Below are 72,089 nucleotides of genomic sequence, written 5' to 3' on the forward strand. Positions count from 1 at the left end.
CGCACAAAGCTTGCCATCAAGCTATTCACCTTCTTCCTGCACCTCTCCATAGCCCCCGGGTCCCGAGCGTGCCGCCACCGGCGCCGCGGGACAATCTCAGACCAGACCAACATTACCCCCGGAAGCAGGCCCCTTAACTTATTAATGTCCTGCTTCATCCACTTCACCAGCCGGCGCTGCGGCGTAAGGCCCAGGTCATTTCCCCCCACATGTAATACCAGCACGTCTGGCGAGTACCCTGCTGCCAGCATCCCAAACAGTTTCCCACAAACATCCCCCCAGCAAAAACCCCGATACCCAAACCAACGAACTGCCAACTGGCCTCTCGGAAAACCCAGCTGCTGGCCTTGCGCTCGAGCTGCGGCCCTCCTCTCGGCCCAGAAGACAAACGAATGGCCCACGATCCATGCCACACGCCCTGGGGGGAGAAAACAAATGATGAGGGAAGTCCAACAGAGACCCCTACCCCATCCCCAACCAACACAGCGAAACATCCCAACATAGCCATTACCCCTCACATCATAACACAAAACCTTTCGAATTTGATGGTTCTACACATTTTTTTTTTTTTTTTTTGAACTACGAAACAGTCCCCTGCCATTAATCCAATAGACCCAACCGGACATAGGAGCGGAATCTTACCGATTCCCACCTCCCGATCCTCTTCACCACCTCGTCCCCCAATCCCAACCGTGCGGCCTCCGTGGCCGCCCCAATACGGAACGAGTGCGTCCCAAATCGTGCAGCTTGAAGCCCCAACCTGCCCAAGCCCCACCGAAAAACTTTCGTGAACTGGAACCGAGAAAGGGACGATCCGTCAGCATGCACCAATAAGGAGCCCCCCACCGCTGGCCTCCGCGCCAGATACTCCACCGTAGCAGCCACCGGGCACAAAGCCGAGCCTGGCAAGGCCCCCAGTGTCACGTCCCGGCCCACGCCGCGGACGTCCGTTTTGGACCTGCCAAGGTGCACCACCACCTTCCTATCCAGGATACGGACCCCCGACAATTGCAGGCCCCCCTGCGCCAGTTTACTAGCACTCACCAATTCCCCTACTCGGAATGCCCCAAAAAACGCCAAAACAAACGCTACTTTGAACAGTAAAGCCTCAAACCCATCAAAACAAACCTCATGCAATATACCCACCAAGTCCCCCAGCAGCCGCACCGACACCGGGCGCCTGGTATCCGGCGCCCTGCGCCCCTTGCGATAACCCTTCAGGGCTTGCCTGATGACGAAGGTCTTGGTAAAGTCCTCCTTCCCATGCCACCGAAACCAAAACGCCATAGCCGCCATGGATCTGTCCACCACGGCAGGGGACGGCCCTTTTGTCAGCAACTGACAGGTGTACCACAAGAAAGCGTCCCGCAGGGCCTCCCCGCTGTCCATGGCCAACCCCTCCAGTGACCGTTCCCACAAGCCCCAAACCTTACTGTACGAGGCCCAAGTGGCCGGTGCCAGAGAAGCCTTCACGAGTCCTCCAAGCAGGACGCCCCCAGCTGCCAAATCTCGTCCGGGCAAGCCAGCCCTTCCTTCGATGCCCCCGGCGCCGCCAGCCAGAAACGGGACCACTGAAAACGAGATAGAGCATCAGCCACCTCATTCAAATAGCCGGGAACATGGCGCGCGCGAAAAACAACATTTCGGGACATACACAGCAATACCAGTCGCCTAAGCAGCTGAACCACCGGCTTTGATGCCGCCGACTGGCGATTCACCGCGTGAACCACCGCCATGTTATCCGAGAAAAATACCACTTTCCGATCACGCAGCCTGTCACCCCATAACGCTACTGCAACGACCAACGGGAACAACTCCAAGAAAGCCAAGTTGCGCATAAGAGGGCTCGAACCCCAAGAGTCCGGCCACCGCTCCGCACACCAGGAGCCCCCGAAATATGCCCCAAAGCCTATACTGCCCGAAGCATCCGTAAAAAGCTCCAGCTCGGCCGACGACTGGCCCTCCTGCCGGAACAACACCGTCCCATTAAAATCCCGCAAGAAGGCATCCCAGATGCCCAAGTCCGCTCGCATGGCCGCCGACACCCGTACGAAATGGTGCGGGGATCTAACCCCCGCGGTAGCGGCCGACAAGCTGCGACTAAACACCCTTCCCATCGGGATGACCCGACACGCAAAATTGAGCAACCCAATCAAAGACTGTAGCTGCACCAGAGTCACCTTGCGTGCCCCAGCAACGGCAGCCACCGCCCCCCGAAGCCTTGCCAGCTTATCCTGGGGCAGCCGACATTCCCCCCTCCCAGAGTCAATCTCCAGACCTAGAAAACTCAGACACGTGGTCGGGCCCTCGGTCTTATCCGCCGCCAGCGGAACCCCGAATTGGCCCGCCACCCACTCAACCGTCCGCAGCAGGCGCAGGCAATCCAGGGAACCGGCCGGTCCCACACACAGAAAATCATCTAGATAATGTACAATAAGACGACTCCCCGCTTCCACCCGTATCACCCATTCGAGAAAAGTGCTGAATTTCTCAAAATAGGAGCACGAAATGGAACAGCCCATGGGCAGACACAAGTCCACGAAGTAGGCCCCTTCAAAGAAACACCCCAGCAGGTGATGACAGTCCCGGTGGACCGGTAGCAGCCGGAACGCGGCCTCGATGTCCACCTTAGCCATCAGGGCCCCATGCCCGGCCCGCCGGACCAAATCGACCGCCCGGTCGAAAGATGCATATGACACCGAGCACAATTCCTTATGAATACCGTCATTCACCGACTCCCCTTTCGGGTATGAGAGATGGTGAATGAGTCTAAATTTACCCGGCTCCTTCTTGGGGACCACCCCAAGTGGGGAAACCCGCAGGCCCTCCAGCGGAGGCACTACAAATGGGCCTGCCATGCGGCCCAGTCCGACTTCTTTGCCCAGCTTTTCCCTAACCACATCCGGGAAGTCCGCCACAGACTTCAGGTTGCGCAGCCTCCCTTGACCCCCTCGTCGCTCCTGAAACGGAATAAAGAACCCCACCGCAAACCCCGCCAGGAGCACCGCAGCGTCCGCCCTGTTACCGTAGCGGCCTAGCCACGGCTCCATCGCGCTTAGCTTCACTGGGGTTAGGCCCAGGGGAAGCGGATGCACCCCCTCCCCCCGGCGCGACAGCCGCGCCGGCGCCTCCGGACTTACCCTTCTTAAAGCAGCGGTTGAGCCCATGAGCTCCCCCGCAGCCGGAGCACTCATGCTTGAAACGACAGGAGGCTCCCCATTTGCATTGGCCCTCGTTATAGAGCCAGCATAAGCCCTTTTGTAAGGTGGCCGACGAGGCGGACTGCCCCCTGGCGCCGGCCGAGCTCTGAAAGGGCTGCGCTTTTTGCGCCATCATTAGCTTCATCCAGAGCGGCAGGTCCATTTGGTCCCACCGCATACCCGGGTTAGCCGCCAGCCGCTGCCGAAACTGCTCGTCGTACCTCCACCATGCCAACCCCCCGTAAGTCCGGTACGCCTCCCAAATGCCATCCAAGTAGCAGAACAAAGACGAGCACAACCCCGGCGATTTCTCGCCGAGCACGCTAGCCAGCACACAAAAAGCCCGCAACCAATTACCGAAGGACTTCGGTATCTTGCGGTACCGCTTCCTCTTCTCCTCCTCCTCTTTTTTCTCATCCTTCTTATCCTCCTCCTTGAGGTCAATGAAGTCCTCTAACGGGAGGAGGGAGAAAATCTCACAGAACTCGCCCTTCCAAATCTTATACTTCATGTCCTGTTTCAAATGGACCCCCAGTGGGCCCGCAAAAGATACGTACGCGTGCTGCCTAGCCACGTCGGGGATACCCCCGGACAACTCAGCCCTTTCGCTCCCAACCTCCCCTACGTCCTGCGGCACCACCAGATCCCCGCCCGAACTAGGCCCCGCGGAATCCCGGATCCGAGAACCTGAAGCCACTGCACCCGGAGCCCACACCTGACCAACGCCGCTAGTGTCACCCCCCGCCCCCAATGAGTGGAGTAGTGCCTGAAGTGTGGTAACTAGTGCGCTAGAGTGTAGTGACCCACTGGACTCACCGGCCAAGCCCCCCGACACCGGAGCGGTGGGGGCTGCAGTACAGATCGCCTGACGTCCGGGAAGAGGAACTTCCGCCGCCATCTCGCCGACCGGGGAGCCCACCCGGTGCCCAGCCTGTGAGGAAGCAGAACGGCTCCGAAATCTAGGACAAGGAGAAGAAGTCCTGGGTAGGGGGTAACGAACATCCACTCCCCTCCCGTCCCGACCCCGGGAGCGCCTGCTCTGCACCGAAGCCTCCCGCTGACCTCTACCACCACGTGGCACCCGGGAACCCCTGGGGCTATGACTCCTCCCGTCTCTACCAGCAAGCCGCCCCTGCTGTCCATACCGAGGGGCTGCCGCACCCTCCCCTGCTGAGCTATCCGAGGGGGAGCAGTGCCGACCCGACCGCCCCCGAGCATCCCGGGACCCCAGAGATCTAACGGGCGAGGGACTGTCACTACTACTCCTGGAACCCGGGCCCCCCCTGCGCCCCTCCACTACGGAAAGACCCGACTCCCGGCCTACCCTACGCCCTTGCCTAGCTACCTCCGAAACCCCCTCCCCCACCCCCTTACCTCTGACCCCTTGCTTGCCAGACCCCGATGGCCCCGAACTACCCACCACCCCTACGGGAGACCCTCTGTCTGACCTGGCCCCCTCCCGGGAACCCCTACCACCCGTAGAACTTACTCCTTTAGAGCCACATTTTCTCTTCGGGGCCCCAGGGCCCTCCCCCTTTCCCACTAAGGCCTGTGTACCCCCAACCGGCTTACTCCCGCCCCCCCCAGTGGCAGAGCTCCCCCGAACAACCTTCCCGCCAAGAGGGCCCCGGCCTGAGCCCTCTGCACTTGCCTGATGCCTGCCATGCGGTCTCCCGGATCCAGCCTCCTCATCGTCTCCGCTGTCCGAAGGGGGGGAAGCCCTCCTGGGCCTCCCCTCCGTGGGTCTCGAAGCACCAGGGGGCCGCCCGGCCGCCTCCGACCTGCTAGCAGCCGCGCCCCCGTCCACGATATCCCTTTGCCGCCTAGTGCACATCCGAGGCTCCGTCCGCACACGGGGAGGCAAGGCCTCGACCACGCGGCTCCCGGGCCTGCTGCCGGTCGTAACTGGAACTCCACTGCTACCGGGTACCACTTCACCGGGCCCCGCGCCCGGGCTTAGCCTCCTCGGGGGCCTCCGGGCCCGGACCGGTCTCCCGCCATCGCCGTCCCGATCCGCCGCCTCCGCCAGGGCAGGGCCAAGCTGTGCCCGTAGCCAGTCCACACCTTGATGCCGTGCTGCCGACCTGATCCCTTCCAGCAAACGCTCCACGTCGTCCATTGTTCCTGCAGAGGAGACAAAAGAAATCCGACCAAGCAAAGTCCGCGCACACCGAGGTGAACACAAACTCGACCAGGTAGGAAGTTAGAATGACTCACCTAAAATGGCTGCTCATTTAAATAGCCAATCCCACTTACCCATAATTCCAACCCTCGCTTACTTCCTCCTAAGCCCGCCTCCTAACCCCTGTCAAGGCCTTTTTCCGCTTAGCTGCGCTCTAGCTACATGGGGCTACATGAAGTTCGGTTAGAACACAGCCTCAATTTAGCTCATTCATATAATCTTAATATGTGTACAGGCATAGGGTCACTGTATATAGCAGAGGTAGGCTATGTATGATTTCTGTTTAAACAGACTCCGTATATGTAACTGATATATCTGTGCATAAGTTGCTGTTAGTAACTCTCACAATGTATGTGATTCATATAATCTGTATGCAGGTTGGTATTATTATATAACCCCAATTATATACGGCATTGGTAGATTTAGTGTATACGAACGATCTAAGGTCTGTTTTGCGCTGAAATGTAGCACTGCCCAGTTCTAGCAAATACTAATGCGCTAGTATACTGGGTAAGTAATTATTGCCTGCTGTGGATTTTCTATTTCAATTTTTTAAATGAAGTAAATAAGGGAACATACTGCTGTTGGCTTTGTATTAGATTCCTTCTCCCACAGGTGTTTCAGGATAAGCATTTAACACATTCTACCACTTCAGGTAGATTGCAGGTGTTACTGAACCTGTCTGAGTGCCTCTCCCAGGAGAGAAGGAGACCTGTGTTTCCAAAATGAAGCATGGTACTGTTTCACAGAATCAATGTTAATTTTTTTTTTTGTGGGTGCACATCTATGTAATTGTTCATGAGACAATAGATTTTCTATTACCAGGCATCCTCTCCTCTCTGTCCAAGATAGGGAATGTTGTTTTTTTTTTTGTTTTTTTCTCAATTGTTGGCAGTGTCTTACCTTTAGATATATACTGATTACTAATTCACAGCTTAGTAGATCATACTAGTTGCAAGGGTACAAATTGGGCTATTAATTGAGCTCACAAGTAGTTAATGCTGAAGCCATTACCTGATTTCAAAGCTGTTAATATTATTTTTTTTTCTCTCACCTGGTCATAACCTTTTAGTCTTTTAAATCTGAATTCATTTCCTTAAAGCATAAATCTTATTATCTTTTATCCCTTGGGGTCCTGAAAGTTTGGCAATCCCTTTCGTATATGTCAGTGTCATGCTTCTGGTTCTTAATGTGTTAATGATCAGAATCTTCTGACCAATTCCCCTGTTGTGAAGGGGAACATTATAAATTCCTTTCTGCAATAATGGTATTATTTTAGGCTCATATGCTCAGGTAACTTTGATGCTGTGGATTGCACGTATTTTAAGGTCTTTCCAGTCCCCAGTCCTTCCTACCAGGTTTTCTATTTTAGGTAAAAATTCACCTGCTACCTGAACAATAGTGGAAATCCCTAAACAGGTTCTGTAATTGCGACCAACCTGTGGATTATATGTTTGGATTGGGGTTGATATCTTGCAGATATAACAAGCTGCTTATTATCACCATAGGCTCTGCCATAAGTCCTTCTTCACTGTCTGAGGATAAGGTAAGAGGAAGTATGTGGTTGTTCTCCTAGGGATAATTGAATATCTTCTACTGCCCTGCTTATTGTGTGTCTGTTGCCACAATGTATAATGTGCCTCTGGTTACCACCTTCCCATCAGTATCTTGCCTAATATGTGTGTGTATATTTTCTATTACCATGTATATCTTGCTTATGTTGCACAACAGTCTAGTAAATGTGATTAAACTGTTTTTTACAAATATAGGTACTGACATGGTTAGCCTCCTTATTGATTATCAGTTGCCACATATTCTATGGTTCATACCGATATATTTCTTTATTTTCCTCAACTAATCTGTATATGGTTCTTCTTGCCTTTTGCCTAGTAATGTGATTAGTTTATCTCCTGTGGCTGATCATTGCTGTATCAATTCGTCCACTGTGTGAGGTTGTGAATCTGAATTTAGCAACATCGGGTAATTGTTGCAGTGTTTTAATGACCGACTCTTATTTCTCTACTAGGCTCTGCCCCTTTCTGACAGGCAGGTATTGATTTGTTCCTGTTGCTTCAGGTAAGTAGTTCACAAGGCAAGAGGAAGCGGTGTGAATCGTCTTTATTAAATACATCCAGAAAGTAGTAAGATTCTCAGTGTTATTCTCCCCATGTTTAATAGCATGGTGTGTCCGTTCTCATCCAACATTTATCTGCGTGTTACAGTATGATCACTGGAAGTTATGCCTTTGTTGAGGTTTTGATTTGATGATATCAATTCGGTTTTATATCAGTAACATTTTTCTTCTCTAGTTTATGCTTTTATGGCCTTAATTCCTATCTGACTCTATATCTATTCAGGATATTTCTGGTATTGAATGCCAGGAGGTTGCTGACCTTGCAGCCTCTAGGGGAAATTTGTCTTGTCTGAGCAGATTTTTATGACAATTTCCTATTGATTCTTGTTTGGCTTTGTAAAGTCTTCTACGATTTATACAGCTCAATAATGGTTTTATAGCTATTGGCTGTTTTTGAACTCTGTCCCTCCCTCTATGTATTGCTTGGGTATTCCCCAAGAGTAAATGCTGCCATGTAGAATTGGTCAGGAAAATGGAAAATTCCTTCATACTTACCGTAATTTTCTTTTCCTGATAATTATACATGGCAGCATTACGGTCCCACCCATATACTATAGGAGGTGAAGCTAGTTACAAAGACTGCCTGATGGGAAGGGGGAGGATCTATATATACCAGTTTCAGAGTTCTGTTTCCTGTCCTTTCTGCTGTGAGGGGAGGAGCTACCCAAGAGTAAATGCTGCCATGTATAATTATCAGGAAAAGAAAATTACGGTAAGTATGAAGGAATTTTCCATTATTGTGTATCTATCTCCTGTATATGTGAGTGTATCTGTATACTGGGTGTGCAAACCCTATATAACACAGCGGCACTGAAGTTTTGTTTTTTTTTCCTTATTGCTGGAGATTCTTATTTGGAGGGATTTTGGTGGTTTCATAATTCCGTAATTACCTAATTAAAGTGAGGAATCTTGTCCTGGGCCAGAATAAGATATCATTTAGAAAACGAGGGGGTAGGGTGGGCAGTGATTTATATAGTAGGTTAACAAACCGCTAATTTACAGAAAATGTAGTAAGTATTGGGTTAAAGTTTCTTGTGCACATCATGGAGTTAGGGCGCTGTTTGTGGCCTTTGTTATGCTCACGCACTCACACTTATATTTGGTTAATTTTCTGAAAAAACTTTCAGGTCCTTTTTGGTGTTTGATGGTCGCCAAGACCTTTAATGTGAAGTATCTGATAACGGGAAATGTGATGTCAGAAAGTATTGGAACGGTGGGATTATGATTGACATTGTTAACCATTTAATGCAGCCATTAAGAAGTTAATAAATATAAAATGTTGTTTCCTTAAAAAGGCGTCACAGCATAACCTAACACTCATCTTAACTCCCCCCTGATTAGCATAACCTAACACTCAACTTAACTCCCCCCTGATTAGCATAACCTAACACTCAACTTAACTCCCCCCTGATTAGCATAACCTAACACTCAACTTAACTCCCCCCTGATTAGCATAACCTAACACTCATCTTAACTCCCCCCTGATTAGCATAACCTAACACTCAACTTAACTCCCCCCTGATTAGCATAACCTAACACTCATCTTAACTCCCCCCTGATTAGCATAACCTAACACTCAACTTAACTCCCCCCTGATTAGCATAACCTAACACTCATCTTAACTCCCCCCTGATTAGCATAACCTAACACTCATCTTAACTCCCCCCTGATTAGCATAACCTAACACTCATCTTAACTCCCCCCTGATTAGCATAACCTAACACTCAACTTAACTCCCCCCTGATTAGCATAACCTAACACTCATCTTAACTCCCCCCTGATTAGCATAACCTAACACTCATCTTAACTCCCCCCTGATTAGCATAACCTAACACTCATCTTAACTCCCCCCTGATTAGCATAACCTAATACTCATCTTAACTCCCCCCTGATTAGCATAACCTAACACTCATCTTAACTCCCCCCTGATTAGCATAACCTAATACTCATCTTAACTCCCCCCTGATTAGCATAACCTAACACTCATCTTAACTCCCCCCTGATTAGCATAACCTAACACTCATCTTAACTCCCCCCTGATTAGCATAACCTAACACTCAACTTAACTCCCCCCTGATTACACCCCTAACACTCATCTTAACTCCCCACTGATTACACCCCTAACACTCATCTTAACTCCCCCCTGATTAGCATAACCTAACACTCATCTTAACTCCCCCCTGATTAGCATAACCTAACACTCATCTTAACTCCCCCCTGATTAGCATAACCTAATACTCATCTTAACTCCCCCCTGATTAGCATAACCTAACACTCATCTTAACTCCCCCCTGATTAGCATAACCTAACACTCAACTTAACTCCCCCCTGATTAGCATAACCTAACACTCATCTTAACTCCCCCCTGATTAGCATAACCTAACACTCATCTTAACTCCCCCCTGATTAGCATAACCTAACACTCAACTTAACTCCCCCCTGATTACACCCCTAACACTCATCTTAACTCCCCACTGATTACACCCCTAACACTCATCTTAACTCCCCCCTGATTAGCATAACCTAACACTCATCTTAACTCCCCCCTGATTAGCATAACCTAACACTCATCTTAACTCCCCCCTGATTAGCATAACCTAACACTCATCTTAACTCCCCCCTGATTAGCATAACCTAACACTCATCTTAACTCCCCCCTGATTAGCATAACCTAACACTCAACTTAACTCCCCCCTGATTAGCATAACCTAACACTCATCTTAACTCCCCCCTGATTAGCATAACCTAACACTCATCTTAACTCCCCCCTGATTAGCATAACCTAACACTCAACTTAACTCCCCCCTGATTAGCATAACCTAACACTCAACTTAACTCCCCCCTGATTAGCATAACCTAACACTCCTCTTAACTCCCCCCTGATTAGCATAACCTAACACTCAACTTAACTCCCCCCTGATTAGCATAACCTAACACTCATCTTAACTCCCCCCTGATTAGCATAACCTAACACTCATCTTAACTCCCCTCTGATTAGCATAACCTAACACTCATCTTAACTCCCCCCTGATTACACCCCTAACACTCATCTTAACTCCCCCCTGATTACACCCCTAACAGAATCTCCGCCAGACTCCCTTCTCCTTCTACGTCTGTAAATGGACACACATTCCCACCACACTCACACTTTCAGGGACATCAACTCCCATGATGCTTTGACTGCTTTAAAGGGGCACTCTAGTCTAAATATGACCCCCTCTTTCTGTCCATGGTATGTGGTTATATTCTCATTTCCATGTACCTGTAATGGTTATGTTTTATTTTAATTACCATTTTCTGTCATTTATTCAGCCCAACATGTCCTTCACTGCTAGACCTGCAATGTTTATGTTGAGGTCAGGGATTCTTTGCAAGGTGCAATAAAAGCGTGCATTTCCCGGGTTATTTTAGGAAGCTGCTGTATCGGGACCTCTCCCGGTAACCCGACCGGTTACCTCCCGTTAGTTCCCTTCCTTCACCTGACCAGGAACTCTTGCATCCCATTGTACATCGCTACGGAATCTGATGGCGCTATATAAATAATAAAATAATAATGGTTAGGGGACTTATCTCTATGCGCTCCCAGGCAGACACTTAGCCCTGGAAGCTCTTAGTCCTTACAAGGACTTTCCCCATTGCATCCCCTGCAAGCTGGACAGACACAGGAGTAAATCTTCTTTCCCTCCGATAGCCGAACGACACACAGTTTTGGAGGTTTAAGTACTGACTGACTTTATTGAACACAGACTACTTTTATGCACAGACCCCCGCAGGAGGTCTCCATTCCATACAACACACATCCCTTAGTCCCAGGCAGGAGGGGGCTGGGTTACAGATAGCCATCTCCTGCCCTGGGAGATACCAAACAGTACACAGGGATACACATTAAAGGGGGGTTACACTTTGGGGCTCAGCTCCCCTGGAAGGGAAGTGGTTACAGGGTTGAAACCTACAATGCTAGATGCCCCGGGTCCCATCTGGGATCCCTGCAAAAAGCGGGGCGATCGGATGTGCAGAGCCTGAGATATCAGCGTCAAAAGTCTGTGGCTTGAGGCTCTGTACATCCCCTAAATTAGTTCCATGGCATTGCTTGGTTTAGTCCAGCGAATTCAAACGTCGTGCCTAAACCAAGCATCAACCAATCAGCTGAAAGGTGGTGCGAACCAAATCGCGCCATTCAGCGTTCAGAGGAGGAAGGAGTTTCTCCACCCAATCTGAAGAAAGGGCGCGAAACTAAGCTGCACCAATCGGTGCTCGGGGAAGAGAGGGGTTTTGCCGCCCAATCAAGGAAAGGTGCGAAACCAGATTGCACCAATCCGCTGAAAGGCGCAAAACCAATTCTCGTCAATCAGCACCCAGGGACGAAAGGGGTTTCGCCGCCCAATCAGATGAAAGGGCACAAAACCCTGTTTGAACAAGCACTCTTTCTCTGATCAGCGCTTCTTTGTGGCAACCAACCAGGAGAATGGCGCAAACCCAGTTTGAATGGGCACTCCTTCTCCCATTGGTTGGAATGGACTTCCATGCAGCCAGCAGGACTCTGCGGTATCCACCGGAGAGAGCACTCTCCTGGGTACCCACGAGCCTAGCCTTGTAGCTCCCAGGTAAAGGGAAAGGGACGAGTGACTATAGCTCCCTTGAGAGCGGGTAGGACAGTCCCTGACACGGGAACTAAAGACAGGGTGCGCAGGCCGGTTCGGGATTCAAATGCTGCCCCCTGGTGGGCGTTCGGCTATACGAACCGGTGGCCACCCAGGGGAAGCACGCGCTGCTTGTTCCCTTGTTCCCTCTGCGGTTTTCACACCTTGTTAGCGAGGTGTGAACATTCTAATTACGCATTCTAAATGGAGTATCGGTGTGCCCCCGCATGGCTGAAAAGTAAAATGCATCGCACATTGTAAGAATACAAGGGGAAATACACAAATAAAACAACTCCATACAGATACATGGAGAACCATAGAGTACAAGGGGAATTGGTGGGAATAGACACTGGGGACACTAAATACAAGGCAAACACTGTAACGGACCGTTTTACTTACAAGAGGATAAAACCCAGTTTAGGCGATAATCCCCTTTTCTGGATACGGGCACAGCTACTGCAGAACACCACACTCCCGATCTGGATACGAAATAACACTCCGAACTGGAACAGCTGAACAAGAAAAGCATACAATCGGCTTACACTCTTGGCAGTCAGCTTACAATCCAATTCCCCCCAAGAACGAGACGACACTTCATTTTGAGGGTTAAGCAGGAACTCAAGACTGGGACACCCAGTCTGGCTTTTATTACCAACAAGTACATACAGGACACTCCCAGGGGGAGGATGAAATTAACCAATCACATGGATGTACCTCCCACACATTTCCTCCCCTTAGATTAACACTTAACACAATTATACTGTACACCTTTTTCCCCAATTCCTGGATGTACCCCAAATACATATGCTACACCTCCAAAACAGGTATCCCCTGATAGCCCTTATTCAGGGGGACAACATATGCAAGAATCAGCCCATTCGGATAAATGGTTCAGGAGTTATGGGACTTTAAAGTATTGACCGACCGCATGGGTAAAGTATCCGAAAACAGTTCCATGCATTTTGGCCCTGCGGTCGGTCACAAACAAGGGAATGAAAACAGACGAATTGCCTGTGTTATAGAGCCTGGAGAGGGTTTGAATGAATTCCCTTGTTTGTGGGGTTCTTTCTACCGAACGGCTGGTCATTCGGTAGTTTTTATACGAATTCCTGGAAGTCTGGAGGTCTCAGCGGTGTTTGCCTAGTCGAGTGTCCGATTTCAGTTCCAGACACTCGACGGCAAAACACCGCTGTTCGGCAGTTAAAGATGGCCGCCGCCACGTGGTTGTTTCCCGAATGGCGGCCACCCAGAGGACACATAATACATTACATGGATTGCCAATTACCTGTTTGCAACATTGTTGCAAACGGTAATTGGAGGCACACTTAGTCCTGGGTGGTCTGGTTGTTCGGTAGTTTCCTCCATACAATGAATGGAGTGATTCTACCGAACAATCAGATGAAGGCTGCATATATATATATAACCCAGGTTAACTGCATACATAAATACATACATGACATTAAAGTATTAAAGGCAGGATTACTGTACTACGCTCCACAGTCTTAAAGGTGCAGTAGTCCCAAAAGTTCCAATATGTCCATCGCTGCTTTTAAAGGGCCAGTAGCAGCAATATAAATTATACATGCCCAAATATAGTCTTTAAAGTGCAATATGTCCAGGGGCCATAGTCAGCGGGCAGGAGGCTAGCAGCCAGGCTTCTCCAGCCCACAGTGGCGAAGTTGGTTTCGCCACAAACACATAGGCATATACAGTGGGCATGGTACTTAGAGGCGGTGTCCCGCCACAGCCGCACTCCCAGAATTGCCTGAAAGGAGTCTGACAAATGTTATCTATCCTGCTTCGGTATTAATAGTTCATTCCTAAACCTTTATCGCCAGAACTCCTATAACGGCTCAATAGATAAATGGAAATGTTGCTAAACATTGATTGCAGAATTGATGTTTTGAATCCCTAACGAGCAATGTTAGCATGTATTCTTGCTTTCCTCTATGTTTATATGATGGCTATACATCACATGTTTCAAATATACATTAAACTATTCAAAACACAAAAGCCAGGTAGTGAAAGTGTTAAAATGTATAACCTAGAATTATATTTATAAAAATATATATATTTTTTCTACTAAAAAGAGCTACTAAAAGTCTGAAATATCCCCAAACAACCTTGAGACAATTTGCCCTCGCTGCAAGGCTTCCGTCCTCTGACACCGTCCTTCTAAAATGTGTCCTGTGGCGGGACTACCATGGTCGCAGCTATACCTGGGCCTATCACTCCAGGGGGTCCAGCAGTGGCAGAACTACCATGGTCGCAGCTATACCCGGGTCCAGCAGTGGCAGAACTACCATGGTCGCAGCTATACCCGGGTCCAGCAGTGGCAGAACTACCATGGTCGCAGCTATACCCGGGTCCAGCAGTGGCAGAACTACCATGGTCGCAGCTATACCCGGGTCCAGCAGTGGCAGAACTACCATGGTCGCAGCTATACCCGGGTCCAGCAGTGGCAGAACTACCATGGTCGCAACTATGGCCAGGCCCTGGAGTGGCAGAACTACCATGGTCGCAGCTATACCTGGGTCCAGCAGTGGCAGAACTACCATGGTCGCAGCTGTGGCCGGGTCCAGCAGTGGCAGAACTACCATGGTCGCAGCTATACCCGGGTCCAGCAGTGGCAGAACTACCATGGTGGCAGCTGTGGCCGGGCCCTTGAGTTCCGCCTGTTGGGGGGCCCATCGGGGATGGAAATTGCAAGCAGGGCAGCAGGAGCCACTTACTTTACTTAGTTTGCCCTGCAAAGAAACAAGTGCCGGCTACACTCCTCAGCTAGGTCCCTGGTGGTCTGGTAGTATAACTGACTCTCTGCACACCTTTTGTTATCCTCTCCATCGCAGCTGAGGGGATTCCGATTCTGTTCTTTGACTCAATACTGAGCCCGAACCCGGCAGGGAGAGGATATCACAGAGGGCTACCGGAGACCGGACCACTGCAGCACTGGAATACCAGGCAGGCTTTACGGTGGATTTTCACCATGCAAGGGATGAAGGCAGGGTGCATGCAGGCTCATTTAGACTGATAGAGAGAGAAAGTGTTTCTATGTGTCGTCGTTTGTGTGTCAGAGTATGCATATGTCATTGTGTCAGTATATGGATCTGTGCAATATTGTCAGTGTTTGTGTGTCCGTGTATGTGTCTGCACATGTGGATCTGTGTGTGTAAATTTTTGCATATTCAGACACTCCTCATTTACCAACTGGGTTCTGTTACTACGACCCGGTCGTAGAGAGAATTGGTTGGTAAGTGAGGAGTTAAGTGATTCCCTGTTCTGGTCTGTTCATCTATGTTCCGGGAAACTTCCCCTAACATAGACGAATGGACCAGAGCAGGAATTCCCTCAAATCTATGCTCATGGAAATTTCCCCAAACATAAACGCCATCGTGAAACAGGTCACTAAATGAGGACCACCTGTATGTCAGTATGTATCAATGTAACTGTGTGTGTCAATCTATTTGTGTATCTCTCGCAGTGTAACTATCTGTGTGGCAGTGTATGTGTGTTTCTGTATATGGCAATGTGCCCCTGTATGCTTGTGGCAGTGCATATGTATTTGTGAATATACATTTGCACACAATCACCCTGCATTCACATGCCAATATTACAAACACACCACTGCATACGTTCACTAACATTACATAAAAACACTACACACAAACAGATCCCCCTGCATTCAGACATCAGCATTCACACAAATATACTATTACTCCATACAAAAACACACAAAGATGGGTAAATGGTAGATCCACAGCTGGCAAGGCCCCAGGGGATATGTATGGCATCTGAGGATCTACGTGTTGACCACCTCTGCCCTATAACAAATTCCTGCAGTGGGGCCCTGAGGTTTCTAGTTACGCCCCTCAATGTGTCATTAATAAAGTACACACCCTGGTTTCATCTGGATGGAATTTAGGGCTGAGGGAAGTATTTTTTTTTTTCTCTGAAGTCCCACGCAGATCTAGCGAATGTCGTCCTTTTTGGGATTTATTTTCCAGTCGAATTAATGTAGACAATGAAATATTACATAATATTCCGCTTCCTTACTGGGTCGGAGTTTACAGTCTGTTTTATTTGGCCACAAAGGAAAATCCCCAAAATGGAGGGGGAGGGGGGACGTAACATTTCAATCTTTGTGGAAACAAGAGAAGAACATGTTTTAATGTTTTCATGTAGAAACATCTAAAAACATTGTCTCTCGCAGCTTAAAATGCACAGATTGGGCTCTGCTTGTTCTAACATTAGGACAGAACTTTCTATTACTTAAGGGAAATGTACAGTTCTGATTTATTATGTGGTGGGAAGGAAGAGAGCCTGGCTGTGTGTGCCAAGGGTGGTGGGAAGAGGGGGGGGGGGGGGGGTGTTACGGAGTAATGAGAGACTGGGAGGGGGGTACAGAGTGATGAGATCCTGGGCAGTGTGTGTAGGCGTGCGCTGTTAACGTCTCCAGTTTAAACTTGCTAATTCAGAGTATAGTGATAAGGAATTTCTTTATATTTGTGCACTGTCCCCATTGAACCTACTGCTGTTTGTCTTTATTTGTACCATGCCCTCACTTGGCACAAGCCTACTTTACCAATATTGACTTGTCCTGGCAATGACTGATAGCCTGTGCTCTGTTTCCCCCTCAGTGACCTTCATTCCATAACAAGGGTTTGAGAGAGCCGCCTGTGCCGGTCCATCGATGGACCTTTTATCCTGGAGAACATACCTTTCTATAATGCTCCTGTCATGGGCCACCACCAGTGTGATTGGGCAACTAGAAAGTCTGAATGATAAGAAGGTGAGTAACATAGGTTGAGGAATTCCTGTAGATTCTGCCCACAATGTAACGTCAGTCATTGCTTATACCATAATTAGAAAAACATATTCCTTTAACGGAAAGACCATTGTAGGTAGGAAGAAAAGTCCTGAGCACCAATCCCTCCCAGACATGGCGCGATAGATAAATAATATGACACTAATTGCCCCATAGAATCTGCTGTCATTGTCACAGTGTTAACATTGGTCACAGATTCTTGAGTTGACTTCAGCGTATCTAGCAGGATCCTATGCTGGGTGGAATAACGTCCTGTGTGTATTCAACCTGCCTCCCAAAATGATTTTTACATTTCCACTCACATGTATCAGAGCTGGGATCCTGGTACTGGGTAATGCAGCCTCATACCTAGTATACAAAATGTCCACTCACATGTATCAGAGCTGGTATCCTGGTACTGGGTAATGCAGCCTCATACCTAGTATACAAAATGTCCACTCACATGTATCAGAGCTGGTATCCTGGTACTGGGTAATGCAGCCTCATACCTAGTATACAAAATGTCCACTCACATGTATCAGAGCTGGTATCCTGGTACTGGGTAATGCAGCCTCATACCTAGTATACAAAATGTCCACTCACATGTATCAGAGCTGGTATCCTGGTACTGGGTAATGCAGCCTCATACCTAGTATACAAAATGTCCACTCACATGTATCAGAGCTGGGATCCTGGTACTGGGTAATGAAGCCTCATACCTAGTATACAAAATGTCCACTCACATGTATCAGAGCTGGGATCCTGTTACTGGGTAATGCAGCCTCATACCTAGTATACAAAATGTCCACTCACATGTATCAGAGCTGGTATCCTGGTACTGGGTAATGCAGCCTCATACCTAGTATATAAAATGTCCACTCACATGTATCAGAGCTGGTATCCTGGTACTGGGTAATGCAGCCTCATACCTAGTATACAAAATGTCCACTCACATGTATCAGAGCTGGTATCCTGGTACTGGGTAATGCAGCCTCGTACCTAGTATACAAAATGTTCACTCACATGTATCAGAGCTGGTATCCTGGTACTGGGTAATGCAGCCTCATACCTAGTATACAAAATGTCCACTCACATGTATCAGAGCTGGTATCCTGGTACTGGGTAATGCAGCCTCATACCTAGTATACAAAGTGCCAACTGTAACGGCACCCCCAGGGTGTTTACAAGGGGTTAAACTGCCGTTTAGTCGATCTGCCCCTTCCAGAGATACAGGCACAGCTACTGCAGAACACCAAACTCCCGAACTGAATACAAGGGAATGCTCCAAACTCCCAAACTGCATACAAAATAGCACTCCAAACTCCCGAACTGCTAGCAGACGAACAGGAAAAGCATCCAAGTGGCTTACACTCCTGGCAATCAGTCTCAAACAGCATACAGTAAATCCCCCCCCAAAGACGAGACAGAGCTCCGTGTTGTGGGTCAAGCAGTGGTCTGGTTTAATGTGGGCTACCTGCCCACATTTATGCAGGTCTTCCACCTGGTGGACACTCCCCTAGGGGACCAGATGGAAGACTGTGACAAAGAACAGACATGAACCAATGACAGACACACAGAGGTAAAACATCCCCACAATGCATCCTAATGTCCCTCCCTCTGTCCTGGAGATAATTGGGAAGTAATCAAATTATCTCCCAGGAGAGAGGCAAAACTCCATTAACCACATGGCACTAAAAGACAGTAAAAGACATAAAAATGTATAAAGTTACAACTGTTACACAAAACATATACATTCTACCTATCCCCAGATAGCTTAGATCTGAGCGCACATTATTACGGAATGGCGCTCGGATCACATACATACATTTCAATCGCCATGGAGCCAAAGTCTTTCCCAAAGTCTTTCGTTACACGAATAGGCTCCAGGACATGGCTATCTGGGGTAATGCTGTTCATACGGTTAAACGACCGAATGAACAGGCATCCGCTTAAATGACTGAAGGCAGAAGCAAGGAGGCTGACGGCTCAGCGGTGTTTGCGCAAATAAGTGTCCGTTTCCAGTTCAATAGTTTGGGCGCTGAACACCACTGGCCGTTCGGGACTTTAAAATGGCCGCTGCCACGTGTTCGGCAAACGAACAAAGGCCACCCAATATTCGTCAATTAAGCTGAGGTCAGCTGGGAGGTCAATTGATGGCACACCCCAGCTCCCAGGTGGTCCAATCATTCGTGCGTTAGTTCGGTAGATTGAATCTACCGACCGCCGGGCAGAAAGGCACGAACAAGCCTTTTCTGCAGGGGCAAAGAAGGCTTTTTAACATGGGACCATAGTCCAGAGGCAACAGGCGGACAACCAGGCTTCTCCAATGCAATGTGGCGAGATTGGTCTCGTCACACCAACTCACATGTATTGGAGCTGTATCATGCTCTGAGTAGTGCAGCCCTGATACCGTTGTGGTGTCAGTTTACTTATTCCTAATATGTGCCTGGATCAGTATGGTCCATATATGTTTAACATCTATAAGCAGAATCTTCATTTGAGTTTGGTTATCACTAAACTATGTATTAAGGCTCCTGTCTCCTTTTCCCCTGCGTCCACAGGCAGGCTGCGCACGCTGGCTGTAATGTGATGTGTTATTTAAAATAGACGTACAGTATCTTTGTCTATTAATAGTTTTTGTGTTTATATGCAATATGCTTTCATTGTGAAGTTTCCTAAATATAATGATCATTCATGGTTAATGCGATATTCTATAACATGTTGTTTTTTATAAGTTGGGAAACTCCACCTTGCTTGAGATGAGTAAAAGAAAAGGCTACACCAGTAAGCCGCTACGATCTGGGCAGCTGCTGCGATCTGGTCCACGCGGACGGAGGAGAAACATCTGGTCCTATAATCTTGGACACAGATCCTTGGCTTTCTTGGTATGGAATCTTATAGGTAACACAGTGTGAATTCAAAATTAAGGCCAAAACACCCAAATGGAAAAAATCAGGGGCTGTGCGTCAAGTTTAGCTATTTAAAATTCACTTTATGTTCGTCACAATTGTTTATTTATATCTTCTGTAAAATATAAAAAAGGAGCATTCTGGGCACCATAAAAACATCACTGGAATTACATTGTTTTGGTGCCAGGAGGTCTCTGTATTTCAGGAGTTAGAATGTAAATGAATGGTTTAACCCCAAAGTCTTCTGTCTGGCTCAGTTAAGCTCTGCCCTGTCCACATCTGCTTGAGTCTGAGATTTGAAACTGGAAGCTTTTGGCTGTGACTGATAAGCTGAGATTATTGGCTGACCCTTAATTTCTTCCCATTCACAAAACTGCTTGTGAAATACATATGTTTTGTGAATGGGGAACTGCTAATAGGTTGAGACTGACAACAATCAGCGGCGCCCAAGGCTTCTGATTTTAAACCTCAGACTTGAGCGGTTTTGTGTGTAGTGTTAATAAATGAATACAGGGATGTATTTCTATGTAGTGGTAACGTTTGAATGGAGGATGTATTTGTATGTAGTGTTGGTGTTTGAATGCAGGGTGTATTTGTAGCAGAGTGAACGTTGTTAAACCCTTTTTCATTCCCTTTGTTCGGCTGTCCGTACCCTCCCGTTCGTGTACCGAACCCCATCTGTGTGGTCCCGGGGTTCAGATAATTTAACCCTGGCTGCTAACTACAAATTGCTTGTTAAAGAAAGTGTTTCCTCTGTTTGCACACGTGCATTCAGTAATATGAACGGCGGCCACACAGGGGGAAACTCTTTCTTTAACAAGCAATTTGTGGTTCGGCCACTTTGTATCTCGTGGGCAGCGGTATATGGTTGTTGACGACCTGGAACTCATTTCGGCTACTCTACTTTGCGAACACCCGGCAAACTGATACCGCTGCCCATTCAACTTCCCAAACCAGTATAAGAAATGCATTCTAAAGACCTAAACTATCGAACAATGGGGAACATATGTATGCTAGCAGCCAGGGGAAGGTTTTGTCGGCGTTTGTATGAAAACTCCCAAAAGAAGACCGGTCAAAGCTTAAATTTCTCTGGAACTGTTTTGGGGCTTCACCTCGTGGCCGACCGCTCCAAACCTCACTCGAATGGCATTTCTAAATCACCGAATGGATCTGAGTGATATTTCGACAAAGTGGGCGATCAGATCCCAGCTATTTGGTGAAGTAACTTTTGTGGGGTTCTGAAATATTAAAAGGTGTTTTATGCTGGTTATAAATATTGTATATTTTCTGTACCTGGGAGATAATTTAATTAAATATTTGTACTTAATTATCTCCCAGGCATACAGGAGTAGTCTGTGCAATGTTGACTTGTCCCCAACAAGGTCCACCAGGGGGAAACCCCTGGAATCATTTAAGAAACCCCTTGCATGGGGAGTTGCATAAAAGCCAGCTGTGGCTGAATAAAAATCAGTTGACTCCCAGCACTGTGTGTCGTCCAGTTACTGGGGGGGAATTCTGTCTTGGATATCTTATTGCTTCCTCAGCTACAAGGAGTCTACAGTGCTAAATATTGGAGCTCCTCTACAGTATTTGCAGTTTTGGCATTTTCATATTTGTGTGTAGCGTTGGTGTTTGAATGCAGGGTTGTATGTAGTGTTAATGTATGAATGCAGGGTGTAGCAGAGCTCCGATACCACGACTAGGTTTCTCCTCTATTCCATCCTCGGAGCTGAAAGAAGCACTGTTACAATCCAAGACCTTTTCCCCATAGAATGTAGACGACACAGTTATGGGAGTCAACTGATTTTATTTTGGCCACACACGGCTTTTATGCACTTCAAAATTACAAGGGATTTCTCCCAGGAGCCTCTGTGTCTGAGAGATAATGGAGTCAGAAAACTGTAACTCCATTATCTCTGTTACAAGAAAATATACAAATTATTACAAAATAAATCATAAAAACATGGGAACCCCACAAGAGTTATATCACCGAATAGCTTGAGTCTGACCGCCCACTTTGTCGAAATAGCGCTCAGATCCCTTCCGTAGTTTGGAAACGCCATTAGAATTAAGTCATCTTTCAGGGGGTTCTCATACGAACACAGACGAATGCGCGCCCTGGCTGTTAGGGAGCGAATGTTTTTCCTGTTCGGTAGTTCATGTTTCTCGAACGCCATTCTCATAACTGTTTGGGAAGGTGGATGGGCAGCGGTACAAGTTTCCCGGGTGTTTGCGGGGTCGCGTATCTGACATACAGTTCCACACACTCAACGACCATGTACCGCTACCTGTGTTCGGGAGACAAAATGGCCGCCAATTCTTGGAGCACGTGTGTTCTGTTATACGAACAGCGGCCGCACGGGGAAAACACTTTAACTAATGGCTAATTTGTGGTTAACAGCCAGGGGTGGTAGGTAATTACGAGGTGTTACAAGGGACTGTGACAAACTGCCATTTGCCACTGGGCATTGGAGAGGACTGATCGCTGGCCTCCTGCCCTGCGACTATGGCCCTGGAAGGTATTGCCCTTTGAGACTTGTATTTGGGCCCAATGGATGTTTGTATGCTGTTCCTGGCCCTTTAAATACTTTGGAGCAGTGTTACAAATTTTAAACTGGCACTTTGAATGCAGTCGAAGTTCCGAAGTCGTAGAAGTGCCGAAGTGGCCGCCATTCGACAAACGAACACGTGGCGTCAGCCATTTTAACTTATTCGAATGCAGTCAGCGGTGTGTGCAGCCAAATCTATGGAACTGTTTCCGGCTACCATTGCACAAACACCGCTGACCCGTACCTTCTTCGACATCGCGGCTGGAGACTAAGTCCCGTTCGAAGATTCAAACGCTCGTTCGAATGGGACTTAGTCATTTTCTCGTTGTAAAATAGACCGACCGCACAGCCCAAATCCATGGAACTGTTTTGGGCATGAAAATGTGCTTGCAGTCGGTCATAAAGGACTTCCAGCTAACTCTTTAACCCCTGGATGGAATTGGCTGAATTTTGGATATGTGTGTAAGTAAAGTATGCTGATTATTAATATGTGGCTGTATTTATGAATATTGGATGTATAGTTTTAAAGTTATAAAAATGTATAAAAAGTATAAGTTTTAGCTTGGAGATAATTGAGTAGATACAGTAAGAAACTCAATTATCTCCCAAGCAGAGGGGAGGGAATATGTGGGATGTAACCGATATTTGATTGGTTAATGCCTAATTGCCTGTGGGCATCTCCCTTGCAGGGGAGAATTGCATAAAAGCAGAGTACCTGCCATTAAACATCAGTTCTTCTTCACCCTCGATCTAGAGTCCTGTCTCTTATTGGGGGAATTGCTATATCACTACAAGGGATTGCTATGCTCTGCATGCTCCCTTGGATAATCACTTCTAAGCTCTTGTAAGAGCTTGTTCCTGCTTCACTCTCTTGGAGGAGAGGTTCACCCACTGGAACCTGGAGCCTGGTCATAGGTCCAGGGTGGGTAGGAGACGGCGAGACCCCAACCAACTGCGGTGGTTCGTGGGGTCTACAGTGGTTATGGTGTCTGGTGGAGCACTTGGAGCCCTCTGTAAGCGCTAGGAGCATCCTTCAACGGAGGTACCCAGTCGGGGTGCCAGGTGATCCGTTACAGGGACCACACAAAGTTGGTTCAGTAACCGAATGGAGGGAGTACGGACAGCTGAACAAAAGGAATACGTCTGTTTAACAAATCTGTTCTGCTACACAGGGTGTATTTGTGTGTAGTGTTGGTGTTTGAATGCAGGGTGTGTTTGTGTGTAGTGTTTGAATGCAGGGGGTGTTTGTGTGTAGTGTTTGAATGCAGGGGGTGTTTGTGTGTAGTGTTTGAATGCAGGGGGTATTTGTGTGTAGTGTTGGTGTTTGAATGCAGGGCTGTATTTGTGTGTAGTTTTGGTGTTTGAATGCAGGGCTGTATTTGTGTGTAGTGTTTGAATGCACGGTGTGTTTGTGTTTGTAGTGTTGGTGTTTGAATGCACGGTGTGTTTGTGTTTGTAGTGTTAGAGTTCTGGATGAGGTAAATTGCTAGATTTCTTGTTTCATTATTAGAATGTATTGACGATTACTTTGTTGCACAGGTCGCTGGTGAGGTGGAAGTTGGAACACCGCCATCTTTCGGTCTGGGTCCTGCCTCTGAATATCACTGTCACGGCTGCTGTGAAGCTGAGACGACACCTACCGTAAGTGGTTAATTTTCACCTGTTGGCAGTTTCTGACTGTTCTAGGCTGGTTAAAGTAACGCAATCTGTTCGATCAGACTAAGTCAGTTGGAATTGCTGACTGTCGGGGCTGGTCTAGGTAGGTTAATGTAAGAAGGGATCTGGAGAGATGGAGATTGGTCTGTAGAAATTGTCTGTTTCTGGATGTATTTTAGGTTGGTTAATGTGTGAGTGGTCCTGGGGTAGGTCAGCTGGAATTATGCTCTGTCTCTTCACAGGGAAGGAGAATTGCGGAGCCGGATGTCCCAAACGCAATTTTAAGGTCTATTTCCAGGAAAGAGGAATTATCAAGAATCGGAACTGAACCAAACTCTGTGGCTGACCGCTGCCTAGGATGCTGTGTCTTTCCTCTGACTCCCACCCCAGCACCAGCAAGACAGACAATGGTATGACTTACGGGGAGTGGGTGATGCACTTAAAGTGGCATGTTAGGCACCATAACAGCTTACTGAAGTCTCTGCATTTTGTTTAATTTCCCATACTAATACTGCACTGATCATCTAAGACAAAGGCAGTCTGTGGCAAGCACGTTCTCCCAGTGTGACGTACTATTAATGTGCGTTAAAAAGCGAGGAATTATACCGTCTCACTGCTTACTGAGTGACAGGGCTTTAAAACAAAGTAAAGAGTGCCCTTCATAGCCCTAGTATATCTGCCTGAGAAAAAAAAGTTACAAGATTACAGGGACGGTGACTGTTGATAAGCTGAAGTGGTTATGGTGCATACAACGTCCCTTAACCCCTTAAGGACCAAACTTCTGGAATAAAAGGGAATCAGGACATGTCACACATGTGTCCTTAAGGGGTTAAAGGCCTTCGTGCCAATATTTTTAAGACACCTCTGGGAACGGAGCATGGAACCCGACCTTAACAGTGCAGTTTGGAATAATTTGGCACTAACGTGGGAATAAATATCTGTAAATATAAAAACGTCTGCGTGACACCCTGGTTCACAGTCACCTAGCTCCCCTTAAAAGAGGTGGCAAAGATTATCTACCAAAGGGGACATTTAAGTGTGGACACTGTAGCGCCTGTGAGTTCATAGATCAAAAAAACGAAGGAATTTACTGACAGCGAGAATAGCGAATCCTTTCCGATACGTTCCTTTTTTAACTGTAGGACAGAGGGCGTGATATATCTACTCACCTGCTCTTGTGGCCAAAAATATGTGGGTAAAACCTTCAGACCTTTTAAACTACGAATAAGAGAACATGTCAACTCGGTCAGGAGACCTTTAGAGACTCCGATCTCGCGCCATCTCAAAATTCACCATCAAAATTCTGCAGATAAATTGAGATTCATAGGGATTGAATATATCCCACAAACTACACGGAGGGGAGACTGGGATAAAAAATTAAGACAACGTGAATCGTATTGGATTTACAAACTTAAAACCCTATCCCCGGCAGGCCTAAATGAGGGCTTTTCCTTTTCAGCCTTTCTTTAAAATGTGCTTTAATTTAATTTAACTGTTCTACACTCACTTAGGATGTCTATACAATTGAGGGACGCCTCCACCAGTCCTGTAATGTGAATATATTACACTGTAAATACACTACTTTCTGCACTTATGTTTATGTATATATTTATGTTTTGTAAATGTTTGCTCGCAAGGTTTTACCTTTAAGTAGGTACCACGCGACTCAAATAACATTATCAGAACCGTACATTGGGGCTGTACGTCCTTGTGGTTTCCAGACCAATTGGCACCATGAGTACACCTGGCACTATTGATGCCCATGTCTTTGATGACAGTGGGTATACTATAGATTAATCTCAGGCCACTTGGTGCCAGTTGTGTGAATTTGTCCCCCCTCTTTTCCTTCATTACCTCACATACGGGACGCATACCCTTACTGATTAACAGGCATTATCAGCATACCCATTAATATTGATGAATATGTCCCCTCATAATACTGGGGCTTTTTTCCTCTAATGTCATAGAACTAGGCATACTCATTCTAGGTATAGATGGTCCTGCCCTTGCGGTTATATAAGGACCAATCAATATACCTATTTATACTGATGTTTTATGCCCCCTATGAGATTTGGGCAATATACAGTTAAACATGGGGTTCTCTCCTCTTCTCTATTGCCATTAGTAAGGACAAAATCCTGCTCCTTCGATATGCAGGATTTCATACTCATCACTCTGGCTTACACTGCAAAGGACCCTTTAATATTGATGTTTACATCCCCGCACAACATAGGGATATTTTTCATTTAGAATGGGTCCCTGCCTGGAATCCTGTGGGACCGAGCCCGTTTTCGCCTCTCTAAGGGGGGCGGACACTTTCTTCGCAATAGTGGGCGGGTATACTTCCCCACCCATGCTGGCGATTGGCCGGGGGCGTGTTTAGAGACACGCTCGTATTATCTAGGACACTGCCTCCCGGTCCGCGTCATATGACGCGACCACGGGGCGGAGTGTCAGATGACGTCCATACGTTCTCCCCACCCAGGATATTATTTCCGGGTCCGCGTCACGTGACGCGACCCGTGGGGAGGAGCTTAGGGTGACGCACATGCTCACGTGACCGCACACAGCCGGCACCAACCAAGCTGATATGTGAAGGTATTTAAACAGGTTCAGGGGACACCACAAGCTCACTGCTCCTGACGACGGCGTGCTGTAACGCCGAAACGCGCGTCGAGCTAGCCTCTTTAACTTATTTTTATAATTTTGCACTTTATAGGTAGCACTAACAATGATTTTTGTTTAATTTTAATTTAACTTAAGTTATTGAGATAGGCAGGGACTGGGTAGGCACAAGTGGGTTATCCACTGTGCTGAGGTATTCAGGGACAGCCTTCTCACTATAGGAATCCTTGCTTTGGACTCAGTACTAGTGGGGGTTGAGTAGGGTTTTTTTCCTTACAGTGCTGACTCCTTTTTAGCCCTATTTCTTCAAAGTCTACTTTACTACTCTGTTTTGAGTTACTGTGAGTCTCTCAAGCCGGATGGGGGATTTTTTGTAATAGGATAAAGATCAGCTTGTCTCCTTGCATAGCGAGCAGCTGTCTTAGTATTATCCCCCCAGGTTTGGTCCAGTATTACTCCCCTGCCTATCTATTTTATTTATTATTTTGTGTTTTCCTTTAGGATCATTAAAAGATAGGGACTTCCCTCCCCCATTACTCTCCATTTGGGCTTAGTTTTTGGCCCTTCCTTTTTCCTTTATTCTGTATTTTATGTAATAAATGTAACCTTGTGTATTTTATTGTATTTTACTGTCTTTTTACTGCCATGTGCTTAATGGAGTTTTGCCTCTGTCCTTGGAGATAATTGGATTACTTCCCAATTATCTCCAGGATAGAAGACTCTGTGGAACTGGTTTTGGACAGAAAAGCCATGCTTCATTTGGTCACAAAGGACTACAATCTATCTTTTGAACCACTGGACCAATTTGTATGATTTTAATGTATAAATAAATAAACCCTTCTCTTCTAATAGATCATAATTACTGACCTTACTGGCACACTCAAAATTAATTAAAAATCCATTTATTAATAAAATACAGACAAATATAAAAAGAAAATAACATCTATTGCAAATAATATGTCTATTAAGAATTACTAATAGAAGCCATGCAAAAGTCCAGACCTTATTCGAAATGCTCGGCGTCCCGAGTCAGCAAAAATGTGTAACGCTAAAAAAATATCAAATAATAGTCCTCTTTGAAGTGCAAATGTTGGCTGGTATCGATGGGAGTCAGCCCTCTCCAGACGCGTTTCTCATCTTCGGCGGCTTTCTCAATGGATGAGGTCTGTGTAGTTGTGTCCACTTATATAATATTTGACGGCATTCTTTTGATCGCGGCAAATTCAGAAACAGCAATGAGTGTTGCAAAATTAAACTATCTTCTGTATAACCAATCAATCAAATTGTATCAAGTTTGAAAGCTTGAAAATGTTACTACTTATTTTAATCGGCACAATATATTGTGTAGCGAAAGCCACTTCGCCACTGTGTTTTGGAGGGGGCTGCTTGCCCGCCTCTTACCCTGTGACTACGGTCCCTGGGCGATTTGGCCCTCTATGCACGGTATTTGGGCATACTGTGTGTTATTGGGCTGCCCCAGGATTATGGGCCCTCTCATCAGCCCATACGAAACTTAAACCCCATGGCGTTTGAACTGTGTTTGTGGCATGTGAGCGCTGTTTGGATATGTTGAGCGCTCAGTTCCAAGCCATCTGGGGATGGGTTGAATGTGGGGGTTCTGTTTAGTATAACAGGAGTTATGTATTTTTATGTCTTTTGGTGGTTGCTGGTAACATGTGCTTAATGGAGGCTGTGTTTGTCCCTGGATATAATTAAATCAGCTTCTCCATTGTCTCCAGGATAGAGGATTCTGGGGAACTAGTTTGAGCTGGAAACCATGTTTCCAGAAGGTCAAATGCACATTTGTACTAACTTTTGAACCCCTGGTCCAATTCGTATGATTTTTGAGTATGTTGTTCCCCCGAATGGATTGATTGTGAATATGTATTTTTATGCGAATGTGATGTATATTTTGGGAGTTATGAATGTTGTGTAAAAACTGTATTTTCCCTACCTATGATAATTGTATTTTCCTGTGTGTACAGATAATTAGTTTACAGGTAGAGGGGAGGGCTATGTGTGGAATGTAACTATTGTGTGATTGGTTAATGTACGTTACTGTGTGTGTCCCTCCCCTTCATGGGAGCACCTAATAAAAAGGGCTGCAAGCTAGCAGCCAGAGAGTTCTATTTTTACCCTCAACTTGAGTCCTGTCTCTTATTGGGGGAATCTGCTACAAGGGATTGCTATGCTAGGCATATTCCCTTGCTATAATCACTGAGCTCTTGTAAGAGCTTGTTCCTGCTTCGTTCTGAAGGGAGATAGCTGCAGCCTGCGGTGCTTATGGTGTCTGGTGGAGTGCTTGGAGTCCTCTGGAAGCGCTAGGAGCATCTTTCAACGGAGGTACCCAGTCGGGGTGCCAGGCGTTCCGTTACATATTGCTATTCTTTATTTACTGCCGTTACTATAGTAACACCCGCCTAAGCAAGTTTAAATATAACTGCCGTTTTCATCGTGTTAGACAGAGAACGAAAAATAGAAAAGAAGTATATTTCAAAAGAAGTTTATTATAGAATAAGGATCTTTCCTTAGATCTACTACTATGCTCATTTAAATATAAATAATTGCTATATTAAAGCTAAGATCGACATTTTCGATGTAAAAAATTATTAAGGCAGTCTAGAAGTTCTAATCTTAATACTTACACTGCTGTTATGGTACTTTTCAGTAAACCAAAATGTTTAAGTGTCTATCTGTTCCTGTCCAAATTAAAGAGAATTGAATTGCGTATATACGCTGAAGTAATTCAGTCTGACACACGGAGTTCAGGTTAAAATAACTTCGAGGAAATTTATTGGCAAGTGAAGAATCAAAGGGCGCGCAGGCCCTTTTAAGAGACATTTTCGTCATCATTGATTATCAAGATATCAGTGAATAAACATCATTAATTGGATTAATTGTTAAGTGTCTGGGTTAGTGTCCACCTATCAATATAATTAATTGGATCAAAAACTAAGTGGTTAGTTCCGTGTCCACCCACCAAGAGGTGGTACTTTTTGGACACGGGTGGGGGACAAGGGGTCTTGAGCGTCATTTTACTCGGTCGGTGATGTCAAATCTCGTGGTTAGGTGCAAGGTCTCTTATGAATAGAACATTTCATTACTACTGTGTTCTCATGGCCTTTAAATTATACTATGTTGCGAGTTAGGGGAAATTCAACAGTTCCTGGGTTAGTCATATCCTTATGGAGAATACAGTCTTTGTCTATTGTATTAGATGTGCTGAGAAATACTGTCATGTAATGTAGTTTTCATATGGAGAAGTCAGGTTATGAGGACAAAATGGAGGATTTGTCACAGTATCAGGTTAATACAGAGTTAGAGCAGCAATTTAATATAAGTACAATAAGATTTTTTTAATAATTCTACATCAGTCCCCCCTATGAAATGTTAGATTCTAAGAGATAAAAAAACTTTATTTGTTAATACCAGAAGACGTGTTAGCCCAAAGGCACAGAAACCCCGTGGCCGCTAGCTAGGTGTTAATGCAAAGTGCAAGTCTGTCCCTATTTTCTGACCCTACTAGGCTAACTCATCTGTCAGTATGGCTCTCGAACACTTCACACCCATGGGTGTCCCACGGCAGCTAACCCACCGCTTCTCCACACGGGGCCTTTACCATTCACTGACAGATGCTGTCCCTAAGGTGGTCCCTTCCTAGAACTCTCGCACTTTATCATCAAAAGGGATAGATTGCAGCGGCAAACAGGGTGAGTTGAGATCCTGGAAATCTTGGTCATCAACATCAAGAAGTGTGAAAGTGGGTGCCGCTTGGTCAACAGTCTTCGTGAGAGCTTTCCTCAGACAGAGGAAGACACAACAAAAGAGAAGAGCAAAGATAAAAAGAGAAATTAGTATTGCCATACCAATATGCATTAAAGCCTTTTTCCAACCCGTCATCCAACCAAACCATCTGTCCCAGGGATCTTTTATCCCAGAATTCCTTTTTAATTCCTCTGAGAGGTCATTTAATTTTGCTATGGCTAATGTAACTTTACCATTAGGACCTGTGTTTTCTGGGATGTAGGTACAACATGTCATGGTGTCGGGCAAAATTTTACATACCCCTCCTTTTTCGGCTAGGATCATATCCAGGGCTATTCTATTTTGGAAGGCCATTTGGGATGTTGCCTGCAACTGTTCGGCTAATCCCTGGAGGGCATCTCTGGTGTAATTAACGAAACGCTGTTGATTGTAATAAATGTAGTTTATCCAGTTTAAGTTCTTGTTTGCGGTAACTATGGTAAAAATTGATTCAAATCCTGCAGCAACTTCATCTCTTGCTTTAAATTCATTGGGTACCCCCCTAGGCACCCCAATGGCATCAATGTAAATGTGAGGGTCAAAACTTCCTTTTACTGGGGCTTCACGCTTAGCCTTAGTGTGGCTGGACTCATGGGTGTTGATGTGTGTGTCAGAAATAATGTGTATAGGCATAATGGCCTTGGCCAATGTACACTCCCCCCACCACTCTGTGTCCATTCTGGATCTTAGCTGTAAATCCCCACACAACCAGTAAATATCTCCCAGTGACCTAATGTGCTGCTGCAGCAAACGTACAGGAACAGTTCTATATGTAGTACAATATCCTGCGGGAAAGTTACCCACAAATTTACCAATCCCATCATGTTTGACATAGCAAGTGTAATTACCTTTATATACGGTAACACCATGAGGAGGTCTTACATTTTTGGCTATAAGAGGATACTCCGCTGTCCATGCTTGACATAGAGACCTGTTGAAATTATATTGGTAGGCTAAAAGACTTAAAATACAATTTTCTTCATCTACTGGCAGGGTTAAAGGTACAGTGCCCAGATGAGGCCGGGCACCACCACACACATAGCATGCGGTTCGGTTATGTTTGTTGGCATTATATTTCATCCATTCTAACCATAGGTTAACGTCATTAAAACCTGTTTCAGCGGCCATGGTATCTTCAAAGGTGGGGTTAGCAATGGCCATCATGTCCTTAAAGGACTGGATGTGTGGTTTTAATGGGTTTGTGACCATGTGAGTAGCTCCTTGCCACTCAGGGGAATTACACATATCTTTAAGGTAGAAATGCCCTAATTTAGTATAGGAACCTTTTTTCCAGTACATTCCCAATACATACTGGTCTGCATCTGTTGGGCTTGGATGCTCAACATTAAGAATTAATTTCATTGGTGTGCCTCCTCCAGGCTTTCTCAGAGTAATTCTTTGAAGGAGGGACCTACCATGATCATCTACTTTAGATAAGGCACTTTTTGGCTTGTAGCCCCAGGAAGGCCCGGCATTCCATCCCGCCGCCCCCCAATGGCCACAATTGTGCCCCCATTGTTTGTCAACTACACAAACATATGGATCTTTTACATGAGGGATATCTCTATAGATATTCTGGATTTGTGTTGTAGTGAATGGGCATTCTACGATGTCACAATAATCAAAGGTATAGGTAGCCACACGGGTACATGATGAATTATACCAGAAGGTGTACCCACTAGCATCTTTAGTGATGGCTACTTGCTGGGCCTTAATTAAACTAATTAAGGAGACAATGTACCAGAGGTACATGGTTGTGCGGTATCTGCTTCCTCTGGGGCAGGAGACTTCTTGCAGTGGGAAGCGTGGATCCAATGTGGCCTGCCGGCCAATTTGACGGAAGTTGCGGTGATCAGGAGAACTTGGAATGGCCCGTCAAATCTTGGTTCCAGGGTGCTTTTCCGCACGAACTTCTTAACCAGAACCCAATCTCCGGGAAGCAGGTTATGGGTACCTGTGTTCAAATCAGGATCTGGAATTGAAGAGAAAACTTGGGCATGTATTTTGTTCAAGGCACTTGCAAGTTCAGTTACATAGTCTACTAAAACATCTGATTGAAGCTGTAACTGCTGTGGATAATAACAACCTAGCCTGGGTGCTGTCCCAAATAGAATTTCATATGGGGATAACGAGTGTTTCCCTCTAGGTGTGTGCCTAACGCTGAACAAAGCTATTGACAGACTTTCTGGCCAGGGCATTTTTGTTTCTTGTGACATTTTTAACATTCTGGCTTTTAGAGTGCCATTCATGCGCTCTACTTTACCACTACTTTGTGGGTGGTAAGGGGTGTGGAAGGCTAGGGTCACTCCCAGAGCAGTCCAAATTTCTTTAGTCACTGTTGCTGTAAAGGCTGGGCCTTGATCACTTTCAATGACTTCTGGAAGTCCAAATCTACATACAATGTCTGTAAGTAGGCGTCTTGCGGTTGTTTTTGCAGTGATATTGGCTACAGGGTAGGCTTCTGGCCAGCCTGAGAACATATCCACCATTACTAGTGCATATTCATGAGACCCACTCTTGGGCATTTGGATGTGATCAATTTGAATTCTCTGGAATGGGTACATGGGTTTTGCTAGGTGCTTTGCAGGCACCTTGATTGGTCTTCCTGGATTACATTTTGCACAAATGACACAGGCCTTGCAGAAGCTGTTGATCAGGGTTGTGATTCCAGGTGCTTCATAATATTTTTGAATGAGGGCGGCCATTAGGTCTTTTGACAGATGTGCAGGCCCATGGGCCCATTGGACAACTGCTGGGTATAAGTTTCTTGGAAGGCAAAATTTAGAATTGTTGTAGTAAATTCCGTCCTTTAGGACAGCTCCTTTCTTCTTCCATTTCTGGATTTCTTCAGGGGTAATTATAGCTTGTTGTTCTCGTAGAATTCTTAGGTCAGTAGGAAGAGTTTGTAAGGTAAAGATAGGAACTTCTTCTTCTTGACCGGACACTTCTTCATCCACTTCCTGCAAATCTCTGGCTGCTTGCTTAGCAGCCTGATCAGCCAAATGGTTGCCCTTTGCTTCATCTGAATCCAATTTCCCATGTGCCTTTACTTTCAAAACGGCCACTTCTTCAGGGAGTAGGAGGGCATCCATTAGTTCCTTGATTGCAGAGCTGTGTTTGACTGGTGTACCGGCAGTGGTAAGAAATCCTCTTGTCTTCCAAATGAGGCCGAAGTCATGTGCCACACCCAGAGCATATCTTGAATCTGTATAGATGTTGGCACGCTTTCCCTTGGAAATCTTGCATGCTGAAGTCAGGGCTTGCAATTCAGCTTCTTGCGCAGACATTGCTGGCGGTAGAGGTGATGACTTGAGAACTTCCTCTGTTGTGGTTACGGCATATCCTGTATGGTATTTTCCTTCTTCATCAGCATACCTTGAACCATCCACAAACAGAGTAAAATCCGGATCCGGTAATGGATTCTCATGCACAGTTGGTAAGTGTACTGTTTCCATTTTCATCTGTTCGAAACAATCATGAGGAGTTTCTGGGTCATAGTCATTTGTTATAACTAGGTCTTTAAATTCCTTTTCCAGGAAATGTCGTGGCCATGCTTCAAGAAGGTCAGTTGCTGGGTATTTGGCAATGCCATTTTCCTGTAGTTGTGATTCATCCATGGTGGCCCATAATTTTGCCATGGGCCCAAGGTCATTCCATGATCTTGTCTTCAACTTGGTAACAGGAATATGTGGAATAGCAGTATCCCAATGACGGTATAGGTAATTGAGTTCTGGGGGCAGTTGGATCAGGACCATGCTGTTGCCTTCCGAGTCACAATAGAAATCTTGGGCAGTGAGCTTTACTTCAAACCAGTGGTAGAGCTCATCTTCATAGCAAGGTTCAGGAGTAATGTCTGGCTTGTACCACATGGTACAGAAGGCGTAATCTGGACCTTCACAGAGAGGTGTCTTGTCCTCGTGAAAAATTAAATGTGGATGCATTTTCTTGATACATCCACAGAGAAGGTAGATGTAGGTTTCATCTGTGACAAACCCATAGTAGATACCCCCCTCAGGGAGTGGAAGAAGAGTGGATGGGTTAAGAACTTGACACCTTTGTATAGAAATGTTGTCAGGCAGAAGAAGATGACATTGCAGACGTAGGTGTCTAGCGGGAGACACGTGCTTGAGCTGGACTTGGTTGATAATGGCAGAGATGTCATGAGGGGCCAAAACAACCAACGGGTGGCCAAGGACCAGGTCTGAAGTTCTTTCAATGAGTTCTCTTGCAGCAAAAACAGCCCTAAGGCAGGAAGGGGTCCCTCTAGCCACAATGTCCAGTTGGCATGAAAAGTATCCAATAGGCCTCTGGCGGCCTTTTAAGTCATTAGTTTGGGTAAGAACTCCTGTAGCATGGCCTAGTCTTTCAGAGACAAATAATTTGAAAGGCTTGGTATAGTCTGGTAGGCCCAAGGCAGGAGCAGAGACAATGGCACGTTTAAGAGATTTGAAATTGTCCAGAGCTTCGTTGGTCAGGCCGAATGGATCTGACTTGAGTGCATCGTAGAGAGGTTGCTTAAGCAGAGAGGCCTCTGGGATCCATGCTCTGCAGTAGGAAATGAGGCCTAAGAAGGCATGAAGAGATTTTGAAGTCCTTGGGGGTTGAATGTCCAGAATTGCTCTGACTCGGTCCCGAGTGAGATGTCTGGTACCTTCAGATAGGCAATGTCCAAGGAAAATCACAGAAGGTTGACAGAATTGCAGCTTGAGAAGTGAAGCTTTACATCCTTGTTCTGCCAAATAGCAAAGCAGACTAATTGAACACTTTTCAGTAGTGGGTATATCATCTCCACAGAGCAACAAATCATCCACATACTGGAGTAAAACAACTTCTGGGTGTTCAGCTTGCCATGGGTCAAGAATAGTACACATGGCTTTGGCAAATTGACTTGGAGAATTTTGTGCCCCTTGGGGCATGACAGTCCATGTATATTGTTGCATTTCATGGGTGAAAGCGAACAGGTATTGACAGGATGGATCTAGTGGAACACTGAAAAAGGCATTAGCTAGGTCAATGACTGTGAAATACTTTGCAGAAGGTGGGACGCCAGAGAGCAGGGTATGGGGGTTTGGTACAAGAGGGGTGTCCAGGACAGTGGCTTCATTGACCGCACGGAGATCCTGAACCATCCTGTATTTTACTGGCTCACCTTTTAGAGTCTTCTTCTTCACAGGAAATAATGGAGTATTACATTCTGATTTACACTCCACTAAAGCACCCTTTTCCAGGAGCGCTTTGATGTGAATAGAAATGGCTGCAGCCTGTGCTGGTTTTAGAGGATATTGTGGTTTCCTTGGTAACTTAGCTCCTGGGATAAGCTTAACCACCACAGGTGGGACATTTAGATGACCTATATCCTCTGGGCCTGAGGACCATAACTTAGCAGGCACCTGAGTTTTTAACTCATCTGGGAAATTGGACCTAGGTTCTGCTGCTTGCTCATTGGGTATATCTAATTGCAGCATCAAAGGTAAGGAGCACAGGGCTGAAGTGTCAGAAACAGATAGAGGTGTAAACATTTCTACCTGTCCATCTGGAGTGAAGGTTATAGACGCCTGCAGGCGTGAAAGGACATCAGCGCCTAACAGGTTAATTGGGCATGTGGAGGAAACTACAAAACGAGCAAGTAAGCTTGTGCCAACCCGCAGAGGGGTTGTTAGAGGACTGTGTCTCGGTTGGCCATCCACTCCAACAAAGGAGACATCAATACTTGACAAAAAAGATGGGTCTGGCAGGTCTTGTTCTCTGAGAACACTTCGGGCTGCGCCTGTGTCAATAAGAAATGTGGTAGGTTGGCCTTCAATGGGTAAAGTCACTGTGGCAAGTGCCCCCCCCCCCCCTTTATCCCCTGTAGACACTGCCATGACAGGGGTTAATGACACAGGTTTGCCAATTTCCTAATCATCATCTGGTTCCTCAACAATTGGAACCGTTTTCACGGCCTTAGGGGCCGGGGCAGGCTTGGGAAACTTTTTGGGCTCCCCTGTGGGAAACTTTTTGGGCTCCCCCGGTTCCCTTTTGGGTTCTGGACAGTCACTTCTGTAGTGTCCCTTAGCCCCACAATTAAAACATGTTACGTCCTCTAACTTGACACCCTTGGTGCCAGGGGTGATGGGGGTGGCACGGGCCACCATGAGAGGAGCTGGATTGGGTCTTCTGGGGGTTTGGGCAGATTCCAAACCTCTAGCAACTAGGAGTAACGTATCTAGGGGAACAACCTTGTATTCAGGGCGTGCAGCAATGATTCCCTTGCGTATGGAATCTTTAACACCTTGGACAAACGCACCTGATAGCATTTGTGAATGAATTTTGTCAGTGAGATCAAATCCCAAATCTGTAAACATTTGATATAGTCTTGCATGAAACCTTTCCACTGATTCTCCTTTGTCTTGCACAACATCAGTAAGGCCAGCAGCTTGATCTGCAAGTTTATCCTTAGCCCAATCTCTTAATTGATTGCAAAAGGTTACTCCGGAGGGGTAATCAACATCACTTGTAAGCAGATCTGTACTGAGGTGGCGGGCCATGCTGGGCCAATATGCATCCCCTGCTTTAATAGCACAAATGCTCAGTAGGTCACGCCAGGCGGCGGAATAAGTCTTTTGTATCTGAACTATCCCTCGGTAAAAAGGCATAGGCTGCTTCTCTGGGTCAGGGAGAGATTTCATTAAAGCACTAGCTTGTGTGGGGTTAAAAGCGACATATTTAGGAGGGGCCTGTTCTCCCCGACCCTGATGGCCGAAGGGATCTTCAATAGAATGGTGAGCTCTCGCAGCCTCCATTGAACCCTGGGACAGCCTGTCATCCTCTTCCTCATCTAGCTCTATTATCTGGGACCTTCTGCGTGAGGGGAACACCTGAGGAGACAGGGCCGGGGGATAGGAGGGAGCTCCGGAGGCGGGAGTTGCCATTGGGTCATAACCTTGGGGCCGGTAATCACCGGGAAGCACCGGCATCAGGGGTGCTGAATGGCTGGGGGCCGCCATATTGGAGGCGGGGAAGGAAGTTGCATTGGGGTTAAGGGAAGATGTGGCGGCCATGTTGGATGTGGGCACATCCGGGGCAGACTGAACCGGACTGGGCATGACCGGAACCTGGGGAGTGACTTGGGGAAAGGGGTATGGCCAGTGAGGATAGGGGTATGGGAAGGGGTATGGCCAGGCCATTTGGGTGGGAGTTGGGGCGGAACCTGGAGTGGGCAGTGAGGTTGGGGAGGGATTAGCAGAGGGGGTGGGAACCTGGGCTGTGGTCGGGGCGGGCGAGGGAGAGGGTGGAGAAGAGTCAGTAGAGGCGAGTGAAGAAGGAGGAGCCGGAGTGGGATCAGCAAGATTGACAGTGGCAGGAGAGGAGGGGTTAGTGAACTGGGCAGATGCAGATGGGAGGTTAGGATTATCTACGGAGACAAGGTGTGAGGAAGGAATGGCAGATGAGATGTTAGCATTAGACTCAGAAGGTGGCTTGGGGATGGATGAGGATGATGGGAATGTTAGGGAGGGAGAAGGGGAAAAGTAGGATCCATCAGAATTTAGGACCGGGCAAACGGGAGAGGTGACGGGATGGGGATTGGGAGGATTGGGAGTGGGATACATAGTCAGCTGGCAATCTCCCATTACTGACTGGATCTTTGGGATAGACATCCCCCGGGCGCCATTTTGGGGCGCTGGCTGAGGAAGAGCCCCAGCAACACAATTATTATGGTACACAAACATTTTCACACCCTTGTGAATTATTTCTTCTTCAACCCAACCTTCTTGCTGGTATAAATTCATTTGAGATTTTGGACCCCAAAATGTATTAGCTATACAGAGCATAATATAGATATACATATATTCTTCTTAGAGGACCCTTCCTAAATTGCTCGGAAAAATAGACCACAATACAAGTTAAAAGATCTTTACTGATTCATTATTAAATGGACAAAAAAAACAAACAAACAAAAAACATAATAAGATAAAATTCATCCCAGAAAATGGCACAGCTCAAACTCAGCATTCAGTCCCTTAGGCTGCAGCGTGTCTAATTGGTATATCCATTTCATCTCGGTAATGCCCAGTTGTTTAGTGTGATCTCCTCCTCTCCAGTTTTTATTCACTTTGCATATCCCCTTAAAGTTCAAAAGGCTCATGTCCGAATTGTGTTGCTGTTTGAAATGGGCTGAGACTGAGTGTTGCATGTAGCCTTTCTTTATATTCAGCATGTGTTCTCTGATTCTAACATACAGTTGCCTCTTTGTTCTTCCTACATACTGGAGCCCGCATGGGCAATCCAATACATATATCACGTTAGTACTTTGGCAGGTGATATGTTCTTTTATTTTAAAAGATTCTGTCTCTTTCTTGCAGTTCTTGTTAGTAACTTCAAATACTCAGTTTGTTTGTTTGTGCTTGCTTGCTTTGCATGCGATGCAGTCCAAGCAATAAAAGAAACCATTCTTCTTTGTTGTAGTTGGGGCGTTTCTTCCTTTTAGATGTGTATTTGTTATTTTCCTTCGTAAATTCGGTGCACCCCTGAAAATAATTCTAGGTCTTTCAGGTAAACTACTAGCCAAAATGTTATCTTTTTTCAATAGATGCCAGTGTCTTGTAAGTATTCTTTTTAATTGTAGATTTTCTTTATTATAGTTCAAGATGATTGCTGGAAATTCTTCTGCTAGTCTTGTTGTTCGTAGTTTATCTTTATTTTTCAAGAGATTAATACGGTCTAAATTGTCTACTCTACATAGTGCCTCCTCTATTTCATTATATTGGTAGTTTTTGGACAAGAATTTATTCTTTACTATTTCCGCTTGTTCCCTGTAGACTTCAGAGTCTGTGCAGTTGCGTCTCAGGCGTCTAAATTCGTTATAAGGTACATTTTTGAGCCATATGGGTAAGTGACAGCTCTCTTTAAGAATGAAGCTGTTCACATCAACTTCTTTAAAGTGCGTTTTCGTTTTAACTGTGCCGGAATCTACATAAATGATAAGATCAAGGAATTCTACCTGTGTTTTACTACAGGTAGCGTTCAGTTTAACTCCCCAGGTATTCTTGTTCACATATTCTAAGAACTCTTGCAGGTCTTCCATCTCACCTTCCCATATAAAGAAAACATCATCGATGTATCTTTTATATCTGTGGATATTCTTATTCCAGGGATGTCCATTCCAAATGCGATTGTCCTCCCAATCCTCCATAAACAGGTTGGCAAAACTAGGGGGAAATTTGTCCCCATAGCCGTTCCCTTCTTCTGGAGGTAGAACTGATCTTCAAACAGAAAATAATTGTTCTTCAAAATAAAAGCAATCCCTTCTATTATAAATGAAATTTGAACATCTTCCAGTTCCCCATATTTCCTTAATGAGTTTCTCACGGAGTCACAGCCTTGTTGATGATCAATAATCGTGTATAACGAAGTCACATCTGTAGATACTAGAGTATAGTTATCTTGCCAGGAGTTATCTGTGTCGTGTCCTTAAGATGTGACTTAACCTTGGACATATATGGTTGCAGGAATGTATCTATGTACTGTGACAGATTTGATGTAATCGAGTTGATCCCTGACATTATTACACTCTAACCCTCCCTGTGTATCATGTTATATATAGCTAGCGATGTATATAACTGCCCTGTAATAACAGCACACTCTAACCCTCCCTGTATCATGTTATATATAGCTAGCGATGTATATAACTGCTCTATAATAACCGCACACTCTAACCCTCCCTGTATCATGTTATATATAGCCAGCGATGTATATAACTGCCCTATAATTACAGCACACTCTAACCCTCACTGTATCATGTTATATATAGCCAGCGATGTATATAACTGCCCTATAATAACCGCACACTCTAACCCTCCCTGTATCATGTTATATATAGCTAGCGATGTATATAACTGCACTTTAATAACAGCACACTCTAACCCTCACTGTATCATGTTATATATAGCTAGCGATGTACATAACTGCCCTATAATAACCGCACACTCTAACCCTCACTGTATCATGTTATATATAGCCAGCGATGTATATAACTGCCCTATAATAACAGCACACTCTAACCCTCACTGTATCATGTTATATATAGCCAGCGATGTATATAACTGCCCTATAATAACCGCACACTCTAACCCTCCCTGTATCATGTTATATATAGCTAGCGATGTATATAACTGCACTTTAATAACAGCACACTCTAACCCTCACTGTATCATGTTATATATAGCCAGCGATGTATATAACTGCCCTATAATACCCGCACACTCTAACCCTCCCTGTATCATGTTATATATAGCCAGCGATGTATATAACTGCCCTATAATAACAGCACACTCTAACCCTCCCTGTATCATGTTATATATAGCTAGCGATGTATATAACTGCCCTGTAATAACCGCACACTCTAACCCTCACTGTATCATGTTATATATAGCCAGCGATGTATATAACTGCCCTATAATAACCGCACACTCTAACCCTCCCTGTATCATGTTATATATAGCCAGCGATGTATATAACTGCCCTATAATAACAGCACACTCTAACCCTCCCTGTATCATGTTATATATAGCTAGCGATGTATATAACTGCCCTGTAATAACAGCACACTCTAACCCTCCCTGCATCATGTTATATATAGCTAGCGATGTATATAACTGCTCTATAATAACAGCACACTCTAACCCTCCCTGTATCATGTTATATATAGCCAGCGATGTATATAACTGCCCTATAATAACAGCACACTCTAACCCTCCGTGTATCATGTTATATATAGCTAGCGATGTATATAACTGCCCTATAATAACCGCACACTCTAACCCTCCCTGTATCATGTTATATATAGCTAGCGATGTACATAACTGCCCTATAATAACCGCACACTCTAACCCTCACTCACTCACTGTATCATGTTATATATAGCCAGCGATGTATATAACTGCCCTATAATAACAGCACACTCTAACCCTCACTGTATCATGTTATATATAGCCAGCGATGTATATAACTGCCCTATAATAACCGCACACTCTAACCCTCCCTGTATCATGTTATATATAGCTAGCGATGTATATAACTGCCCTGTAATAACAGCACACTCTAACCCTCCCTGTATCATGTTATATATAGCTAGCGATGTATATAACTGCCCTATAATAACCGCACACTCTAACCCTCCCTGTGTATCATGTTATATATAGCTAGCGATGTATATAACTGCCCTATAATAACCGCACACTCTAACCCTCCCTGTATCATGTTATATATAGCCAGCGATGTATATAACTGCCCTATAATAACCGCACACTCTAACCCTCCCTGTATCATGTTATATATAGCCAGCAATGTATATAACTGCCCTGTAATAACCGCACACTCTAACCCTCCCTGTATCATGTTATATATAGCTAGCGATGTATATAACTGCCCTATAATAACCGCACACTCTAACCCTCCCTGTATCATGTTATATATAGCCAGCGATGTATATAACTGCCCTATAATAACAGCACACTCTAACCCTCCCTGTATCATGTTATATATAGCTAGCAATGTATATAACTGCCCTGTAATAACAGCACACTCTAACCCTCCCTGTATCATGTTATATATAGCCAGCGATGTATATAACTGCCCTGTAATAACCGCACACTCTAACCCTCCCTGTATCATGTTATATATAGCCAGCGATGTATATAACTGCCCTGTAATAACCGCACACTCTAACCCTCCCTGTATCATGTTATATATAGCCAGCGATGTATATAACTGCTCTATAATAACCGCACACTCTAACCCTCCCTGTATCACGTTATATATAGCCAGCGATGTATATAACTGCTCTATAATAACCGCACACTCTAACCCTCCCTGTGTATCATGTTATATATAGCTAGCAATGTATATAACTGCCCTGTAATAACAGCACACTCTAACCCTCCCTGTATCATGTTATATATAGCTAGCAATGTATATAACTGCCCTGTAATAACAGCACACTCTAACCCTCCCTGTATCATGTTATATATAGCCAGCGATGTATATAACTGCCCTATAATAACCGCACACTCTAACCCTCCCTGTATCATGTTATATATAGCTAGCGATGTATATAACTGCCCTGTAATAACCGCACACTCTAACCCTCCCTGTATCATGTTATATATAGCTAGCAATGTATATAACTGCCCTGTAATAACAGCACACTCTAACCCTCCCTGTATCATGTTATATATAGCCAGCGATGTATATAACTGCCCTGTAATAACCGCACACTCTAACCCTCCCTGTATCATGTTATATATAGCCAGCGATGTATATAACTGCCCTATAATAACAGCACACTCTAACCCTCCCTGTATCATGTTATATATAGCCAGCGATGTATATAACTGCCCTGTAATAACAGCACACTCTAACCCTTCCCTGTATCATGTTATATATAGCCAGCGATGTATATAACTGCCCTATAATAACCGCACACTCTAACCCTCCCTGTATCATGTTATATATAGCTAGCGATGTATATAACTGCCCTGTAATAACCGCACACTCTAACCCTCCCTGTATCATGTTATATATAGCCAGCGATGTATATAACTGCCCTGTAATAACAGCACACTCTAACCCTTCCCTGTATCATGTTATATATAGCTAGCGATGTATATAACTGCCCTGTAATAACCGCACACTCTAACCCTCCCTGTATCATGTGAAGCAGCCTGGCATTACAGCTGGCATGGACGTCGCACCAAGGAGACAGACCCCTGATCAGCCTTGGAGAAGGCAAACTCTGCGAGAGACGAGACCGGGAACCACTTGTAACCGGCACGGCTGTCCCCCGGACTGGAGCTCAGAGTCCTCCAGTTCCAGTGAAGAGGTGAGTGAGGGTGACATCACACTTGTACTTAGTGTGACCACTCAAGCAACAGATACGGGATTTAATGTTCATGTGTGAGCCAACCCCGAGTCATCGAAAGGGTAACATGTAATTACTGGGGTACAGGGCTAATTAGGGGTATGTCTTCTTCCAATGTCTTATACAACAAATATTCCCAATATTATGCAGCTCGGAAGTTAACTTCCTCTATAAGAGAAGAACATTATTTATAGAAGATACAGGAAGATTAATTTATCCACCCTGATCCAAGTGGGTGAATGTCGTTCTCTGTTCCGTACATCCTTCATGTTCGTTGGGAGGGTTTATATATCTCACTGTGGGGTTTCTGAACCGATTCTGCAGAATATAAATCCATTCTTTCCTTCCTGTGTTCTAATTCTAGGATTTCCATGAAATGAGAAACCAGCGTGCGAGCAGAAGACGCCCCCCCCAAGGCGCAGGCCAGGAGACGCCTGCCACTTTCTGGGGTGCAGGTCACCGCTAGGGTTCTACTCGGACAGTTCCAGTGAAGAAGACTGAGTCTTGGGGGGACGCTCGTTGATGCCAAACCCAGAGGGAATTCTGCTGGGTGACACCATCACAGGGGGACAGTAATACTTCAGGAAAACCGTAAACTTGAGGCCACAAGAGCCATATAAGCCATATAAGAGATGGGGGGAGAAATTGTTCCAAATTGGCATTTCTGCAATTCTTTGTGTAGCCAATGACCCCCACTGTTGTAGGGACAGACTGTATCGATGCATTCATCTTAATATCCAGTAGATCCACGGGAAAGCAGTCCATTATTATTCAGTTGGAGTTTGAATTTAACTCACAGTATCCTCAGCCAGCCAGGACTGTATTATATAAGCTCAACAGTTATGTAATTAAATAAGTTACTGAAAAGGGAACAGTTAGTTTTGGGCCGCAGTCCAACAAATAGTGATAAAGGGAATTGTACAACACGCATGTTACAGACAGAGAAGCAGAGGATAAAGGGGCAAAGTATTCTTATATTCAGCAACGCACGATCGTATTCTGAGAACGAAATCTGTGGAGTTTTAGGGGTTAATAGACGCAGGAAGGTATTGTAGTTAAAGGACCACTCTAGGCACCCAGACCACTTCAGCTTAATGAAGTGGTCTGGGTGCCAGGTCCAGCTAGGGTTAACCAATTTTTTTTATAAACATAGCAGTTTCAGAGATGTTTATAAATGGGTTAATCCAGCCCTCAAATCCTCTAGTGGCTGTCTCACTGACAGCCGCTAGAGGCGCTTGCGTGATTCTCACTGTGAAAATCACAGTGAGAGCATGCAAGCGTCCATAGGAAAGCATTGATAATGCTTTCCTATGAGACCGGCTGAATGCGCGCGCAGCTCTTGCCGCGTGTGCGCATTCAGCCGAATGGGAGGAGAGCTCCCCGCCCGGTGCTGGAGAAAGAGGTAAGTTTAACCCTTTCCTCTCCCCAGAGCCCGGCGGGAGTGGGACCCTGAGGGTGGGGGCACCCTCAGGGCACTATAGTGCCAGGAAAACGAGTATGTTTTCCTGGCACTATAGTGGTCCTTTAATGTAATTTCTATAAATATAACGACTTGGAGGGCACAGGCATATTTGTTATATTATTTAATGATTGTTAATGCAGCATTCAGTCAAACCAATAAACTCTGTTATAATCCACATCCTTGCTGGTGTCTCTCATTTTACGAGACTATTAACACATTTGCAAAGTTTGGTTTCCTGCAACACTTGTTATGGTGGCCACCCCGTTGAGAGCTGGGGTTTCCATCGCCAGAGATTTCCTTTCTCTCTGGTATGAAGAGTGCTGAAGTATTCCCAAGCGGTACAGAGGCAGGTATAGCTGTTATAGTGGGTACATACAAACACGAGACGAGGCTCTGTGTTGAGGGTAAAGCGGAACTGATTTTAATGGGACCACACACAGCCTTTTATGTGAATCCCCATGCAAGGGGTCTACAGTAACATATTCCAGGGGCATTCCCCACTGGACCTGCGAGGACAGGCACACAATGTACAACATAATTATATTAACTCTCAGGTCCAGGACATGCATAACAGAAATACCCCCAGCTAACAACAAGGTACCCCCTTAAGTCTTCTATCCCCGGATAGCCTGGATCTGAGCGCCCATCATATCCAAAAATTGCTCAGATCCTATGAATGTAGCCGAAACGCCACTGGAGTATAGTTTAGAGCGACCGCACACGTAGAGCCTGCCCAAAATAGTTCCACGAAATTAGGCTGTGCGGTCAGTCTCTTTCGGGAGTACAAAATCCAACCACATAAACGAATAAACTGTTCATGCATATGTTCACCCAGTGTCTCTTGTTCGGGAGTTTGTTCCCACCGAACACCGCTTTCCTCAGAAGAATAGAGTCCAACATAGGGGTGAGTGGAAGTCTCAGTGGTGATCGTGTCGTCGAGTGTCCGATAATAGTTCCATGCACTTGACAACCAAACACCGCTGGATGCGTTCGACAAAGCAAGATGGCCGCTACCTCATATTCGTCCATATGAACGGCGGCCACCCAGCCGCCCACTTAGAACATTCAAGTGTGAGCGGTTTAGGGAGGTGTGATGGAGGTCATGTGGGTCAACTAGTGGCACACCACGGTTCTAGGTGGTACTTAGTTCAGTATATGAACCAGATGAGGCAATCCGTTCGGTTAGGTTTGTATACCAATCAGTCGACAAAAACCTAGTATTAACGAACAGGGGGATCTGTTACAATTGTCTGCCCCTGCAGTCTCACTGCTCAATTCTCTGCCATTTAAGAGTTAAATCACTTTGTTTATGCAGCTCTAGTCACACCTCCCTGCATGTGACTTACACAGGCTGCCTGAACACTTCCTGTAAAGAGTCATCTAAAGTTTGTACTTTATATCAGTCTGTCTAATTTAGAATTTCTTATCTCCTGCTCTGTTAATATCCTTCTAGACCATGCAGGAGTCTCTTGTGTGTGGTTAAAGTTCAACTTACAGAGAAGGAGATATAACATTTTAAAGGAAGTTAAATTTTATTGAAATGAAACCATTTTGTTTTCATGCAGGCTGTGTCAGTCACTGCCAGGGGAGGTGTAGCTAGGGCTACATAAAACAAAAATAAAAGTTATTTAACTCCTAAATGGCAGTTTTTTGAGCAGTGAGATGGCAGGGGCATTAGCTATACACAAACTGGTTCATTAAGATAGTTGTTATGGTCACTATACTACCTTTTAATAACACAAGACGCGCTCATTAACATGCTGTGTTACAGACAGACACTTTGGCAATATTGGATCTGTGCTCTGCTGCAGCACAATAACCGGGTTGGTAGGAGTAACAGTAAAAATGACTGTGACGAAAGCCACTTTGCCACTGGTTTTTGGAGGATTAATGGCCAGCCTTTTACCCTGTGACTATGGCGCCTTTAATTTATTTTGGCTCGGAGACCCTAATTGTGCCTATTGGGACTTTAAACAAGGGTTCTTAGAACTCCCGAACAGTCAAAGTGGCCGCCATTCGACATTCGAACACGTGGTGGCGGCCATCTTGTTTGCATGGACCAAAACCGTGAATAAACTTCAGGGGGACTTAGCCGTGAATGCCCTGGAACTATTTTCGACATGAATACCTTGTAGTTCCCGGTCAGTCCTCCAGTTCTATGGAACTGTTTTGGGCATGGTACCATGCCTGCGCCTGGACCACAACTATGACTTCCATAAAATTCCTGAACCCCTGATCTGATCTGGGTGTTCACACAGATCAGGGCTATCAGGGGATGTAACATTTATGGGGATACGTTGTGTTTTGTAGTACTTATGGTACTTTATAAAAATGTGTTGTTGTTTTTTTTCTGCGGTTAATTAAGTTAATGCATTATCTGTCTTAATTATATCACAGGCAGATGGGAGGGATTGTGTACTGTATGTCGGAGTTTCGTTTATTGTTACATTGTTTTTATTGGCTTGTACACTTTGTGTCCCTGTGCCCAACAAGGTCCACCTGGGCGTCACATTTGTTGGGAAACTTGCATAAGAGGCCAGTGTGCCTCCATTAAAATTGAGTTCCTGCTTAACCCTCAACATGTAGCTTGGTCTTGTGATTGGAGGGGAACTGCTATATTCACACTGGTGATTACTATACCCCTGGGTTCTAATCTCTAGCTCTCATAAGAGCTGTTCCTGCTACGCTCTCTGGAGTAGGAGAGGTCTTTCCCACACGGTCCTGGATATCCAAGGTTGGTCCAGGGTGGGAGGAAGACAGCGAGATTCCAGGTAAGCTACGGTTGTGGAGTCTGCAGTGCTTGTGGTGTCCGGTATGGTGCTTATAGTCCTCAGCGTCAGCTAGGAAGCATCGGTTAGTGGAGGTGCCCAGTCGGGGTGCCAATGACTAATCATTATTAGAAGCCGCAGTATGGACTGGACTGCAATTTGGGCCAATTGGATGTTTAGCCGAATTCCGAGCTAACATATGCCCGAATTACACACTAACCGTGCAATGCTGAACAGGATCCAAGCAGGAAGGGGGGGCAATATTTTGACTTCTACCCGTGGCACCAAATAAAGTAATGATTGATGGTCCGGACAGTCACTAAATGCTGATTTAATTCATGTGAGAAGTGAATAACAGAGAAAGCAGGAGGGGCAGTAAATCTAAATCCATATTTCCATAAATATAATTTATACTGCTCCCCCTGGATTTCCCTCGATTGAAACAAATGACAGGAAAATGCTCTTATCAGTGAAATAAATACAGATATAAACCCAATATTACGTCTTGCAGCACACTGATTGGCCCGTTTTAGTGCCTTTTCATTTGTTCTCCAGGATTGGTTCTCGATATTCACTGAAATCTGGTGTCCTGAAACGTGTTCTATTTTAAATAAAATTAATTGGCAAAACTAACGTTTCTCAACAAGCAGGAGAAATAGTATCGTAGTTAGTAATAGAGGAAGTAACAGAGTATCAGAAGGAGTAATAGATGGAGTAACAGAGTATCAGAATGAAGTAATAGAGGAAGTATCAGAGTGAGTAATAGAGGAAGTAATGATATAGATTCTTTTATGCAAACAAATAAGTTTGAATGTCTATCTGTTCCTGTCCAAATTTGAGATGATTAAATTGCGTATACGCAGAAGTAAATTCACACTGACACACGGAGTTCAGGTTAAAAGAACTTCGAGAAAATTTAATGGCATCTGGTTAAAAAGCGGGCTTGCAGACCCTTATAAGAGCAATATTACATCATCATAGAATATCAAGATAACAACAAATAAACATCATTAATTGGGTTAGGTGTTAAGTGGCTATGTCAATACCCACCCATCAATATTATTAATTGGCTTAAGTGTTAAGTGGCCGGCTACATGTCCTCCCACCGAGAGGTGGCGTCATCTTGGACACGGGAGTGGACACGATGGCCCAGGCGCCATCTTGCTAGCACGAGGCTTTACTCGATGGGAGGGGGGCTTTAGGCGCCATTTTGAGTAGTTAGTGATGTTAGATTCGAGGTCAGGTTCAAGGCTTTTTAGTGAATGGACATTTCATTAGTACAGTTCTCATGATCTAACTATGGCATACATTGTTACATATTACAGGAACTTGACAATTCCGGTGTTACTCATATCCTTCTAGAAAATACATTCTCTTTCTAATATTCTAAATGCTGTTAGGAAAATCTGTCATATAATGAAGTTAATGGGGAAATTTAATAAAGGTTTTAATAATTCTATAACAGTCCCCCCTATGAAATGTTAGGCACTAAAAAGAAAAACTTTATTTGTTAATACCAGAAGACGTGTTAGCCCAAAGGCACAGAAACCCCATGACCGCTAGCTAGGTGTGATTGCAAAGTGCAATTCTGTCCCTTCCTGTCCCTAATAGGCTGCAGATCATCTGTCAATACGGTCAGCAACTTTCTTCACTCCGCTGGTATCCCGCAGTGGCTTGCCCACCACATCTCCGCACGGCAGTCTATCCATAGAGACGGACGCTGTCCCTAAGCTGGTTCCCTACCTAAAACTCTTGCACTTTATCAGTAAAAGGGATAGTTTGCAGCGGTATACAGGGTGAATTGAAATCTTGGAAATCTTGGTCATCAACTGTCAGATGTGCAAAAGTTGGTGCCGCTTGGTCTGCAGTCTTCTGTAGGAATTTTCTCAGACAGGGGAGGACACAACAAACGAGAAGAGCGAGAATAAAAAGAAAAATTAGTGATGCCATACCAATGTGAATTAAAGCTTTTTGCCACCCTGTCATCCAACCAAACCACCTTTCCCAGGGATCTTTCACCCCAGAATTCCTTTTTAACTTCTTCAGAGAGCTTATTTAATTTCTCAATGGCCATGGTGACTTTACCATTAGGACCTGTGTTTTCTGGGATGTAGGTACAACAGGTCATGGTGTCGGGCAATATTTTACATACGCCCCCCCTCTCAGCTAGAATCATATCTAGGGCCATTCTGTTCTGGAAGGACATTTGGGATGTGGCCTGCAATTGTTCGGCTAAACCCTGGAGGGCATCTCTGGTGTAGTTGACAAAGCGTTGTTGGTTGTAATAAATGTAATTAATCCAATTTAAATTCTTGTTTGCAGTAACTATGGTAAAAAGTGATTCAAACCCCGCAGCAACTTCATCTCTTGCTTTAAATTCATTAGGTACCCCCCTAGGCACCCCAATGGCATCAATATAAATGTGGGGGTCAAAACTGCCTCTTACTGGGGCTTCACGCTTAACCTTGGCTGGTGTGTGTATGGACTCATGTATGTCAGGGTGTGTGTCAGAAATAATATGTATGGGAATGATGGCTTTAGCCAGAGTACACTCCCCCCACCATTCCTTGTCCATTCTGGATCTTAACTGTAAATCCCCACACAACCAGTAAATATCTCCTAATGACCTGGTATGGAATTGTAATAGGTACATAGGGACAGTTCTGTAGGTGGCACAATATCCTTCGGAAAAGTTACCCATGAACTTACCAATTCCATCATAATTGGCATAACAGGTGTAATTTCCCTTATAGATCGTAATACCATCTAGGGGTTTGACATCTTTGATTAGGAGGGGGTATTCTACTGTCCATGCTTTACAGAGGGACCTGTTATAATTGTAATGGTAGGCAAAAAGACTTAAGATGCAATTTTCTATTTCTAATGGCAGAGTCAAGGGTACGGTGCCGAGGTGAGGCCGGGCACCACCACACACATAGCATGCGGTTCTGTTATGTTTGTTGGCATTATATTTCATCCATTCCAACCATAAATTAACATCATTAAAACCTGTTTCAGTGGCCATGGTATCTTTAAAGACATGATGGCTGTGGCAAACCTAGCCACTTCTGAACTGTGATATGTAAAGGTTGTCCATAGGCTGTAAAGGGGGACTGTATCTTCTATATTGTGTGTGTATTTTATAGGACCGTTCGCATGCTGGCAGCCCTAAGCTACCAGCATACAAACCCTTCGTTTGACGAATTGCGGCCATCCGGGCCGTTCGCCAACCGAACACGGGCTCCCCAGGTAGACCACACACTTAGAAGTCGTGTGGCGCTCGTTAACCGATTGCAACAATGTTGCAATCGGTAATTAAAGGCTCTCCTAAGTGGCCATCGTTCGACTACCGACCATGCGGCGGTCGGCCATCTTGGATCCTTTGTCTCTCCAGCGGTGTTCGGTCGTCGAGTGCCTGGTACTAAAAACGGCTACTCAATGATACGAACACCGCTTGACTTCCAGAGCGTTCGGGAGTTCCGCTCTCATCACATTGTGTTCCCCATTGGTGTTCGGTAGTTTTAAACCGAACTCGATGGCTAAGTGTATTTTATGCGGCGTTCGGTCAGTTCAGCTGGGAGCTGAGCGGTATTCTCCCAAAAGATGCGCTCAGGTCCCAGCTATCTGCCGAATGTTCGGTCATTTAAATCTGCCGAATAGAATGTAAAAAACGTATTTTAATACAGATTGTCAATTCTGCTGCACGAGGGGATAATCCACTTAATCGTCCATTTTAGTGGGAGTATCCTTCTCGTGCAGCACAGCCTGTTGGGAAAGTTACATTGCATGATGGGAGAAATCCCCTGGATTTACTGTATGGAAACCCCTTGCATGGGGAACTGTATAAATATGCCGGCTGTGAATAAAGCCAGTTAGTTGACTCCCAAACTGTGTTTCGTCCGGTTATTGGGAGGATTTGGGGACTTGCATTACTTTTCAGCGCTGACTGTGGATTTACCTGTGGAACCAGCGGAGATCGGGGATTTTAACATTACACTCCGCTACAATGGCCATTGCTAATCCCACCTTTGAAGGACTGGATGTGTGGTTTTAATGGGTTTGGAACCATGTGGGTAGCCCCTTGCCACTCTGGGGAGTGGCACATATCTTTTAGGTAGAAGTGCCCCAATTTGTTATAGGAACCTTTCTTCCAATACATTCCCATTACATACTGGTCTGCATCCGTTGGACTGGGATGCTCTATGTTTAGAATTAATTTCATGGGTGTACCTCCTCCAGGCTTCCTTAAAGTCATTCTTTGGAGGAGGGATCTACCATGTTCATCTACCTTAGATAAGGCACTTTTGGTTTTGTAACCCCAGGAAGGCCCAGCATTCCACCCTGCAGCCCCCCAATGGTTACAGTTATGCCCCCATTGTTTGTCAACTACACAAACATAGGGGTCTTTTACATGAGGTATATCTCTATAGATGGTTTGAATTTGTGACGTAGGGAATGGGCAGTCTACAATGTCACAATAATCAAAAGTATATGTAGCCACACGGGTACATGAGGAATTGTACCAGAAGGTATACCCACTGGCATCTTTAGTAATGGCTACTTGTTGGGCCTTAATTAGGCTAATTAAGGTGATGATGTACCAGGGGTACATGGTTGTGCGGTGTCTGCTTCCTCTGGGGCAGGAGTCTTCTTGCAATGGGAAGCGTGGATCCAATGTGGCCTGCCAGCCAACTTGACGGAGGTTGCAGTGATCAGGAGAACTTGGAATGGTCCGTCAAATCTTGGTTCCAGGGTATGTTTCCGCACAAATCTCTTGACCAGGACCCAATCTCCGGGAAGCAGGCTGTGGGTACCCGTATCAAAATCGGGATCTGGAATTGAAGAGAAAACTTGGGCATGTATTTTGTTCAAAGCACTTGCAAGTTCAGTCACATAATCTACCAAAACATCAGTTTGAAGCTGAAGCTGTTGGGGGTAATAACAACCTAGTCTGGGTGCAGTCCCAAATAGAATCTCATATGGGGATAGTGAGTGCTTCCCTAGCTTTTAGGGTACCATTCATGCGTTCCACTTTGCCACTGCTTTGTGGGTGGTAAGGGGTGTGGAAAGCTAGGGTCACCTCCAGAGCGGTCCAAATTTATTTAGTCACTGTTGCTGTAAAAGCTGGGCCCTGGTCACTCTCAATAACTGGTAGTCCAAATCTACATACAATATCTGTGAGCAGACATCTTGCTGTTGTTTTGGCAGTGATATTGGTTACTGGGTAGGCTTCTGGCCAGCCTGAAAACATATCCACTATTACTAGTGCATATTCATGGGGACCACTCTTTGGCATTTGTATGTGGTCAATCTGAATTCTCTGGAATGGGTACATAGGCTTAGCCAGGTGTTTCAAGGGCACTTTGGTTGGTTTTCCTGGGTTGCACTTTGCGCAAATAACACAGGCCTTGCAAAAGTTGTTGACCAGTGTAGTAATTCCAGGTGCTTCATAATACTTCTGTATGAGAGCAGCCATTAGGTCTTTTTACAGATGTGCAGGTCCATGTGCCCATTGGACGACTGCTGGGTATAAATTCTTAGGGAGGCAAAATCTAAGATTGTTGTAGTATACTCCATCTTTTAGGACTGCTCCTCTCTTCTTCCATTTCTGTATTTCCTCAGGGGCAATTGCAGCTTGCTGTTCCCGTAGGATTCTTAGGTCAGTAGGAAGAGTCTGCAAGGTAAAAATAGGAATTTCTTCGTGTCCAGACACTCCTTCATCCACTTCCTGCAATTCTCTTGCCGCTTGCTTAGCAGCCTGATCAGCTAAATGGTTGCCCTTTGCTTCATCTGTATCCAATTTCCCGTGTGCCTTCACTTTCAGAATGGCCACTTCTTCTGGGAGTAGGAGGGCATCCATTAGTTCCTTGATTGCAGAACTGTGTTTGACTGGCGTACCGGCAGTGGTAAGAAATCCTCTTGTTTTCCAAATTAATCCGAAGTCATGTGCCACGCCCAATGCATATCTTGAATCAGTGTAGATGTTGGCGCGCTTTCCTTCAGAGATCTTGCACGCTGAAGTCAGGGCTTGCAATTCGGGTTCTTGTGCAGACATTGTTGGTGGTAAAGATGATGACTTGATAATTTCCTCTGTTGTGGTTACGGCATATCCTGTGTGGTATTTTCCTTCTTCATCAGCATACCTTGAGCCGTCCACAAACAGAGTGAGATCAGGATCTACTAGTGGATCCTCATGCACAGTTGGTAAATGTGTTGTCTCCATTTTCATCTGCTCAAAACAGTCATGAGGTGTCTCTGGGTCATAGTCATTTACTATGACCAGATCTTGAAATTCATTTTCCAGGAAGTGGCGTGGCCATGCTTCTAGATGGTCAGTTGCTGGGTATTTGACAACGCCATTTTCCTGTAGCTGTGATTCATTCATGGTGGCCCATAATTTTGCCATGGGCCCAAGATCATTCCATGATCTTGTCTTTAACTTGGTGACAGGGACATGTGGAATGGCAATGTCCCAATGACGGTACAAATGTTTGAGTTTTGAAGGTAGATGAATCAAGACCATGCTGTTGCCTTCAGAGTCACAGTAGAAGTCTTGTGAAGTAAGTTTCACCTCTACCAGATGATAGAGCTCATCTTCATAGCAAGGTTCAGGAGTGATGTTTGGCTTGTACCACATGGTACAGAAGGCATATCCTGCTCCATCACAGAGAGGTGTTTGTCCGTCATAGAAGGATAAATTGGGATGCATCTTCTTGATGGTGCCAGTAAGAAGAAAAATATAGGTTTCATCCATGATAAACCCATAGTAGATACCCCCCTCAGGTAGTGGGAGAAGGGTGGATGGATTGAGAACCTGACATCTTTGTAGGGTACAGGTAACAGAAGATGACATTGAAGACGGAGGTGTCTGGCAGGAGAGACATGCTTGAGTTGTACTTGGTTGATGATGGCAGAAATGTCATGAGGGGCCAAAACAACTAGAGGGTGGCCAAGGACCAGGTCTGCAGTTCTTTCAATTAGTTCTCTGGCTGCAAAAACGGCCCGAAGGCAAGAAGGGGTTCCTCTGGCCACAAGATCCAGTTGGCAGGAGAAAAATCCAATAGGCCTTTGTCGTCCTCTAGATTCATGTGCTTGGGTAAGAACTCCTGTAGCATGGCCCTGTCTTTCAGAGACAAATAACTTGAAGGGTTTGGTATAGACTGGTAGGCCAAGGGCAGGAGCAGATGCAATAGCACGTTTTAGAGTGCAGAAGTTGTCATGGGCTTCTATGGTCAAGCAGAATGGGTCTGATTTGAGGGTATCATAGAGTGGTTGCATGAGCAGAGAAGCTTCTGGGATCCAGGCACGGCAGTAAGAAATGAGGCCTAGAAAGGCATGTAGAGACTTTGAAGTCCTTGGAGGTGGAATATCCAGTACTGCTCTAACTCGGTCACGGGTGAGATGTCTAGTACCCTGAGATAGGCAATGGCCAAGGAAGATAACAGTAGGTTAACAGAATTGAAGCTTGAGACGTGAAGCTTTACATCCTTGTTCTGCTAAATAGCAAAGGAGATTAATTGAGCATTCTTCTGTTGTGGGTATGTCATCTCCACAGAGCAGCAAATCATCCACATACTGAAGCAAGACAACCTCTGGATGGTCAGATTGCCATGGATCAAGAATAGAACACATGGCCTTTGCAAATTGACTTGGAGAATTTTGTGCCCCTTGGGGCATGACAGTCCATGTGTACTGTTGTTTTTCATGTGTGAAGGCAAACAGGTATTGACAGACTGGATCCAGGGGTACACTGAAGAAGGCATTGGCCAGATCAATGACTGTGAAGTACTTTGCAGAAGGTGGAACTCCAGAGAGCAGAGTGTGTGGGTTTGGCACAATAGGGGTGTCCAGGACTGTTGCTTCATTCACTGCACGGAGATCCTGGACCATTCTGTACTTCTCTGGTTCTCCTTTGGGTGTCTTTTTCTTCACAGGAAACAATGGGGTGTTACATGGTGATTCACATTTGACAAGAGCACCCTTCTCCAGGAGTGCTTGGATTTGAATTGTGATAGCTGCAGCTTGTGCTGGTTTCAAAGGGTACTGTGATTTCCTTGGTAACTTTGCTCCTGGAATGAGCTTTACCATCACAGGTGGGACTTTTAGGTGACCTATGTCCTCTGGGCCTGAGGACCACAGTTTTGCAGGAACATCTGTCTTTAGTGAATCAGGGAAATTGGACCTCAGTTCCTTTGCATCCCCATGGGGTTCTTCAAGATGTAGCATCAGAGGCAGGGAGCACAAGGCTGAGGTGTCAGAAACAGATAGAGGGGTAGATAATTCTACTTGTCCATCTGGAGTGAAAATGATAGATGCCTGCAGGCGTGAAAGAACATCAGCGCCTAACAGGTTAATGGGGCATGTGGAGGACACCACAAAACGAGCAAGCAGGCTAGGGTAGTTGCCAACCCGTAATGGAGTTGTTAAAGGACTTTGTCTTGGTAGGCCATCCACTCCTATACAAGAGACATACATTTTTGACAGAAATTATGGGTCTGGCAGGTCTTGTTCTCGTAGAACACTTCGGGCTGCACCTGTGTCAACAAGAAATGTAGTAGGTTGTCCTTCAATGGGTAGGGTCACAGTGGCAAGTGGCCCCCCTTGATCCCCTGAAGACACTGCCATGACAGGGGTTAATGACACAGGCTTGCCAATTTCCTAATCTTCTGGCTCCTCAACAAGTGGAATGGTTTTGGGGGCCTTGGGGGCAGGAGCTGACTTGATCACTTTCTTGGGTTCTGGGCACTCATTTTTAAAGTGTCCTTTTGCTTTGCAATTGAAGCAGAATCCATCCTCGGGTCTGGTTGCTCTGGGAACAGTGCCAGGACGGGACACCATAAGGGGAGCTGAATTGGGCTTTCTTGGAGTCTGAGCAGATTCTAGTCCCCTAGCAACTTGGAGTAATGTATCCAGAGGAACAACTCTAAATTCAGGGCGTGCAGCAATGATCCCCTTGCGTATAGAGTCTTTAATGCCTAGGACAAAGGCACCGGACAGCATTTGAGAATGAATCTTATTAGTAAGATCAAATCCCAAATCTGTGAACACTTGAAACAGTCTTGCATGGAACCTTTCCACTGATTCTCCTTTTTCTTGTACAATATCAGTAAGGCCAGCAGCCTGATCCGCAAGTTTATCCTTAGCCCAGTCCTTTAGCTGGTTGCAGAATGCTATTCCTGAAGAGTAATCAATATCAGTCTCAAGCAAATTTGTGCTGAGGTGGCGGGCTATGCTAGGCCAGTATGCATCTCCGGCCTTAATGGCACAAATGCTTAGTAAATCACGCCATGCGGCGGAATAGGTCTTTTGAATCTGGACTATCCCTCGGTAAAAAGGCATTGGCTGCTTTTCTGGGTCAGGGAGTGATTTCATCAGAGCACTAGCCTGAGTGGGATTAAAAGAAACATATTTAGGAGGGTCCTGCTCTCCCCGGCCCATATGTCCGAAGGGATCATCGAGGGAACAGCGAGGCTGAGGCTCTATGGCATCCGGTGAGCCCTGGTAACCATGAGAGCCAGCCTCTTCATACTCATCTTCGTATGTGACGTGGACTACTCTGGGAAGTGGAGCCGCTTGAGGTGTCAGGACCGGGGGATATGAGGGGACCCCGGATGCCCGGGTGGCCAGTGGGTTATGAGCTCGGGGTGAGAAATCATTAGGAAGTACCGGCATTAGGGGTGCTGGATTACTGGGGGCCGCCATATTGGAGGCGTGAAAGGAAGCTGCGTTAGGGTCAAGAGAGGTAGTGGCGGCCATGTTGGATGTGGGCACATCCGGGGCAGACTGTATCGGGATGGGCGTGAACGGGGCCCATCGGGTTTGGCTAGGGAAAGGAAGTAGGGATTGTTTGGATAGGACAGGGTCACGGGGTAGGGGTAGGGGTATGGCCAGGCCATCTGGGCAGGGGCTAAGGCAGAACCTGGGGAGGGCGGGATAGCTGGGCAAGGATTAGGAAGGGAGGTGGGATATCCGGGGTAGGGAAGTGAAGGTGGGGAGGCGGGAACTTGGGCTGCGGGAGGAGTGGGCAGAAGGGAGGACGGAGAGAGATTAGCAGAGGCAGGTGTAGTAGGAGGGACCGAAGCGGGTGTAGTAGGATGGGTAATAGCAAGTGAGGAGGGGTTAGTGGACTGGGTGGATGCAAGTGGGAGGGTAGGATTATTGACGGAGAGCGTAGAGAAGGAATGACGGATGGAATAGCTGGATTAGGCAGGGAAGTTAGTGCAGGGATGGATGAGGGGCGATGACGGGATGGGTGATGGGAGAGTTAGGGGTGGGGAACATGGTCAGCTGAATGTCACTCATTGCTGACTGAACCTTGGGAATGGACATCCCCTGGGCGCCATTTTGGGGCGCTGGCTGAGGGACCCCCCCCCAGCAACATAATTATTATGATATACATACAGTTTTAAACCTTTGTGATCAATTTCTTCCTCAACCCAACCTTCCTGCTGAATAGCTCTTGCTACTCTGTACCAGGCTTCTGCTGTACGAAGCAAACCATTATCTGTAAGCTTGCCTTTCTTCTCTGTCAGTAATCTGCGCCAGCTCTCTGGCTGTAATCTACCACATGAAGGTACAGCAATCCTACACACTTTAGCAATCTTTTCAACTCCCTTAACCATCTCTTCACCCTCTCTGTCTTCAACTAGATCACACGCTAACCAGCCCTTACTGGGCTTATCTAACTCCTGTCCCATTCCCCCCTATAAAAGGCGTCCCAGATATAGAGGAAGAAAATTAAACAGAGTGTCTACAATGCTCGACTGCCACGTAAAGGGTGGGTCCCTACGTGCGTCTTCCCAAAACGTAGACTAGTCACTTATTCCGCCTACCCGAGGTAGCCACAGATTGGAGCGAGGTGAGAAGTGTGTGACCAATCACTTCTCTCACAAAGAAATAGGAGGGGAAAGTGTAAATAACACAGGAAGTAGAGTAAAAGTAAAAAGTGAAAGTAGAGACAGACACAGGAGTTTGAATGACTCCCAATTAAGACAACATTTCAATTGAAATACAGTGCATGCATCACAGTTCAAATAAATTCAACAGTAATCCCTTTCCTTTACTCATGTGACCAAAGCCACCTCCCTCAACCTCGTAGTGTCCCCGCTCGGAGAATGACTTCCTCAAGTCTCACTACCAGCGGCTATGGAAAACAGCTAACACCGGCCCGAGATCCGTAAGCCTCCCCCGTTAAAGTGGACCGGTAACCGTGACCACCACTTCCCTCACTCCCGTAGTGCCCCTACGGACCCACCCGTAAGTCTCACTACCACGTGGTGATGGAGACAGCAATGCCTGCCCGAATCCACGCGCCACAAATAAAAATTGGAATGCCACCAGCCTCAGCGCTCGAGGCTGGAGGGTACCACCTCTGCAAGCAGAGCAATGTGCACAATGAGGCTAGCTAGGCTATCAAAGTGACACCATGGGGAATCCCCAGGAAGCAGTGAGTCTACACCCCTCCACAGATTCCCCCCTCCTCTTTTTCCTTACTGCTGCAGCTACCCAGCACCTAAAAGAGGTAAACAGGCAAAAGAAGACCCCCAGGAAAACTTCCACAGGTCCACCCCCCTTTTTCCTTACAGCCACAGCCACGTGGCTCCTAAAAGGGGTAAACAGGCAACAGAGGACCCCCAGGAAAACTTCCACAGGTCCACCCCCCTTTATCCCAAAAGGGGTAAACAGGCAAACACTCTACCCGGGCACTTAAGCTAAAGACAGACCAATACAAACACACCCAGGCAACAGATAGGCAAAATGCAGGTAAACAGGTGGGAGTGATGTCCTCCCGGTAGCAGTCACAGACACTGGGACGGGTCAATAAAAGGGGCTGGAACATACCGGCTAGGCTCTGCAGCAGTCTCTACCGTGTACTGGGAGGTGATCAGTCTCCTTTCCTTCCCCCAGGATTCCTCCGTCCAGCATCTTCTAGGACGGCTTACCGGCCAAAGGCCATAACCCGGTGCCCCACGTTGGATGCGCCAAATGATATAGATTATTTTATGCAAACAAATAAGTTTGAATGTCTATCTGTTCCTGTCCAAATTTGAGATGATTAAATTGCGTATACGCAGAAGTAAATTCACACTGACACACGGAGTTCAGGTTAAAAGAATGGCATCTGGTTAAAAAGCGGGCTCGCAGACCCTTATAAGAGCAATATTACATCATCATAGAATATCAAGATAACAACAAATAAACATCATTAATTGGGTTAGGTGTTAAGTGGCTATGTCAATACCCACCCATCAATATTATTCATTGGCTTAAGTGTTAAGTGGCTGGCTACATGTCCTCCCACCGAGAGGAGGCGTCATCTTGGACACGGGAGTGGACACGATGGCCCAGGCGCCATCTTGCTAGCACGAGGCTTTACTCGATGGGAGGGGGGCTTTAGGCGCCATTTTGAGTAGTTAGTGATGTTAGATTCGAGGTCAGGTTCAAGGCTTTTTAGTGAATGGACATTTCATTAGTACAGTTCTCATGATCTAACTATGGCATACATTGTTACATATTACAGGAACTTGACAATTCCGGTGTTACTCATATCCTTCTAGAAAATACATTCTCTTTCTAATATTCTAAATGCTGTTAGGAAAATCTGTCATATAATGAAGTTAATGGGGAAATTTAATAAAGGTTTTAATAATTCTATAACAGTCCCCCCTATGAAATGTTAGGCACTAAAAAGAAAAACTTTATTTGTTAATACCAGAAGACGTGTTAGCCCAAAGGCACAGAAACCCCATGACCGCTAGCTAGGTGTGATTGCAAAGTGCAATTCTGTCCCTTCCTGTCCCTAATAGGCTGCAGATCATCTGTCAATACGGTCAGCAACTTTCTTCACTCCGCTGGTATCCCGCAGTGGCTTGCCCACCACATCTCCGCACGGCAGTCTATCCATAGAGACGGACGCTGTCCCTAAGCTGGTTCCCTACCTAAAACTCTTGCACTTTATCAGTAAAAGGGATAGTTTGCAGCGGTATACAGGGTGAATTGAAATCTTGGAAATCTTGGTCATCAACTGTCAGATGTGCAAAAGTTGGTGCCGCTTGGTCTGCAGTCTTCTGTAGGAATTTTCTCAGACAGGGGAGGACACAACAAACGAGAAGAGCGAGAATAAAAAGAAAAATTAGTGATGCCATACCAATGTGAATTAAAGCTTTTTGCCACCCTGTCATCCAACCAAACCACCTTTCCCAGGGATCTTTCACCCCAGAATTCCTTTTTAACTTCTTCAGAGAGCTTATTTAATTTCTCAATGGCCATGGTGACTTTACCATTAGGACCTGTGTTTTCTGGGATGTAGGTACAACAGGTCATGGTGTCGGGCAATATTTTACATACGCCCCCCCTCTCAGCTAGAATCATATCTAGGGCCATTCTGTTCTGGAAGGACATTTGGGATGTGGCCTGCAATTGTTCGGCTAAACCCTGGAGGGCATCTCTGGTGTAGTTGACAAAGCGTTGTTGGTTGTAATAAATGTAATTAATCCAATTTAAATTCTTGTTTGCAGTAACTATGGTAAAAAGTGATTCAAACCCCGCAGCAACTTCATCTCTTGCTTTAAATTCATTAGGTACCCCCCTAGGCACCCCAATGGCATCAATATAAATGTGGGGGTCAAAACTGCCTCTTACTGGGGCTTCACGCTTAACCTTGGCTGGTGTGTGTATGGACTCATGTATGTCAGGGTGTGTGTCAGAAATAATATGTATGGGAATGATGGCTTTAGCCAGAGTACACTCCCCCCACCATTCCTTGTCCATTCTGGATCTTAACTGTAAATCCCCACACAACCAGTAAATATCTCCTAATGACCTGGTATGGAATTGTAATAGGTACATAGGGACAGTTCTGTAGGTGGCACAATATCCTTCGGAAAAGTTACCCATGAACTTACCAATTCCGTCATAATTGGCATAACAGGTGTAATTTCCCTTATAGATCGTAATACCATCTAGGGGTTTGACATCTTTGATTAGGAGGGGGTATTCTACTGTCCATGCTTTACAGAGGGACCTGTTATAATTGTAATGGTAGGCAAAAAGACTTAAGATGCAATTTTCTATTTCTAATGGCAGAGTCAAGGGTACGGTGCCGAGGTGAGGCCGGGCACCACCACACACATAGCATGCGGTTCTGTTATGTTTGTTGGCATTATATTTCATCCATTCCAACCATAAATTAACATCATTAAAACCTGTTTCAGTGGCCATGGTATCTTTAAAGACATGATGGCTGTGGCAAACCTAGCCACTTCTGAACTGTGATATGTAAAGGTTGTCCATAGGCTGTAAAGGGGGACTGTATCTTCTATATTGTGTGTGTATTTTATAGGACCGTTCGCATGCTGGCAGCCCTAAGCTACCAGCATACAAACCCTTCGTTTGACGAATTGCGGCCATCCGGGCCGTTCGCCAACCGAACACGGGCTCCCCAGGTAGACCACACACTTAGAAGTCGTGTGGCGCTCGTTAACCGATTGCAACAATGTTGCAATCGGTAATTAAAGGCTCTCCTAAGTGGCCATCGTTCGACTACCGACCATGCGGCGGTCGGCCATCTTGGATCCTTTGTCTCTCCAGCGGTGTTCGGTCGTCGAGTGCCTGGTACTAAAAACGGCTACTCAATGATACGAACACCGCTTGACTTCCAGAGCGTTCGGGAGTTCCGCTCTCATCACATTGTGTTCCCCATTGGTGTTCGGTAGTTTTAAACCGAACTCGATGGCTAAGTGTATTTTATGCGGCGTTCGGTCAGTTCAGCTGGGAGCTGAGCGGTATTCTCCCAAAAGATGCGCTCAGGTCCCAGCTATCTGCCGAATGTTCGGTCATTTAAATCTGCCGAATAGAATGTAAAAAACGTATTTTAATACAGATTGTCAATTCTGCTGCACGAGGGGATAATCCACTTAATCGTCCATTTTAGTGGGAGTATCCTTCTCGTGCAGCACAGCCTGTTGGGAAAGTTACATTGCATGATGGGAGAAATCCCCTGGATTTACTGTATGGAAACCCCTTGCATGGGGAACTGTATAAATATGCCGGCTGTGAATAAAGCCAGTTAGTTGACTCCCAAACTGTGTTTCGTCCGGTTATTGGGAGGATTTGGGGACTTGCATTACTTTTCAGCGCTGACTGTGGATTTACCTGTGGAACCAGCGGAGATCGGGGATTTTAACATTACACTCCGCTACAATGGCCATTGCTAATCCCACCTTTGAAGGACTGGATGTGTGGTTTTAATGGGTTTGGAACCATGTGGGTAGCCCCTTGCCACTCTGGGGAGTGGCACATATCTTTTAGGTAGAAGTGCCCCAATTTGTTATAGGAACCTTTCTTCCAATACATTCCCATTACATACTGGTCTGCATCCGTTGGACTGGGATGCTCTATGTTTAGAATTAATTTCATGGGTGTACCTCCTCCAGGCTTCCTTAAAGTCATTCTTTGGAGGAGGGATCTACCATGTTCATCTACCTTAGATAAGGCACTTTTGGTTTTGTAACCCCAGGAAGGCCCAGCATTCCACCCTGCAGCCCCCCAATGGTTACAGTTATGCCCCCATTGTTTGTCAACTACACAAACATAGGGGTCTTTTACATGAGGTATATCTCTATAGATGGTTTGAATTTGTGACGTAGGGAATGGGCAGTCTACAATGTCACAATAATCAAAAGTATATGTAGCCACACGGGTACATGAGGAATTGTACCAGAAGGTATACCCACTGGCATCTTTAGTAATGGCTACTTGTTGGGCCTTAATTAGGCTAATTAAGGTGATGATGTACCAGGGGTACATGGTTGTGCGGTGTCTGCTTCCTCTGGGGCAGGAGTCTTCTTGCAATGGGAAGCGTGGATCCAATGTGGCCTGCCAGCCAACTTGACGGAGGTTGCAGTGATCAGGAGAACTTGGAATGGTCCGTCAAATCTTGGTTCCAGGGTATGTTTCCGCACAAATCTCTTGACCAGGACCCAATCTCCGGGAAGCAGGCTGTGGGTACCCGTATCAAAATCGGGATCTGGAATTGAAGAGAAAACTTGGGCATGTATTTTGTTCAAAGCACTTGCAAGTTCAGTCACATAATCTACCAAAACATCAGTTTGAAGCTGAAGCTGTTGGGGGTAATAACAACCTAGTCTGGGTGCAGTCCCAAATAGAATCTCATATGGGGATAGTGAGTGCTTCCCTAGCTTTTAGGGTACCATTCATGCGTTCCACTTTGCCACTGCTTTGTGGGTGGTAAGGGGTGTGGAAAGCTAGGGTCACCTCCAGAGCGGTCCAAATTTATTTAGTCACTGTTGCTGTAAAAGCTGGGCCCTGGTCACTCTCAATAACTGGTAGTCCAAATCTACATACAATATCTGTGAGCAGACATCTTGCTGTTGTTTTGGCAGTGATATTGGTTACTGGGTAGGCTTCTGGCCAGCCTGAAAACATATCCACTATTACTAGTGCATATTCATGGGGACCACTCTTTGGCATTTGTATGTGGTCAATCTGAATTCTCTGGAATGGGTACATAGGCTTAGCCAGGTGTTTCAAGGGCACTTTGGTTGGTTTTCCTGGGTTGCACTTTGCGCAAATAACACAGGCCTTGCAAAAGTTGTTGACCAGTGTAGTAATTCCAGGTGCTTCATAATACTTCTGTATGAGAGCAGCCATTAGGTCTTTTTACAGATGTGCAGGTCCATGTGCCCATTGGACGACTGCTGGGTATAAATTCTTAGGGAGGCAAAATCTAAGATTGTTGTAGTATACTCCATCTTTTAGGACTGCTCCTCTCTTCTTCCATTTCTGTATTTCCTCAGGGGCAATTGCAGCTTGCTGTTCCCGTAGGATTCTTAGGTCAGTAGGAAGAGTCTGCAAGGTAAAAATAGGAATTTCTTCGTGTCCAGACACTCCTTCATCCACTTCCTGCAATTCTCTTGCCGCTTGCTTAGCAGCCTGATCAGCTAAATGGTTGCCCTTTGCTTCATCTGTATCCAATTTCCCGTGTGCCTTCACTTTCAGAATGGCCACTTCTTCTGGGAGTAGGAGGGCATCCATTAGTTCCTTGATTGCAGAACTGTGTTTGACTGGCGTACCGGCAGTGGTAAGAAATCCTCTTGTTTTCCAAATTAATCCGAAGTCATGTGCCACGCCCAATGCATATCTTGAATCAGTGTAGATGTTGGCGCGCTTTCCTTCAGAGATCTTGCACGCTGAAGTCAGGGCTTGCAATTCGGGTTCTTGTGCAGACATTGTTGGTGGTAAAGATGATGACTTGATAATTTCCTCTGTTGTGGTTACGGCATATCCTGTGTGGTATTTTCCTTCTTCATCAGCATACCTTGAGCCGTCCACAAACAGAGTGAGATCAGGATCTACTAGTGGATCCTCATGCACAGTTGGTAAATGTGTTGTCTCCATTTTCATCTGCTCAAAACAGTCATGAGGTGTCTCTGGGTCATAGTCATTTACTATGACCAGATCTTGAAATTCATTTTCCAGGAAGTGGCGTGGCCATGCTTCTAGATGGTCAGTTGCTGGGTATTTGACAACGCCATTTTCCTGTAGCTGTGATTCATTCATGGTGGCCCATAATTTTGCCATGGGCCCAAGATCATTCCATGATCTTGTCTTTAACTTGGTGACAGGGACATGTGGAATGGCAATGTCCCAATGACGGTACAAATGTTTGAGTTTTGAAGGTAGATGAATCAAGACCATGCTGTTGCCTTCAGAGTCACAGTAGAAGTCTTGTGAAGTAAGTTTCACCTCTACCAGATGATAGAGCTCATCTTCATAGCAAGGTTCAGGAGTGATGTTTGGCTTGTACCACATGGTACAGAAGGCATATCCTGCTCCATCACAGAGAGGTGTTTGTCCGTCATAGAAGGATAAATTGGGATGCATCTTCTTGATGGTGCCAGTAAGAAGAAAAATATAGGTTTCATCCATGATAAACCCATAGTAGATACCCCCCTCAGGTAGTGGGAGAAGGGTGGATGGATTGAGAACCTGACATCTTTGTAGGGTGATGTTGTCAGGTAACAGAAGATGACATTGAAGACGGAGGTGTCTGGCAGGAGAGACATGCTTGAGTTGTACTTGGTTGATGATGGCAGAAATGTCATGAGGGGCCAAAACAACTAGAGGGTGGCCAAGGACCAGGTCTGCAGTTCTTTCAATTAGTTCTCTGGCTGCAAAAACGGCCCGAAGGCAAGAAGGGGTTCCTCTGGCCACAAGATCCAGTTGGCAGGAGAAAAATCCAATAGGCCTTTGTCGTCCTCTAGATTCATGTGCTTGGGTAAGAACTCCTGTAGCATGGCCCTGTCTTTCAGAGACAAATAACTTGAAGGGTTTGGTATAGACTGGTAGGCCAAGGGCAGGAGCAGATGCAATAGCACGTTTTAGAGTGCAGAAGTTGTCATGGGCTTCTATGGTCAAGCAGAATGGGTCTGATTTGAGGGTATCATAGAGTGGTTGCATGAGCAGAGAAGCTTCTGGGATCCAGGCACGGCAGTAAGAAATGAGGCCTAGAAAGGCATGTAGAGACTTTGAAGTCCTTGGAGGTGGAATATCCAGTACTGCTCTAACTCGGTCACGGGTGAGATGTCTAGTACCCTGAGATAGGCAATGGCCAAGGAAGATAACAGTAGGTTAACAGAATTGAAGCTTGAGACGTGAAGCTTTACATCCTTGTTCTGCTAAATAGCAAAGGAGATTAATTGAGCATTCTTCTGTTGTGGGTATGTCATCTCCACAGAGCAGCAAATCATCCACATACTGAAGCAAGACAACCTCTGGATGGTCAGATTGCCATGGATCAAGAATAGAACACATGGCCTTTGCAAATTGACTTGGAGAATTTTGTGCCCCTTGGGGCATGACAGTCCATGTGTACTGTTGTTTTTCATGTGTGAAGGCAAACAGGTATTGACAGACTGGATCCAGGGGTACACTGAAGAAGGCATTGGCCAGATCAATGACTGTGAAGTACTTTGCAGAAGGTGGAACTCCAGAGAGCAGAGTGTGTGGGTTTGGCACAATAGGGGTGTCCAGGACTGTTGCTTCATTCACTGCACGGAGATCCTGGACCATTCTGTACTTCTCTGGTTCTCCTTTGGGTGTCTTTTTCTTCACAGGAAACAATGGGGTGTTACATGGTGATTCACATTTGACAAGAGCACCCTTCTCCAGGAGTGCTTGGATTTGAATTGTGATAGCTGCAGCTTGTGCTGGTTTCAAAGGGTACTGTGATTTCCTTGGTAACTTTGCTCCTGGAATGAGCTTTACCATCACAGGTGGGACTTTTAGGTGACCTATGTCCTCTGGGCCTGAGGACCACAGTTTTGCAGGAACATCTGTCTTTAGTGAATCAGGGAAATTGGACCTCAGTTCCTTTGCATCCCCATGGGGTTCTTCAAGATGTAGCATCAGAGGCAGGGAGCACAAGGCTGAGGTGTCAGAAACAGATAGAGGGGTAGATAATTCTACTTGTCCATCTGGAGTGAAAATGATAGATGCCTGCAGGCGTGAAAGAACATCAGCGCCTAACAGGTTAATGGGGCATGTGGAGGACACCACAAAACGAGCAAGCAGGCTAGGGTAGTTGCCAACCCGTAATGGAGTTGTTAAAGGACTTTGTCTTGGTAGGCCATCCACTCCTATACAAGAGACATACATTTTTGACAGAAATTATGGGTCTGGCAGGTCTTGTTCTCGTAGAACACTTCGGGCTGCACCTGTGTCAACAAGAAATGTAGTAGGTTGTCCTTCAATGGGTAGGGTCACAGTGGCAAGTGGCCCCCCTTGATCCCCTGAAGACACTGCCATGACAGGGGTTAATGACACAGGCTTGCCAATTTCCTAATCTTCTGGCTCCTCAACAAGTGGAATGGTTTTGGGGGCCTTGGGGGCAGGAGCTGACTTGATCACTTTCTTGGGTTCTGGGCACTCATTTTTAAAGTGTCCTTTTGCTTTGCAATTGAAGCAGAATCCATCCTCGGGTCTGGTTGCTCTGGGAACAGTGCCAGGACGGGACACCATAAGGGGAGCTGAATTGGGCTTTCTTGGAGTCTGAGCAGATTCTAGTCCCCTAGCAACTTGGAGTAATGTATCCAGAGGAACAACTCTAAATTCAGGGCGTGCAGCAATGATCCCCTTGCGTATAGAGTCTTTAATGCCTAGGACAAAGGCACCGGACAGCATTTGAGAATGAATCTTATTAGTAAGATCAAATCCCAAATCTGTGAACACTTGAAACAGTCTTGCATGGAACCTTTCCACTGATTCTCCTTTTTCTTGTACAATATCAGTAAGGCCAGCAGCCTGATCCGCAAGTTTATCCTTAGCCCAGTCCTTTAGCTGGTTGCAGAATGCTATTCCTGAAGAGTAATCAATATCAGTCTCAAGCAAATTTGTGCTGAGGTGGCGGGCTATGCTAGGCCAGTATGCATCTCCGGCCTTAATGGCACAAATGCTTAGTAAATCACGCCATGCGGCGGAATAGGTCTTTTGAATCTGGACTATCCCTCGGTAAAAAGGCATTGGCTGCTTTTCTGGGTCAGGGAGTGATTTCATCAGAGCACTAGCCTGAGTGGGATTAAAAGAAACATATTTAGGAGGGTCCTGCTCTCCCCGGCCCATATGTCCGAAGGGATCATCGAGGGAACAGCGAGGCTGAGGCTCTATGGCATCCGGTGAGCCCTGGTAACCATGAGAGCCAGCCTCTTCATACTCATCTTCGTATGTGACGTGGACTACTCTGGGAAGTGGAGCCGCTTGAGGTGTCAGGACCGGGGGATATGAGGGGACCCCGGATGCCCGGGTGGCCAGTGGGTTATGAGCTCGGGGTGAGAAATCATTAGGAAGTACCGGCATTAGGGGTGCTGGATTACTGGGGGCCGCCATATTGGAGGCGTGAAAGGAAGCTGCGTTAGGGTCAAGAGAGGTAGTGGCGGCCATGTTGGATGTGGGCACATCCGGGGCAGACTGTATCGGGATGGGCGTGAACGGGGCCCATCGGGTTTGGCTAGGGAAAGGAAGTAGGGATTGTTTGGATAGGACAGGGTCACGGGGTAGGGGTAGGGGTATGGCCAGGCCATCTGGGCAGGGGCTAAGGCAGAACCTGGGGAGGGCGGGATAGCTGGGCAAGGATTAGGAAGGGAGGTGGGATATCCGGGGTAGGGAAGTGAAGGTGGGGAGGCGGGAACTTGGGCTGCGGGAGGAGTGGGCAGAAGGGAGGACGGAGAGAGATTAGCAGAGGCAGGTGTAGTAGGAGGGACCGAAGCGGGTGTAGTAGGATGGGTAATAGCAAGTGAGGAGGGGTTAGTGGACTGGGTGGATGCAAGTGGGAGGGTAGGATTATTGACGGAGAGCGTAGAGAAGGAATGACGGATGGAATAGCTGGATTAGGCAGGGAAGTTAGTGCAGGGATGGATGAGGGGCGATGACGGGATGGGTGATGGGAGAGTTAGGGGTGGGGAACATGGTCAGCTGAATGTCACTCATTGCTGACTGAACCTTGGGAATGGACATCCCCTGGGCGCCATTTTGGGGCGCTGGCTGAGGGACCCCCCCCAGCAACATAATTATTATGATATACATACAGTTTTAAACCTTTGTGATCAATTTCTTCCTCAACCCAACCTTCCTGCTGAATAGCTCTTGCTACTCTGTACCAGGCTTCTGCTGTACGAAGCAAACCATTATCTGTAAGCTTGCCTTTCTTCTCTGTCAGTAATCTGCGCCAGCTCTCTGGCTGTAATCTACCACATGAAGGTACAGCAATCCTACACACTTTAGCAATCTTTTCAACTCCCTTAACCATCTCTTCACCCTCTCTGTCTTCAACTAGATCACACGCTAACCAGCCCTTACTGGGCTTATCTAACTCCTGTCCCATTCCCCCCTATAAAAGGCGTCCCAGATATAGAGGAAGAAAATTAAACAGAGTGTCTACAATGCTCGACTGCCACGTAAAGGGTGGGTCCCTACGTGCGTCTTCCCAAAACGTAGACTAGTCACTTATTCCGCCTACCCGAGGTAGCCACAGATTGGAGCGAGGTGAGAAGTGTGTGACCAATCACTTCTCTCACAAAGAAATAGGAGGGGAAAGTGTAAATAACACAGGAAGTAGAGTAAAAGTAAAAAGTGAAAGTAGAGACAGACACAGGAGTTTGAATGACTCCCAATTAAGACAACATTTCAATTGAAATACAGTGCATGCATCACAGTTCAAATAAATTCAACAGTAATCCCTTTCCTTTACTCATGTGACCAAAGCCACCTCCCTCAACCTCGTAGTGTCCCCGCTCGGAGAATGACTTCCTCAAGTCTCACTACCAGCGGCTATGGAAAACAGCTAACACCGGCCCGAGATCCGTAAGCCTCCCCCGTTAAAGTGGACCGGTAACCGTGACCACCACTTCCCTCACTCCCGTAGTGCCCCTACGGACCCACCCGTAAGTCTCACTACCACGTGGTGATGGAGACAGCAATGCCTGCCCGAATCCACGCGCCACAAATAAAAATTGGAATGCCACCAGCCTCAGCGCTCGAGGCTGGAGGGTACCACCTCTGCAAGCAGAGCAATGTGCACAATGAGGCTAGCTAGGCTATCAAAGTGACACCATGGGGAATCCCCAGGAAGCAGTGAGTCTACACCCCTCCACAGATTCCCCCCTCCTCTTTTTCCTTACTGCTGCAGCTACCCAGCACCTAAAAGAGGTAAACAGGCAAAAGAAGACCCCCAGGAAAACTTCCACAGGTCCACCCCCCTTTTTCCTTACAGCCACAGCCACGTGGCTCCTAAAAGGGGTAAACAGGCAACAGAGGACCCCCAGGAAAACTTCCACAGGTCCACCCCCCTTTATCCCAAAAGGGGTAAACAGGCAAACACTCTACCCGGGCACTTAAGCTAAAGACAGACCAATACAAACACACCCAGGCAACAGATAGGCAAAATGCAGGTAAACAGGTGGGAGTGATGTCCTCCCGGTAGCAGTCACAGACACTGGGACGGGTCAATAAAAGGGGCTGGAACATACCGGCTAGGCTCTGCAGCAGTCTCTACCGTGTACTGGGAGGTGATCAGTCTCCTTTCCTTCCCCCAGGATTCCTCCGTCCAGCATCTTCTAGGACGGCTTACCGGCCAAAGGCCATAACCCGGTGCCCCACGTTGGATGCGCCAAATGATATAGATTCTTTTATGCAAACAAATAAGTTTGAATGTCTATCTGTTCCTGTCCAAATTTGAGATGATTAAATTGCGTATACGCAGAAGTAAATTCACACTGACACACGGAGTTCAGGTTAAAAGAATGGCATCTGGTTAAAAAGCGGGCTCGCAGACCCTTATAAGAGCAATATTACATCATCATAGAATATCAAGATAACAACAAATAAACATCATTAATTGGGTTAGGTGTTAAGTGGCTATGTCAATACCCACCCATCAATATTATTCATTGGCTTAAGTGTTAAGTGGCTGGCTACATGTCCTCCCACCGAGAGGAGGCGTCATCTTGGACACGGGAGTGGACACGATGGCCCAGGCGCCATCTTGCTAGCACGAGGCTTTACTCGATGGGAGGGGGGCTTTAGGCGCCATTTTGAGTAGTTAGTGATGTTAGATTCGAGGTCAGGTTCAAGGCTTTTTAGTGAATGGACATTTCATTAGTACAGTTCTCATGATCTAACTATGGCATACATTGTTACATATTACAGGAACTTGACAATTCCGGTGTTACTCATATCCTTCTAGAAAATACATTCTCTTTCTAATATTCTAAATGCTGTTAGGAAAATCTGTCATATAATGAAGTTAATGGAGTTAATGGGGAAATTTAATAAAGGTTTTAATAATTCTATAACAGTAACAGTAACAGAGTGAGTAATAGAGGAAGTATCAGAGTATCAGAGTGAGTAATAAGTAACAGTAACAGAGTGAGTAATAGAGGAAGTATCAGAGTATCACAGTGAGTAATAGATGAAGTAACAGAGTATCGGAGTGAGTAATAGAGGAAGTAACAGAGTATCGGAGTGAGTAATAGAGGAAGTAACCGAGTATCGGAGTGAGTAATAGATGAAGTAACAGAGTATCGGAGTGAAGTAATAGAGGAAGTAACAGTAACAGAGTGAGTAATAGATGGAGTAACAGAGTGAGTAATAGAGGAAGTAACAGAGTATCAGAGTGAGTAATAGATGAAGTAACAGAGTATCAGAGTGAGTAATAGAGGAAGTAACAGAGTAGCAGAGTGAGTAATAGAGGAAGTAACAGTAACAGAGTGAGTAATAGATGGAGTAACAGAGTATCAGAGTGAGTAATAGAGGAAGTAACAGAGTATCAGAGTGAGTAATAGAGGAAGTAACAGAGTAGCAGAGTGAGTAATAGAGGAAGTAACAGAGTATCAGAGTGAGTAATAGATGAAGTAACAGAGTATCGGAGTGAGTAATAGAGGAAG

At 45.9% G+C, this 72,089-nt stretch overlaps 1 protein-coding gene across 3 annotated transcripts; it reads left to right on the top strand.

The window, feature by feature from the left end:
* Positions 1 to 15,524: 15,524 nt before the first annotated feature.
* Positions 15,525 to 44,436, top strand: LOC134608203 (uncharacterized). 3 transcript variants are annotated; one of them, XM_063450866.1, is made up of 7 exons: positions 15,525 to 15,586; positions 16,794 to 16,945; positions 19,696 to 19,845; positions 23,958 to 24,059; positions 24,317 to 24,484; positions 43,201 to 43,362; positions 43,766 to 44,435. In XM_063450866.1, the coding sequence occupies exons 2-7, from the start codon at positions 16,847 to 16,849 to the stop codon at positions 43,865 to 43,867; spliced, it is 783 nt and encodes a 260-aa protein (XP_063306936.1). In that variant the 5' UTR covers positions 15,525 to 15,586; positions 16,794 to 16,846; the 3' UTR covers positions 43,868 to 44,435. The 3 variants fall into 3 exon arrangements, with proteins under 3 accessions (XP_063306936.1, XP_063306938.1, XP_063306937.1); XM_063450868.1 differs by lacking the exon at positions 15,525 to 15,586 and having other exon boundaries at positions 43,204 to 43,362; positions 43,766 to 44,436; XM_063450867.1 differs by lacking the exon at positions 15,525 to 15,586 and having other exon boundaries at positions 16,794 to 16,937; positions 19,691 to 19,845; positions 43,766 to 44,436.
* The last annotated feature ends 27,653 nt before the right edge of the window (positions 44,437 to 72,089 follow it).

The sequence above is a fragment of the Pelobates fuscus genome, chromosome 4, assembly GCF_036172605.1.
Source record: "Pelobates fuscus isolate aPelFus1 chromosome 4, aPelFus1.pri, whole genome shotgun sequence".
NCBI classification, from domain to species: Eukaryota; Metazoa; Chordata; class Amphibia; order Anura; family Pelobatidae; genus Pelobates; species Pelobates fuscus.

Excerpts from the sequence above, each read along its gene's own strand:
- LOC134608203 (XM_063450866.1), top strand. The coding sequence starts at position 16,847 with ATGGACCTTTTATCCTGGAGAACATACCTTTCTATAATGCTCCTGTCA. Across the intron at positions 24,485-43,200 it reads CACCAGCAAGACAGACAATG|CAGCCTGGCATTACAGCTGG; the intron begins GTATGACTTACG and ends TATCATGTGAAG. Across the intron at positions 43,363-43,765 it reads CCTCCAGTTCCAGTGAAGAG|GATTTCCATGAAATGAGAAA; the intron begins GTGAGTGAGGGT and ends TTCTAATTCTAG.